Source organism: Pipistrellus hanaki, assembly GCF_964339955.1.
Source record: "Pipistrellus hanaki genome assembly, chromosome: 10".
NCBI lineage: Eukaryota > Metazoa > Chordata > Mammalia > Chiroptera > Vespertilionidae > Pipistrellus > Pipistrellus hanaki.
Genome location: NC_140512.1, coordinates 39,635,621 through 39,707,709, shown reverse-complemented (window position 1 = coordinate 39,707,709; position 72,089 = coordinate 39,635,621).

The window sequence follows — 72,089 nt, the reverse complement described above, 5'->3', positions numbered from 1 at the left end:
GCTGGCAAGTCCAAAATCTACAGAGCAGGCCAGCAGACTAGAGACCCAGGGAAGAGTAAATGTTGCAAGTCAAGTCTAAGGTCAGTCTGTTGGCAGAATTCCTTCTTCCTCATGGGACCTCAGTTATTTTGTCTTCAGGCTTTTTAAGGCCTTCAACTGATTAGATGAGGCCACGCACAACTCCAACTCAGGGTCACTTTCAGTTTATATTTTTTTTCTGTTCCCACTGTATGTCTGGTAATGAATAAAATTAAACTCCTTGTTTCTAATAAATAATACATGCTATCTGTTCTTGAGCAAACTCTAATGAATCTCTTATTCATCAGTTATTCCTTACCTATATTCTACAGCAGTTTTTATAAACATTTTCATAAGTCACATCCCCCATATTATCAATTCCTTTATTGGCCTTTAAATATAGGATGTGAAATCACCTCTCGCTAAAATCAGTTAATATCTACTAATTAATGAGAAGAAATCAGAATTTAAAATACACAGACAAAATAAAGTTATTTTTTAATTAACAGAAGGCATAGATTTTATTGAAAAAGAGCTGAAAAAATTGGTTTAGTTAATTTACTGTTCCTTAAGATACATTTAAAAGGAAAAGGATGGGGGATAGGAGGACTAGCTTTGTACAATGATGATGCTAACTCAGCCCTCCCAGTGAAAACGGAAATGCTGCTTTTATGACAAAACACCGTCTAGCATAAGAAAATTCTAAATGTAGAAAGGAAGTTGACCTTTAAAAGAAAACCAGTAAAGTAAGAAGTTAAAGCCTTTTTTTATTTTTTATTTTATTGATTTTTTACAGAGAGGAAGAGAGAGGGATAGAGAGTTAGAAACATCGATGAGAGAGAATCATCGATTAGCTGCCTCTTGCACAGCCCCTACTGGGGATGTGCCCACAACCAAGGTACATGCCCTTGACCAGAATCGAACCTGGGACCTTTCAGTCCGCAGCCCGACGCTCTATCCACTGAGCCAAACCAGTTTTGGCAGAAGTTAAAAACCTTAACAAGTACCTTCTTTTAACAATGACAACTATGTTCTCAAGAGATGATTCACCAACATGCAACTACTAGCTAGAAATTAAGAACTAGTACCTAGTGTTCTGGGGGAAACTCACAGGCTCACACTGAAGAGGAGTAAGAGGGATTTGCTGGCAAAGGGCCTAGTCCCCAACTTTCCCCTCCTGGGAACCACCCTGAAATAGCAGTGTATCATAATGTTAAAGGACACTTATTTTTTATTGGAAGTTGAATTTTAAATGCATACAAATCTCCTATATTTCTTTAGAATTGTGTAGGATCCTTCTATTAATGTATTCCCCATCCTCAATGAGATACCAGAATACCACTTTTATTTCCATATTTTCAATTAGGTAGTAAGTTGACAACAATGAACTAAGTCTTTTTCTTCTTCTTTTTAAAATGTTTACTTTTTAATTTTTTGCCAGGTTCTGAAATTACAGCCCAGATAATCTTTTAGTCAGTGGCTGCTTCCTTATTGTTTGAGAACCATGCTTTTTTCAAAAAGCTAGAATTTTGTGTCAGAGGCATAGTCCCACCTATCTCATAGAATAATTTGACTCTCTCTAATCTTTTACTAAGGATGATGTCCTAGGGTCATGATTTGATCAGATGGTATTTTACTGAATTAGCTAAATTAGATATATTCAACTTAATGTTCTTCAGGTTTGAACAGAGGTGGTAAGAGTAAAACATCTTTGATTATGATTTAAAAAGCCACAGACTGACTGAGGGGTGGGGGAGAGGGAGAGGAGAGACGAGAAGGGAAAAACCAAAGAGCTTATATACTTACTAGAGGCCTGGTGCATGAAATTTGTGCATTGGGGGTAGGGAGGGGGTCCCTCAGCCGGCCTGTACCCTCTTGCAGTTTGGGACCCCTTGCTCCTTACCACTCATCATCATTCTGCTCCTTACCACTTTGCTCAATGCTCCTTAGTGTTGCTGCGGAGGCTCCCGCCACTGCCACTGCACTTGCCAGCCATTAGCCCAGTTTCTGGATAAGTGGCACTCCCGCTGTGGGAGCTCACTGACCACCAGGGGGCAGCTCCTACCAGTCATTCCACCTTTCGGTTGATTTGCATATTAGGGTTTTATTATATAGGATATCCATAGCCTGTGGACACAGACAATAGTGTAGTGAAGGCCTAAAGGGGGGTTGGGGTTCAGGACTAGGCAGAGGGGAGTGGAATGAGGGACATCTGAAAAGCTGTCAACACTAAAAATATATATTGAAAAGTAAAATAAATAAAATGGCACCAAGACTTTTGCTTTTCAATAATGTTAGCAACTAAATAGAAGCTTCTGTTTTTATTATATATGCTATTTGCATAGATGGGGAATGAAGATTAAAAGATGACACAGATTGTTAAATTCTTGACTGGAGTTTGATTTTGATATTTTAATCCAAGCTATGGCTGATTCTAGGACTGAGTCAGGGGATATACAAAATGAGCTTGGACGATCTTGTAGTACCAACGATTCTACAGTGTTGGAGGCGATGAAATAGGGGGAAAGGAGGATGCTGAGACAGAGGAGCAACTAAAGGAGCTGCAAATGGCCAAAGCTGACAGCATTGGAGCAACAAAATAAATAATACTGTATTAGTTATAAAATAAACATTCATGAGTGCACAGTGATTGGAAAAAAGTGATTGAATAAATAAATAATAGAGAGAATAGACACATTTCCCATGCAGAGAAATTCCAAATAATTTATGTAGATCCTCACAGCCAAAGAGGTGGATCATACTTCTTACCCCTTATATGTAGGTTGCATGTTGTTAGTTCATTTCAAAGAACTAACAATATGAAACCTACACACAGAAAGGGGGAGACAAATAATTTACAATGGAAAAATATGACAGACTTTATAACTGGTGTCAATTTGTCTCTGTAGCCTTCCTCCCCCAAATCCATGACCCCAGTCTAATCATAAGAGAGACCTCAGACAAACCCAAATTGAGGGACATTCTACAACATGCCTTATTAGTACTCCTCAATACAGAAAGTCCATGAGAAACAAGTGAAGTTTGAAAAACTGTCAGAGCTAAGAAGAGGCTAAGCAGACATGAAAACTAAATGTAATAGGTATCTTGGATGCTATCCTGAAAGAAAAAAAAAGAAAAAAAAGACATCAGCTAAAAATCTAAAAATTTTTATAAAGTATGGACTTGATAATAATAATGTATCAATACTAGTTCATTAGCTCTGGCAAATGCATCATACTAATATAAGATGCTAACAATAGGGCAAACTGGGTATATGAATAATATCTTTGCAACTTTTGTATAAATCTAAAATTATACTATAATAAAAATGTTTGTTGTTAATAAAAGCTAAACGTCACATTTAATTTTGACTACATCCTGAGTAGGATGCTCATATCCTGTAACACAGTCATCAAATATAATTTATCTTGAAAAGGATTCGACAAACTTTTCAAATGCATGCGCTTTAACCGCTGGTGAATGAAGAACAATGATGGCACAAATATTTCCAAAAGGTTGTTAACACTACAAGCCATTTCCTCAAGAAACCTGCAGTTTGATCGTTCACAGTTCAGTAGCGGTCTCAGATTTTATGATAATACAGGTGGCTATTAATTTCACAATAAAAGCAAATCTCCTGAAAATCTTAAAACTTAATCGTTTCATCATCTTTAGACCAGCACCATGCCTCTGAAGTAAATGGCCCATTTGGTTATTCGCCCACTCCCTCGAGTCTTTCACAGAGCTGAACACAAATCCAGTCACCAATTCTATCAGCTTGACAGGATCAGAATCAACGTTTCAACATTTATTTGTACGATCAAAGCCTCAAATTGGAAGAACTGCAGGTTCCATATGAAACTAATATCCCCTTGAAGGAGCTGCTGGAAAGATCCGACCCAATTATAACAGAAGTCAAATTCCCAAGCTTTTCACAGTAGCGAGGTTGTCATTCAAGTAGAGGAGCCAAATACAACCCTCTTGACTTGGCAACACCATCACTTGGACTGTCTGTCTTTTTGCTTTGGGACAGCAGGGGCTATTGAGCTGCTTGAAGATGTTAGGACTGCACTTGTGAAATAGTTTTAGTAGCACTTGTGCGTATTGGGACTATGAAAAAGATTCTGTATTTAAAATGTGAAATCAATTTGCTTTAACCCCGAACAATTCATATCCCAGCTGCTTTCTGTAATGCTAAATCACGCAAGCATAAAAAAGCCTATATATGCCGCATTATTCTTTGAATGAAATGGGGCTATGAACAATGAGTACTCATCACAAACCAACAGGTCATTTGTGCTGATTCTCAGTGGTTGGGGGAACGAGAGAATGCCTTTCTGGTTGTGTGTCACTTGAAAAAATAAATATTTGATAGATCTGTTGTGGAAAGAAGAATTTCAAATTCTGTAAAATAGAGTGAAAAAGAATTGCATGTTAAAGCCATTGGGAAATACTGTTGAATTCGGGTATTGAGCTCAGACATAGGAACACTGATTTTTCAGGACTCCATAACTTCTAGAAATGGCCACTTCCTTTTGGGTCCTCCTCTTCTGACCAAGAATTACTGTGACTTTTCTGATTTAGGATATAAATTATGCGTCTCATTTTATCTACTTTAAAGCACATGTACTATATTTACCCATGAAATATTTTCTTAGCTTAGCTTCAAAGGAACAGGAAGAAGAAATTAGAGAACTGAGTTTACATTTCTAGTCATAGAATTCAAGTGTCACCTGGACCCCAGGAGCTTTAGGAGTGGGTTGACTAGGATATGGAGGGAATAATTCTTCCCACTTGAAAAATGTTCATTTTTTTCATGATTAGAAACCACCAGGCAAACTAAAGGAATCTGGCACGCTGAGTAATATATGATGTGTGTGTGTGTGTGTGTGTGTGTGTGTGTGTGTGTGTGTATACATATGTGCGCACCTTTTATACCAACTAAGGGCACACTGGTCAGAAGAGTAAGATTTTTGAGGTTGTAATGTCCTAGAATATAAACTTAGGCTATCACATTCCTGCATGTTTAATTTTGACAGAGACATATTTTCCTAACTTCCTCCCTCCACTCGTTTTCCATTTTTCACCGATAATTGTAGGGAAGAAATGGATCTAGTTTCCAAGTCTTACATTACTGTAGACTCTACAGCAGCCCTTTCCCGGGGCCTGTTTACCCAAATTAAAGAATAGAAGGAGAGATTAAGTGGAGGAGGTCAACATAAGAATGGAGAAAACATTGGCATGGGAAATAGGGGTTCCCTTCTGACAAATGAGGTCTAATTGGCTTCCAGTGTAAACGGAAAGAGCCTGGGACATGAATAAAAAAAACAAAACCTGAAGCCTTGTTCCAGGATGCCACCAGCATTCTGGAATGTATGATTTTTAAGAATGCCTTCAGCTGAAAAAATTCTATTATCCTGTTATCTAATCTCTTTCTATTATCTGACTTTTCCCATTCTTATTTATTTATTTTTTTTTTAGGATCTGAAATATGGTCACTTTAAGCAAATATCTTTGATTTATATTAGTGTTAGTTCACCAAGTTAACTTAATATTTTTTGGATTTATAAATGATTACATAAAATTTCCCTCCCTCATGTATATCATATTAACTCACTCAGTTTTTAATTCAAAGAACATGAATTGCCTACTGTCCATAAGGCACTATAGGATATAAAGATGAATAAAATCCAACCTCCACCTTTTGCCCTGGCTGAGTGACTCAATAAGTGAGTCTATCATCCCATACACTAGAAGGCTGTGTGTTTGATTCCTGGTCAGGGCATATACTTAGGTTGTGTAATTTATTCATGATTAGAAACCACCAGGTTCGTGTCACAGTCGGGTCCCATATGTGAAACAGCCAATCAATGTTTCTCTCTCACCTTTTTCTTTCTCTTTCTCCCTCTCTCTTTCTCTCCCCCTTCCCCCATTCTTTCTCTAAACATATTCTCATTTGAGGATTAAACAAAAAAACAGATTCCATCCTTAAGTAGCTCAAACTCCTATTGGCACAGAAAAAGAAAAGAAAAAACAAAAACAAAAAAACAAGCAAAAAGTCTAGCAAAAACACATATCCATGTGATAAGCAGTGGTGTGCTGGTACAGTTAAATATCTTCTCTGAAAGGCAGTAAGGAGAGGCAATCACAGGTTTGTGGGATTTTCTCACTTTCCATGGCGTAAATATTCCCACCATGGTCAACTTCCAGATACCATTGTAATATTACTGAGTGTGGAGCTGGGAAGAGAGTCATACAATTGGATCTGATCAGCTGGCTCCAGCATGCCCCTAAGTTAGATAGGAAGTTTACCATAACACTACAGGTCCATAGAATACGTAGCCAGAAGGCAGACATCTGACTTTATCTATATAGTCAGATCAGGAAAATATTTTAGAATAGGGAATCCTGGAGTTATGATTGATTTCCTGCCTCCTGCATGTCCCCTTCCCCTCAACTGGAGATGAAGCCTGCAACCTAGGCATGTGCCCTGACCAGTAATTAAACTGTGACCTCCTGGTTCATAGATCGATACTCAATTACTGAGCCATGCCAGTTGGGCCTGGAGTTGTGCTTTAAAGAAAATTAGGCATCAGTCAATTGAGAAAAGTAGAGAAAAGTGTTTTATGCAGGAGCAACAGCATTTGCAATGCCAGGAAGAGTGACTTCTAGACCAGAGGTGGGTTTAGTTTTTCTTAAAATGCTAAAGAGTATATAGCAGGCTTTGAAGACCAAGAGAGAAAAAAAGGAGGATATTTCATATAACTATAAAATGCAGCCGTTAAAGAATATAACAGAGATCCAAGATGGCTGCCAACAGGACAGCAGGCTGCAAGACAGTGTGTGAATGAGAGAACAAAAGGAGAGTGTGTGGATAAATACAGGAGAGTCTGTATTTGTGAGTGAGGGACAGCTATATTCCAAGAGACTGTTAGGGACTGGTGGACTGGGCACCCCTGACTGGGCAGCATCTACTGCTGCTTGAAATCTCTTCTGGAACAGCCCGCTCTGCTGCAGAGACCATGCCATCTTGAAGGGGGAGAGGGACTGTAATCTGAAGCCCTTCTTTACCTTCAACCAGGGAGGCCTCTGATACCTCCTGGTACCCTACAATTACAACTACAACTACAACACCCTGGGACCCTACAACATGGTGGAACATGGATATACTCATACCATCACCCTTACATAAAGCTGGAAATATGGGAAAAATAATATTCTCTAATGTGACTCCTTTACCTTGAAAACAGTCAAGTGCTTGGTACACTGTTGAAGCAAAGACATGCATGGACCAAATCTTGGAGGATACCCTTTTCGTGGTTTTAGCATTTTAAAAAGGTATAAAAGCCTTTAGGGGCTACATTCTCAAAGGACCTGACAGTCTCTCCCTATAAGTAAAGAGGGTCGTGTTGTACCAGAAAGTAAGGAAGTACTCAGAACTGGATGGACACCTATCAAAAAGGCACAGGAGCTAAGATGAAAAAATTCCCAATGGTCAACAATGGGAAAAATCTGAGTGAAAAAAATAAATGAATAAAATATTATTAGATGATAACCACAGCATAATATAAAAATCCACAAGTTCATAAAAGTTGAATAAACAAATGAAAGAGAAAATATAGCTCTTCCTTACTGAAATAAATAAGAATTATAAAGATAGAAGAAATGAAGCAATAGAAATTCACTTTTAGAATACAGAAATAATCACTGCAAGCAAAATCTACCAATGGAAGCAAAAAGTGGTAGGTCAAAGCTTGAAAAGAATTAGGGTATTTGCATAATCTCAAAGTATCTCTCCCAGGACATTTATTAATTACAAAGACAAAACCTAGTGGAAACCACTTTAACCAAGTGATCAAGGCCAACATCACCAGTTGTATGACAAGTCAACATTATGTACACTCTCAGTTGGCACAGTGAGATTATATTAATTTTGTGCCATTCTTGCCAAAATATACACTCTCAAACAAATTATGAGAAAAAACAACAAGTAAAACAAATGGAAGAACATTCTATCTGACCAGTATTCTTCAAATATGACAAGGTCATAAGAGACAAGGAAATGCTGACAAACTGACAGACTGAAACTCATTTAGGAAACATGATGATTAAACGCAATGTGGCCCTAGCATTGGCCCGAGGACTGAATGGTTCCAAGTTCAATTCCAGTCAAGTGCACCTAGGTTGCAGGCTCTATCCCTGGCCCTAGCTGGGCCTTGTATAGGAGGCAACCAATTGATGTGTCTCTTTCACATCAATGTTTCTCTTTGTGTGTTTTTCCCCCTACCTTCTACTCTCTAAAAATCAATGGAAAAATATCCTCAGGTGAGGATTAACAACAAAAAATATTAAATGCAATGTAGTACCTTCTTGGATTGGACCCTGGAACAAAAGAAGGACATTAGTAAAAAACATACAAAAACAAAAACAAAACTGGTGTAGACAATAAAGTCTACTTTTTTTGGAAACTTTTCTGAAGTCTAAAATTATTTTAAGATAAAATGGTAAAAGAGAGAAAAAGAGAAAGAGAGATGCTGAATTAACATTTTTAATTTACATTATATTTCCCTTTGCTGGGTCTTATTTGTTTTGCTTTCATTTATTTTCCTTCCCATAAGGATCATAGCTTTAATTACAAAGGAGGGTATATTAGGATCGAAATTGTTAATCATTTAGTCCATCTCCAACCTGTTTAAGGCAGTTATTCGAGTACCTACTGTACACAAGGGCTAATTTAAAATACATGTTTTTATTGATTTCAGAGAGGAAGGAGGAGAAATAGATATAACTATTAATAATGACAGAGAACCATTGATCAGCTGCCTCCTGCATGTCCTCCTCTGGGGATTGACCCATAACCTAGGCGCTAATGCCTTGACCTGGAATGCAACCATGACCTCCTCATTCATAGATCAATGCTCAACCACCATGCTATACTGGCCTAGCATAAGGGCTAATTTATAAGATCCCAAGAATTATTCAATGGAGTACATATAATTTTCCTCATTTTACATTCACTAAAATAGAAGACTCGTGAGAATAAGAATTTTTCTCTTTGTTCACTGCTATATCTTTAGCCTCTAACATATTTCATGTCATACCTAATGAAGTCAATATCTGTAATAATAAAAGCATAATGTGCTAATTAGACCAGACAGCCGAACAACCTTCTGGACATTCTTCCAGAGGACCTTCCGGATGAAGCTGGGGCTGCAAAAGCCAAGCCCCTTGCACAAATTTCATGCATTGGGCCTCTATTTATGGAACAAATAAATGAATGCATGAGGTTTAAAGAGATTAAGGATCTTATCCCCAGAGCTGGAAAATGGAAAACCTCATTTTTATCCTAGGAATATCTGATTATGAAGACAAACTTTTACCCACTGTATAGACAACCTGGCTCTTAATATATATTTAATGTATATTTTTATTAATTTCAGAGAGGAAGGGAGAGAGAAAAAGAGAGGAACATCAATGAGGAGAGACAATCATTGACTGGTTGTCTCCCACATGCCCCACATTGGGGATCGAGCCTGCAACCTGGGCATGTGCCCTGCCTGGGAATTGAACTGTAACCTCCTGGTTTATAGGTTGACCTCCCTTCCACTCTCTAAGAGCCATGCCTGCCGGGGGGCAGGTCTTAAGAACTTAAGAGACAAAATAGTTGCAACACATTTTTGTGGTCATCTTCATCTATACTAGTCAATCCATAAAGACAGGAGAACCAGGAAATGCAATAAGTCTGTTAGTCTGACTGCTGCAAAGCTTGTTTTTTTATTTTATTTTATTTTTACCCATTTGCTCAAGCAATTAAAAAGTGGAAATGTCTAGAAAGCACCTAGCAATTTCTCAGCAATCCAGGGCTGCACATTGGGATGACACAGAAATATATTTTCAGAAATGGCACACAGAGCAGTACCACAAGGGTATGGCTTCCACTTTAAACAGTAGCAGGACATTGCTGATGGTTTTGGCGAAATTTTATTCACCTTCCATACAGTAGTTTCATGGAATTTTCTCCAAGCATTTGGCTGAGTTTATTTGAATTTGTCTGAAAGGTTACACTGGAATAATATTTTCATTTCCTTACCACAGAACGTGACAATTAATTTAAATCACATCTCATATTTTAGCATTGTAGCACATTTGGGACTAGATATTTTATTTCTGTGTTACGTTGGAAAAGATTCTACTGCAAATGTAGGGCATGGATCATGCAGTGGAAAGAGCTCTGTTCTGAAAATCAGAATGGAAAGCTCTGTGGCTGCCTCCACTCTGGTTGTGTGACCTACAGCAAGTGTTTCAAAATGTATTGGAGACTCAGTTATTGCACTTCCAAAATGGAACCAACTTCTCGGCCTTTTCACAAAAAGCTGTTCTAAAAGTAAACTGATAAAATATATGTAGAGATGTCTTATAAATTCTAAATCACTATTTTCAAATGTAAAAATAAGTGAGAATTCAGGAAATAGCATATCTGTATAAGGAAATAATTGCAAATCCTTTACTAATGTATCTTTTATGTTTTTAACTTGTAAATATTTTGCTCGTGATCGGGTTACTATATTTTTCCTTTAAACTATTCAATTTTGTTCTTCTACAGTAAATTTTTAAATTGTTAGTATTTATATAAGTTTTCTAATATTTTATATATTTTCATAGCCTAGAAACTGTTCCTGAATGTTTTTTAGAATAGGCCAATATCTTTACTTACAAACTTTTACCCTTTTTGTTTTGTCTTGTTTGTTTTAAAGACATAACCTTTTAAGATTATATTATGAAAGGCTACATCTTTAAAAATAAAAAGCATCTAATCAAAGATTAATTTCCTGGTAATCATTAAGTTACTTTCATGATTGCTCAGTCATTGAAGAGTAAGGATGTAAGTTGATTACCAATATCTACTGGCTGCCACAAAAATTCATCTAAATTAATTAATTCAAACTTAAAAAAAAAAATTCTCGCCCTAGCCGGTTTGGCTCAGTGGTAGAGCATTAGCCTGCAGACTGAAGGGTCCCTGGTTCCATTCCCAGTCAGGGCACATGCCCAGGTTGTGGGCTCGATCCCCAGTAGAGGGCATGCAGACATTCTCTCTCATCGTTGATGTTTCTATCTCTCTCTCCCTCTCCCTTCCTCTATGAAGGCAATAAACATATATTTAAAAAATATATTCTGCTAGTAAATATCAAGGAAATAAGTCTAAGTCAGATGCCTTGGATTCAATGCCATCGGGGCCAGGCAACGTGAATGAGTAAAGCAGGTCAGGGAGACCACAGTGAAGGCTGGGGAATTCTTGCTGACACTGAGGAGTACGCTCAAGCTCAGCTCTGAAGATCTTTGATCCTTTGGAAGAGGTTGAGAATGAGATTTGCAGTGAAATCTTAAATCTTACAAAGTTGTAACTGATTTGAATCTTTATGAATCTTTTGCATGGGCCAAAAAAGTAGTCTATAGTGTCACCAGTTTGGGATCTCTGTTTTTCCCTCTCATCACTAGTGATCCATTAACCTTGGTTATGGAGAAGTTATTGAGTTAGACATTTTAGATTGTAGAGTCACTTAGCATTATTCAATGAGAGAGTAATTTTAAGAGCCTCTGTTATTAAAAAGTAAATAAATAAAGTAATATTGCAATCCAGTATCATTGGCATTAAAAAAGAGATCTTTGCTTTACCGAAAGAGAAACCTTAGGAAAATAAATAAGTACTAAGCTATGCTGCCACATTTACAGTAAAATTAAATCTACAGATATGCAGCAATAATATGTCATCCTCTCGCTTACAGGCCTTGCATGCTTCCACATTTCTCTTTACTTAAAGCCTCTCAGAATTTAATTATAGAACACTAAACAATAAATTAAAGGTAAGTGAATAAACTTCATATTGGTAAACCCATATGACGTTTCTCAACTCACTACCAAAGTCCCTCAATTTCCATTGACTCAAATAATTAATTTTGATAAAAAGAAAAAAATGAACTGCTGTGTTTGGGCTTAGTGACACACCTTTGAAAAACTGCCCGCCCATCCAATAGATAGAAATTTAAAGGCAATTTTCCAAGCCCAGTGGCACTGCCACTTCCCACTCTTCCTTTCCACCCCAATTCCTAAAAACCGACGAAAACATCCAGGGTTGAAAGTATGACACTTCTTTCAAACCTCTCATTTTAAATCCCCTCTCACCTTCCCACCATCTCAGGGATTTCACTGTTATAATTTTCCCTCACCAGCTTCCCTCATACTGACCCCCTTAAAAAAAAAAAAAAAAAAAAAAAAAAAAGACATTACCTGAGCCCGCTGGGAAATGAAAAATGAAAAGTAGTTCCTCCTTTCAAGCCCAGTTAGAAACTCCTGTCTTAATATTTGCCTGGAGTTTTGCTTTGATTTGCCACATGATCTGGGTTTGGCAAAACTCCGTGGGTTAAGTAATAAACAACAGCATGACATTCCAGAAGGGAGATAAAAAACCTGGATGATTTAGGATTCCATGAAGCCTCAACACTGGACCCGAACTGTACAGACCAAATAGCCACCCCTGGAATGGTACAATAGGATGAGTTGGTATTTTTTTTTGTTGTTGTTGCCTTTCCTTCTACATGGCATGGTAGATGACAAGTGGGAGACTATGGTCAGACCTAGAGCCTGTAAGGTTCTTAGAAAAAGCCTTGAACTTAGTGAAGAAGTCACATAAATTTTTTTAACCTTTTGGGTAGATGTCTTTGTCATCTTCATATGGCAGAGAAGGTAACAGAGGCACAGGATGGCTGAGTAACTTGATAAAGATCCCAGTGTTGGACCTGGGACTCAACTGCCCTTAGCCTCTGGGATATGTGGCCTCTCCTCTGCTCAATTTTCTATGCCTTTCAAAATTCCTGATTCTGGGAACACATTTCGGATGATTTTCAAACAAGTCATGGGTATTGGTCTGTGACTGTGCTCCTTGATTCCTTTATAGGCCGGCATGTTTCTCCCGTTCTGTTTTTCTGGTTGAGAACCTTAGATTCTGATTTTCTATATAGTGATGAGCTAAATGGTTAATCCTTTTACAAGGTAGTGTTTGAGAGATGAGCTTCTATTAAAAGATCCCTTGCCTTTTAGATATTATCAAAGGTGAAAATTCAGACTCAAATTACTGGAACTCTTCATAAAGTGAAAGAAAAAAAAAGACACTGAGGGAAAAGGGGTCCCCCAGTTAACAGCATTCCTGAGGCATTTTACTGAGTTCTCTAAGTCTACCATCCAGCCCCTGGCCCATTATTTTCGGGAGCTTTCTATCCCTGCTAAGGTGGCCCTGGTGACCTCATGCAGAACAAGGACCTTCACCGAGGGTGAGGTTTCCTGTCCCTGGGTCATCAAAGCCAAGCCTTCCATGGCACCACCTACACCGTCAAAACCTGCTTTCCTGCTCTATTCTCAGGAACATCCAACATATGAAACCTGAAAAACATGTGGGCCTGCTGGGCTTCCTGATCCGTCCCTGAGACTAAGGATAACATTACATCTCAGGAGAAGGCGGACTCCCTGCTCTTCCAAGGTCAGATTTCATCACCGCACAGCCTTGTCACATTGCCCGGCCTTGGCCCTGTCGATGGAAAGCAGGTCCCTGAGAAACAACATTCCAGGATGTTGCTGGAAACCTGTCAAGGTGCCTTCACCCTTCCCTGTCCCTTACAGGCCTTTAGCCATCCTCAGAGCGATCTGGAGATAAGAACATCCATTTCATGAATGTGAGGTCCATCTTGAGGAGGAGATAGGTTCCGTCAAAAGCTAGAATCCAGGGTTTCATGTACAGCGGCATAAAGAAGAGCAGATGCCATTATCTACAGATGCTGATGAGGTAACAGCATCTACAGCAGACGGTTCATGAGGACAACCAGAGCCCAAAGAGCAAAACCTTGCCTGACCTCACCAAGAAGCCCTTCGTTAGGTCCTCAGCCTTATATAAGAGCACCGTGTCTTCTCAGGCACATATCTGTGTGTCCCACTACACTGTCTTAAGGTGAGCAGCTTCTGTGTACTGAGTAGGACTCAGAGGGTCCCCTCTGTTCATCAGCAGGGGAGAAAATCATTGCTTTACGCTGCTCTGACCTAGTGGAGGGTGCAGCTTCCCCTAGCTCTTTACCTTATTTGTGTGCAACCCAATTTGCTCAGGCAATGGCCCTGCAGGAATCTGCCCCTGGCCTCGTTCAGAATGAATGGCTCCTGGGCCAAGATGAGATCTAAGGTGCAGGATCAGGCCTCTTTCAACTCAAACGTGCCTTGCTCTCTCTGTTCTTCCTTTGCAAAGACTGTGAACTTCCATGTTTACAAGCACCAGTTCCAGGCCCAATCCTATTCCCCCTCAGAGGCTGCTATGCCCGCCCTAACTCTCCTGCCCACACCAGTGATAGATATCAAGGCAACCCAGGTACCTGGATGGGTCCCCTGGACCTTGGGCCCTCCAAATACATCCCCATAGCTGTGTCCTGTGTCTCTCGCTCTCCTACCATATCTCCTACCTCCAGCAGCCATGGCCAACCTCCTAGGACTCCTTCCCAGAGGTAGATTCCCCATAAAATTGGACCTAAATCCATATGAGAAACAATAGCATGATGCAGCTTCATATATTCTTGGCTCTTTCTCATCTTCGCTTTCCTCAGTGGCATACCATAATATGCTGGACTCTTTGGAATGAAAAATAAAGTGACTAAACCAGGTAGCTGGCCCTCACCTTTTCCTTCTTTGTGCCTGCCATTGTCACTGGGACCTATAAATAGACAAGGGAAGACACACAATGCAAACTTCTGGTGCAAATAATTAGTTATTAATAATTCGAGGAAAAGCAATGGTTTCTGTTACTTTTGTTTAGTTGCAAGTTCTAATTATACAATAAAACCTTGTTTAATAAGATCCTTTTAGACAGTTTGGCTTTTGCATATTAATTGCTGTTATGACAATGGTACTTGTAACTCCTTTAAGAGATGTGAGAGCCAATTCTTCCTCTTAAGTGACACAAATACCTTTGCAAATGTCTTTACCCAATGAGTTGATTTACAAACTCTCTCTATAAATCACTCCATGCTAACTTTAAAGCAAACCCTTGTTGAAAGTCTCCCAAACTCACAGGCTATAAGATTTAGCTTTATTCCTAAATCCTATTTCCCATCTCTAAATACTGTCCCCTATGCAACTGAACAGTTTGATGGTCTCCTTGACATTTGCCGGGGGAAGCAATTCTTATTTCATTTTTACTGCTTTAGGAGGTACAACCCAATTTTACTCTGTGCCTTCCTTACAATGCACAGAGAAACCTTAAAAGTTCTATCAAGAAAAACCGTTTACTGCCTATTTCCAATTCAAATGGAAACAGCTTTCACTTTTGATCTTGTAGAAAAACCTCGGTAAGTGGGGAAGTACAATGCTTTCTTTGTGCTGGCCTGGGCTGCACGACTGTTACAGAAAATGTTGGAGCGTTTGAGCTAAGAGACCAGAAGAGGCTTTCCAGCCACATGTTTAAAAGAACAGGCAGCAAAAAAATTGCTTAAGTCAATTATAACCCTCCTTTTCAGAACCATCTTGTGGGACGAGTACCACTATTATCCAGATACTTCCATCCAACAGTCAGCCAACTCTCCTCTTAACTGGCTGTGTTTTTGAAATCTACTGACTCTTGAGACTGACCATAAAATCAACACACTGACAAAGCAACAGTTTTAAATTCCAAACATGCACAAAACCCAGAGCCGTAATTACCTCAACTCGAAGCCCAGTGGAGAAGGGAAGCATGCCGCCTCCCCTGGCTTATTCTGTGCAGGAGACCCTGTCAGTGCTCCGCAGATGCCAAATAAATCCTCAGAATAGCAGTCCTTGGATCTGAGGGCCCATGTCCACCTGGGCAGAAATCAAGACAGGGTGAGTCTCTTCCTAAAGGGGACACATGCCCTCCATGCAGTGTTCACTTCACGATGGGTTTCCCCAGGGAAGCCAGGGGCCACTCGGAGAGGAAAATAAGAGCCAAATAGAGTTATGGGAAAGGATGCTTCAACGAGTTGCTGGTTCATGTAAGCGGCAGGTGAGGGCTGGGCTCTCAGCACAGAGGCAGAGCAGACTGAAGCCTCAGCTGCTTCGGTCATTGAGAGCACAGAACCCAGGGGCATGACCCAGAGGAGAATCCAGGTTCCCGCCCATCTCAAGAAGAAGAAATGCTTCCACACTGAGTCAGAGAGACAGACTGATGTTTGAACGAGGCCTTCGCACTAGGCTGTTCCTTGCAAGTTCCCGAAACAAGGTGGGGGTTGTTGAGAGTGAAAACACCCCCGAGTCCAGGCAGCCGTAATCAGGCTCTTTGTACATGGGTGGCCTTCGAGAATCATAACAAGCCGTGGGTTTGTAACTGAGTGAAGTCAGTTAAGTGCCTAGTCACACAGATATATTTTATGACTTTAAAAAAATTTCAACAAATATCAATTTCACACCCGGCACTAAGTACTAAGCGAAAGGCGCTGTGCGTGCTGTTCACACAAATCCAAAGAAGAAGAAAAATCCTGGCCCTTATCCGCATGGGGGTTCTAGTATGGCAGTAAAGACAGGCATTATTAAACTAGATGCTAGGGAATTAGTGCCATCCTTCAATGGATGGTTGATCGAGGTTCTAAAAAGACAATGGATCTGCTGGGCCCCATGTGCGCCTCTAGGTATACATGGTCCATCCATCAGAGCCAAGAGGAGGATCATCTGTCTATAGTCCTGGGTTACCTCTACCACAAGAATCCCTGTTAGACACACTGATTTGGTCGTGCACATAGTGGCACTCTCTCCTTATCACCCACCTTTTAAAATGAAAACACAGCCCCCAGTGGAAGCTGGGAGAAAACCCCATGGCAAGTCTTCTGTGGTTCTGGTGGAGGAGCTGCATACATGTGGCCACCAGGGCAGGCTTTGATTGTGAATGAGTCTCCATCTCCATTTGAGGAACTCTTTCCCTCTCACAGGATCTCAGGTACAGCAGGCATCCACCCTTTGTTTCCTTGCAGCCTACCCAGGCAGTATGCTAATGAGCTGAGTATTGAGCTACCCATTAGGAAACTACTTCCAGAAGTAAATTTTCAAGAGGATTCACTGTGATCGGTGCAGTGATTAGTGATCTCATTATAAGTTTGGGTACCTCTGAGTCAGAGATTGCTAATTTTCATGATACCTAATTTTCACTAGGGCATGTACATAAAATAAAAAGTTGCATTCTTATCCTAGCCAGTTTTGCTCAGTGGATAGAGCATTGGCCTGCAGACTGAACGTCTCAGGTTTTATTCCGGTGAAAGGCACAAGCCCCGGTTGCGGTTGCGGGCTGGATCCCCAGCAGGGGCATGCAGGAGGCAGCTGGTCAATGTCTCTCTTCTCTCCTCTCTCCTCTCTCCTCTCTCCTCTCTCCTCTCTCCTCTCTCTTCTCTCCTCTCTCCTCTCTCCTCTCTCCTCTCTCCTCTCTCCCTCCCGCTCCCTTCCTCTATGAAATCAATAAAAATATATTTAAAAAAATGCATTCTTTCCTTCTACAATTCTATGGCTACACATAAATCTGAATGATCATTTTCTCCCAAGACATCCATTTTTAAAGGATGGAACAATGAAAAACAATTCTGTATTCAAAAGTAGTGGCTGTAATTCCAACCATAATATATTTTTAATCACAATCGCTGCAATTAATATGCAGCTTTTTCTGTGTGTCGATATATATGCATGTTTGCATGTCGGTGCACAGATGTATGTATGTGTGTGTGCATCAATGGATTTAAATTGGCACATAGTGAGAAAAATCAGTTGTCTAGTAGGGTATAATAAATTTTAGGGTAACTGCTCCTAACATTAAACAACTGGAATAAGAATGTGCTACATAATAAACTAAGTGTTGCCTTTGCTACAAATCGCTTGCACAGAGGTTTTTGATTCATTGCAGTTTTTGAATTTCTGAGAAAAATGGCAGTTAATTACCTCCAACACCTACGCAGGAGCAGCTGGGGGAAAGAAAGGGACTATGAAATTAGCACGTTGTGACTGAGTTACATATATAATTTTAGTTCAATAGAATTGACTATCGTAAGTCAAACTCTGATTATAAAACATTAATTTCTTTTTTTTATGTCAACATGTCTTGTTTGATCCATAAATTCCCTTATGCACCCTGACTTTTATTGATTTTGTTCCTGAAAAAAGTCTACTGCCAAAAGCTGAATTGCAAGTAGGTCTTTCCAACATAGTTTTATGAATAAACCAGAACATGCCATAATCCCTTATTTCCAAGATTTTCTAAAATGGTGGTTTTTCTTTGTCTTCTACTAAGTTGATGGAACACTATACTTACATTTTAACCCCCTGCCATGAGCAATATTCAGGTACTGGAAGGAAAATAAATATTTCATAATAACAGTATACAGATAAAACCATGTTTAGCTGAAAACATTTGAGTTGCATGTTAATCTTAAACAACCTTAAAGTACTAAAACAAATAGTAGGTTATGAATTACTTAATACAGCTTTCTATATTCACAAAAAATTCTCCTGTAGAATCAACACCTTAATTGTGCAGCTATATATTCACACGATTCTTCATTTATTCATTAACAAATATTTAAGGAGTGAAGACCAGGACAGGACACCAGGATAGGATTTGGGGATATAGAGCTGATAAGGTAGACAGGATTGATGTGCCTGCATACACTTTTCATTTCCTTGCAGAAAACATTTGAGTCACTGTCATTATCAGAATTCTCTAGTCAAATGGTTAACATAGGAGAATAAGGCATGCACAATGGTCCCCAAATGTGCGTAGCGCAACCAAATGTCCAGAATTCGTTTCTATCATCCGGTATGAGTAAAAAAAAAAAAAAAAAAAAAAAAAAAGAACAAATTCTGTAAGTAGTTAAAAGAAGTATATTTTATGGAAAAAATCAATAAAATAATGTAATACTTGAAGATATTTCATTCAAGCCATTCATGCTTGCACATGTGTGCATTGTGCATGCATGAAAAATCTTAGTAAATTTGCCCAGTTATGCAACCATCATGGTGATTCTGTTTGAGAGCATTACCATTGTCCCAGTAAGATCCTGTGCCCATTTGCAGCTCATGTCTGTCCCTCCACACCGCTTGCCCCCAGGCAACCACTACTCTACTCTCTGTCTCTGACTTTTCTAGACATTTCCAATAAATGCAATAGTACACTATGTGGTCTTTTTTGTGTCTGGTCAAGCCATTCTTTTAAAACAGGGTTATTGCAAGTCCTTACTAAATTTGATTACTTACTAATTCACTCATGTACCTTATAACAACTCTAGGAATTCTCATTAGACATAATTGGGAGGCTCAGGATTTCAAGTTTCCATGTTAAGAAACAAAACAGTCCAGCCAGATCTTTTCATCTTATGTTTGGATGACCAATTCATGGAGACTAGAGATAAACACAGTTGTCATTATATAAATTTGCAAAGTGATTTAGCAAACATATACAGTGACTATACCAATGAATGATGTATTTTACAAGCACATTCATTGCTGACGGCAGCCCCATTATGTATATAATTTGAGAAGGAATGGCTAGAAATCTTGATTTTTTTTCATGAAATTTAGTACACAGTCTTGTATATTAATAATATGCTGACAGAGCCATCTCATTTCAATCCAATATAAGTTTATTGAGTATCTATCATGTGTTAAGCACGATATTTTGTGTTAGAGATAAATAAGATGGTCAGAGAAAAAATAAAGGTAAATAGGTAAAAAGGCTTAATTACAGTTTTGTTTCACCAGTTCCTTTATATTTTGCTATTTCTATGAAATTGATCTCTAAACACACTAAAGGAAGCAGAGCTTTTTATTTACTTATAATTTTTCTTGCAAAAAGCAAAGCCCCACATGAGGTTTCTACTGGTAAAATGTTGATATAAAGGGCATTGCTAATCCTCCAGCCTAAATAGATAAGTTAGCAATCACCATTGCACAGTGAAAAGTGGCCTGATTAATAAAGGCATAAGAGGCTTGAAACAGGGCCAGTGAAATATACAAAAGACTGAAGAACAGCCAGTGAGACTAGTGTAAGTAGATGATGATTGGAGCCTGGACAGGGAAACCCAGGATAAATAAGGAATTGAGGGGCATTAAAATAAGAATTCCAAATTAAAAAGACTATAAGAGAAAACAAAACAGACCCCACAGACTTCACACTATAAGAAGAGTGGAGCAAATTTTCCTTCAAGATAATTATTGCCTTTGAAGTAGTTAGGAGATATAGAATAATTTATGAATTGCACAAATTCGTGATTCTAATGATACCTATAGGAATATATATGAGAGAAAAAGCAAATTACAAACTTCATAGTATCATTTGATTGTGTCCAAATAACCAGAAAAGTCACTTAGGAAAAAACTCTACAATGGTAATCAACAGAGATAGCTTTTGCTATAGTTTTTCTTTAAAAACTAAAAACTAAAAACTAAAAACTAAAAAAAAAAAAAGTTTAGGCCTAATACAGTTCTTGTGTATGATTTCTGAATCAGATGCAGATCCAAGGTCCTTTCACAAAGAGAAGTTGTCCTTCTCTACTAGTTGCCTCTGGCCACCGGTAAAGTCAGCCTAAGGTAGGCTGACCAATGTACTTCCCCAGTTCATATGGATCTTTATACCTTGCCGCCAAACCCTCAGATGCAAGTAGTATTATAGAAATTGGGAAAATAAAGAACTAGTCTAGTTTTCTAATTTATGTGTTATTCTGATTTGGAGGCCAGATTCACTCCTTGTAAATATAAATACTTTCAGAGAAGCATATGCCTTCCAGTTTGGGAGAGGAGAGCTCTCTTTGAATCAGACCATTTTGATTGATCTCTTATTTGGTAAAGAACCAAATGTCCACATGGGTCAAATCATCCATCTTGCCCTTTAACATGTGATGGAAAAAAAAAAATGTATTCTAAGCCTCCCCACTCTCATCTAAAGAAATTATAAGAAAAAAAATATTAGAAAGCCCTTAAGGAGAATAAAAATGCAAGTCAATCATGTATTCAATTTGTTCATTTATGTAATAATACATGAATGTGTGCAACAAATGTTCAACCAAATGTTGATTCTGTAACCCATTATTCCCCCAAGAGTGGCTACATCCTTCACATTGTTTCTCCAAACCAGCTCTATGATACAGCAGGGGTGCAGAGAACACCCCAGGCTTTCTCCTAAAACTCTGATAATCTGGTAACCTTAAATGTGAAAATAACACGGCAGCAAAACGTATCAAGCAAGAAACTCATCTGGATAGCTGAGAAGTTAAAGGTCCATACCATCTCTCAAGTCTAACTCTGAGGGGTAAATGTTTTACTTTGGACCAACTGTGATATTATTACCCTGAAAAACAAAATCCCAGCCTCGGTCTTTCTTAGTCTGCCTCGTGGCTGATTTACCATCATCTTAAATATTGGACTTTCCACAAGCCTCAACCCAAATACCACTAAATATTTTACAAAATATTTCTAGCCTCATTCTGAAGAGTGGAAAATGACAATGGAGTGACTGTAAAATTCCTTGCAATTAGTTACAACTTATTCTCAGGACACATTAATCCATCGTTGGCCTCACTTAACTTTTGTATTTTCTCTCTTCCTCTCACAATGGTTTAGAAATAAATACATACTCCATGGAATACTGGGAAGCTGGGAAGAAGCCATTTCCCAAATAGTTATATTCATTGAGGCTTTAGTAATCTGCAAATAATGGGTTGAAACAATTACTATACTTGTTTTTTTAAAATAAATGTTATAAAGTTAATATTACTAAAACCATATAACCACAAGTTTGAAAAGCAGGAAAAAAAAATATCCATAAAACACTACCCCCAAAGAGGCACTCTCATTAGTTTGAAGTATTATTCTCATTTTTTATATGCATATTTGTAAATATATATAATTATAGTGTGAACAAAAATTTTCATCCTGCTTTTTTCCCCCCTAACATTTGTTTATAAGATTTTCCTCTGCCATTTATACTTACTTTCATATTTATAACTATCACTTAGTTCACTTAGTTTTTTATTAAATTTACTGGGGAGACATCCTATCTACTAAAAGAGTAATATGCAAATTGACCACACCTCTGCTACACCACAAGCCATGCCCACTAGACAATCAAGAGCGAGTATGCAAATTAACCCAACCAAGATGGCTGTGGCCACGGAGCAAACAGGAGGCCTGGATTTCCCTGGCAATGGAGGAAGCCACGCTTCCTGCATACCCTGGCCAGCCCAGGCCTCCACTCAAGATACCAGGGCCTCTGATTGGATCATTGGAAGGTGTGGCTGGCCTGCAAACCTTGCCCAGGCTGCACCATACTCCAAGGGAATCCCCACTCTGATGCAGGACACCCTTCATGGAAAACCAGCTGGCCCCCACCTGTGCACCAGGCCTCTATCCTAATAAAAGAGTGATATGCAAATTGACCATCGATCCAACACACACGATGGCTTCCCCCGTGTGGTCAAAGATGGTTGCCCCCATGTGGACACAAGATGACCACCACAAGATGGCCTTCAGGGGAAAGCAGTTGAGGCGGGAGACCAGGTCTGCAGGGGAGGGCAGTTAGGAGTGACAAGGCAAGTAGGGGAGGGTAGTTAGGGGTGATCAGGCCTGCAGGGGAAGGTTAGGGGCAATCAGGCTGGCAGGGGAGCAGTTAGGCATCAATCAGGCTGGCAGGGGAGGGTTAGGGGTGATCAGGAAGGCAGGCAGATGAGCAGTTGGGAGCCAGCAGTCCTGGATTGTGAGAGGGATGTCCGACTGACCTACCTGGATCGGGGCCTAAACAGGCAGTTGGACATCCCTTGAGGGGTCCCAGATTGGAGAGGGTGCAGGCTAGGCTGAAAGACATCCCTCCTCCCCCTGCACCAATTTCATGCACCAGGCCTCTAGTTGGTTAATAAGATTATACAACTGTATAACATATCACCTGCTTATTGCCTTATGTGCTCATCCCCCAAAGTCAAGTCTCCTTCCCTCACCCTTTACCCTCTTAAATCTCCCCCACTCTTCTTCCCCTCTGGTTACCACCATACTGCTGTCTGTGTCTATGACTTTGTTTTGTAGAACCAACACTTTAATTGCTGAGTAATATGCATACAGTTGATGTGTCATAATTTAACCATTTGATTATCATCAGACACTCATGTTACCAATTTTTTGCAATTATAATTGCTTTTATAAACATCTCTGTTATTTCCTTTTGATAGATAACCATATATGGGATTACTAGATGTTAGTATTGTCTGTATACATATATTTTTAAATTGTATTCCCCCAAATTATGACCTTTTTAATATTATGAACAGTTTATGAAAATACTGTTACTAGCATTGTTTATTATTTGTAATAAGCAGATATAAAATTATTGCTCAAGGATATCATCATTCATATTTCCTTAGTGAATGAGATAGAATATATCTCTTTAATTTTTCTTTATTATTATGTTTCCCTTTTGTGAGTATAATAATGACTAAGGAACTCTTTCCTTATTTTATTGACAAAAGAAATTTCAACTAGTTTGGCTCCTCCGAGTCTCAGTGGTTGAGCATTGACCTTTGAAGCAGAAGGTTATGGTTAGATTCGAGGTCAGGGCACATGCCTGGGTTGTAGATTCAACCTCCAGTAGGGGGCGTGCAGGAGTCAGCTGATCAATGATTCTCTCTGATCATTGATGTTTCTATCTCTCCCTCTCCCTTCCTCTCTGATAACAATAAAATATTTTTTCAACTAAATTGCTTGATAATTGAAAGTTCTGTGATGACAGTTAAAAGTCTTAGACATTAAAATAGTCTTCTTTTGTTTTATAGCAGGTCAAGATCTATCTTTGAGGGACTCTTTAATTTGAGGTTCATGAAAGACTTAAAAAAAGGCCTTGGTTAAAATTCCAAGATGATGGTCATGTATATATTCTGGTCTTTGTAGATACAAGTGAACTGGATTAGGACCAAAAAAACTCATTTGGTAACTCGACCACAATACTCCTATTTCTGAAAGTTAGAATTTGACTTTAATGTTTGACTAAAGTGACTAGATTAACATTCAAATGCTTAACCAATATCTGCCTTTCTTTTTACATCTCAGGTGTGTAAAAGTTCAATTTGAAATAAAACATTGAGCTATGTTCATATAGATGATAACCCAGTGGTTTTGGAGAAATGCTATTACCACCACAGAATGAACTGAACTTTCCAACAATATTTCATAGAAAGATTCATGATACAAAAGGAATTCTAGAATTTCAGTAGCATGCCATCGTTTTCTGATCAAATATTGAAGGGTATTCTTTTTCAGGTTTTAATTAATCCATTATTCTCTTTGAAAGGAGTTCATATTCTATAATAAGCTTAAATAACCAGCTTATCCCATTTTGTCCTAAGGAACTGGAGTCCATGTATAATCCTCTGCATTAAGAGAGGCCTCTTTTCCAATGCTAAACACGTCTAAAAAAAAGCGCCCTGTCTAAATGAGCAGTTGGTAAAGCAATCAGCCTTCGACATTGGAACAAGCAACAAACATGTGCAAGGACCCTAGCATTTCTCCTTTGATTTATAGCAGTCTTTGGAAAGGAACTTAACAAGGTGGCACAGAGCTTCAAGAGCAGTTGCAGTCAATTTATTGTCTGAGTTGTTAAAGATGTTAATTAGATTAGGAATTTGCTGAGGCCCTTTTATTCCTCGCAGAGAGAAGAGTGTTTCTCGTGTTTCTCTTTGAAACTCAGTTTTGTGGCATAAAAACACAGGAAAGGAGAAATCCTACACTCAAGGAAATTGTAGGGTCCCTTTGAATTCCATAAAATTGTAAAAATTCCAATAATAACAGTTACCAAAGAGCCAAGAAAGTACCAGACCTGTTTTTAAAAATAATATACTCCAACGACTTCTGCATTGTTTGATGTACAGAGGACAAGTGGGCAGGGAGTGGATGATGTATCTAGGAGACCTGGCCTGGAGAAATGGAAATCGTATCGGTGAGCAAATCCAAGTGTGCATTGAGAGGAAACAAAGAGTTTCTGGAAATGCGGCAGGCAGGGCTTTTTACTCCAGAGCAATAAACATCATTCTGTATGTCATTTTAATACCCAGGACAAATGGTTTAGTAGTGAGCTATTGCATAGGCAGTAAAGAGGTTACTAGATACTTGGCTTTTGACACAATTGCTTTGGAATAACCCATTCCAGAATATATGTTTTGTCTTAAATTAAATCAAACAAAAGAAAATACAAAATAGTCCAGTAAATTAGTTCCTCCACCAAAAAAAAAAAAAAAAAAAAAAAAAAAAAAAAAAAAAGGCTGCTATAAATAGAAAATTCTCTCAGAAATGTAACTGGGAAGGTTAGAAAACAAGAGTGCTTTTTAATTAGTGGGGTTTGGGTGATGAGTATAATATTTGGATAATTATTCAGTAAAGATTAAGTTATAAAAATTGTTGTCAAGATCCATGGTTCAAGGAAATTTTCCCTGATTTATTTCAGGTAGAGGATAAAACAGAAATATGCATTTCCTTACACATGTAGTATAATTATTCACAACAGCACCCAGAAGGCAATAGCAAAATTAAATGTTTGGAGCATGTAAAATGTAGGTAAGCTCATCCTTAAGAGAGAGAGAAAAAAGTTATTAAGATCCAGGGAACCTAACTAGATGAGAGTGCTTTAAACAAAATATTTTTATTCTAATTACAAGTGTAACTGATAGTTTGGGATTCAGAATTTGCAAACCAGCCTTTTGACCGCCAAGATAATAGTTTTGTGTCACTTGAGAGGATGAGAGTGAGCAGCTTATACCTTCCACCGTGTGATCTTGAATTTACCACCTCCCACCTCCCTGCGCTGGAACATCATGGGAAGGGGGAAGGGTAAAGCTGGGACTCAAGTAAGTTTCAAAGAGACCCTGAGAACTAGGAAGAGGCTAAAGCTACTTTAAATTGTGATTCTTTGTAAATATTCAGAATTGATTTAAATAGCATCAAAATGGTACATTTGGAGGGAACTGCTTTTCTTTTCTTTTTCTTTTTAAATATATTTTATTGATTTTTTACAGAGAGGAAGAGAGAGTTAGAAACATCGATGAGAGAATCATCTATCAGCTGCCTCTTGCACTCCCCCTACCGGGGATGTGCCTGCAATCAAGGTACATGCCCTTGACCGGAATCGAACCCGGGGCCTTTCAGTCCGCAGGCTGATGCTCTATCCACTGAGCCAAACCGGTTTCGTCATGGGAACTGCTTTTCAATAAAGGTTAATTGTTTTTATTCCAGTAATGCTACCCCACTGATGGTGTTATGGACTGAATGCCTGTGTCCCCCTTAAATGCATATGGTAAAACCCTAACCTTCATGAGGGCAGTTTTAGGAGACAGAGCCTCTAGGTTAGAGATTAAAGTTAAATAAGGTCATAAGGGCAAGGCCCTGATCTAGTAGCATTAGTGTCTTATAAGAAGAAATAGCAGAATTCTCTCTCTGTCTCATCCTACATACTTCTATTTTATATACAAATATGCACATTTAAAAATTTTATGGTAACATATTTGTAATCTTTCTTATTTCAATATAAATAACATAACCCACAATAAAATTCCTATGTACAGTTACTGTTACTATCTTTGAACATATACCAGACATAAACTAAACATCTCAGATTAAATAGTAATCTCAGCCTCAAATACATGCAGTGTTATTTGGAAACAACTGAATTTTAGGAAGTTATATTATTTTTATTCATACAAGCTTTAATTTGAAAATTGGAAGCTAAAAGCATTTAGGATGCAGGCACCAAATTAATTTAGAGTCTACATTTTAAAAATACATAATAAATTTGGCAAATTTGTAGACATTTCTGATCTCAATATGAGTGTTAAATTCATAAGAAAACTTGTCAAAACATGAATGGGCCAGTCAGGAGAAGTAATTATGATTATTATTCTTTTTAGATTTTTTTCCATTGATTTCAGAGGGAGAGAGAGAAGCAAACATGGATCAGCTGCCTCCTGCATGCTCCCTACTGGGGAGCTGGCTTACAACCCTGGCATGTGCCTTGACCAGGAACTGAACCAGTAACCTTTTGGTGAATGGAACTATTGCTCAACCAACTGAACCACAGGGGTTAGGGCCTTTTTAGATTTTTTTTGATGGAAGAAAAAAAAATTCTCCTTGTATATTTGGGAATGTTTAATTATCATAAAAAGGAAAGAAGTCTTAGTCATAAATTTATCTGTATTGCTTATTCACAATTATGTACCATTGTACATTGTTTGGATTTTAATGGTTTGAGTACTTCTCATTTTCCCTAACTGGATTTTTTGTTCCCTGATGGGAGAAATCACAAATTTATGGTTCTCAATTTTTGCCAAATACTTTCTTTTGCTTAGCTCTTCTCTTTCTTGTCTTGGTTAATTTCCTTTCCATTCTTCTCTAGAATTGTGTCACTACTTCACTAATCTCAAATCTTTCAAGATTGCCTACCTTGTCTCCTACTTCATATAAAATATTTGAGGATATTAGGCAAGAACTCCCTAAACTTTCTTCTTCTATTCTTCACTATAAGATCTATAAAATAAAAATTATTGGGAACATACAATATTTCAAAGTAAGTGTCAATAATGAATTCAAATTCTGAAAAGACTATTAAAACGAGAACAAATTATATAAATAGAATGCTTTAGAAGATGAGCTAATAGAAGACAAATCATAAAAATCCAGGTTACTAAATATAGATTTTGAAGAACAATTCAAATAGGTTGGAAACAACATTTTACTGATGAGTAAAGAGAATGCTCCAAATCATAAAAAGAAGATCTGATTTCAGACTCCTAGAGAAGGCAAAATTGTTCAAGCAAAACCAAATACTAAGCTCAATGGCACACACACACCCCTTCTATAAAATCATTAAATTTCAAGATTAAAGAATTCTACTAGCATGCAGAAGGAAGAAAAGAGATTACTTTCAAAGAAGCAAAATCGAACCAGCCTCATATTTCTGTTTTGTGAGAATAAAAATCCCATAAGGTGATGAAAAATATCTTTAAAGATTTGATAGTGGAGAGGATTATGACCCAATGATTTTAGTGTATTATAAAGACATCCTCAGATTTACAAGGTTGTGGAAAATGCACTAGTGAAGTACTTTTACCTTCCAAGGTTTTCTATGTAGTCAGATGACTCAATCAAGAGTAGAACCCCAAAATTGAGAATGTGCAATAGAAATGGACTGACAGTGAAGATAAAAAGAAGCTAAAGAGCGGAAATAAAGTGAAAGGAAGAAAATAAACACTCTCTGAACACTATCAGGTGCCAGAAACTCAATTTTTTAAATATGCCACATAGACTGTATCTGGTTGCTTAAGGTCATTCTATTAATATAAGTTTGAGCTATTAATATAAGTTCAAATGGAAATGAATTTATTTGTGAGTTAGATCTGATGTCTAAATAACTGCCTTCACATAATCAAAATAGAATACAAAGAGAAAATAGAAGGATAAGTAGTAGATTATTTATTAAGCATATATATATGATTTACAATTCCAGCTTAAATAAATGTAAAAGCAGGAGGAAGAGAGAAATGTAAACCAAAAGTTTATAACGTTTGCCTACAAAACGAGGTTAAAAGAATTACTTCATGTCAATTATATGATTGGGGTTATATGCATTTGCAAATAATACTTGTGTTATCATTAATAGAGTTAAAATAAAATATATTTCTGACAAATCAATGCAAAACAAATAATTAGTCCATAGAGTAGTACATATAGCAAAATATAGAAAAAGAAAAGAAATAAAGCAAATGGCAACCTGAATGACTTGTTTGTGACTACATTCATTGTATATTTGTAATCCTTATTTTATTTGACATCTATCCCTTTGGTTGACATTTCTCAGCCTCCTTTGTCAATTTTTTCTTTTTAAACCAACTAGTAAATGTTGGAGAAAATCAAGACCTAGCCCAATGCCCTTTTATCTCCTTTACATTCTCTTCTTTTAAAATATAGTTCCTTTCCACTTATTACTTTTGTCAATGACCCCTGCTTTTCTATTTTTTGACACACAAATCTGTCTACTGAACATCTTTAGGGTATTAAATGTTTCCCAGGCCCCTCAAATTTAATAAAATACAAACTAAACACCTACTACTGCCACATCCCCAAATCAGGATTCTCTTCCAACATTCCTAATCTCAGTAAAAGTCATCACTATACACTTAGTTGCTTAAGTCATAACTTGGAAATAGCTTTGGACTTCTATCTCTTCTCCAACCCACTTCCTCCACCCCCTCAATTCCAGTTACTCTTGTCGATTATCCTTCCTCTAAATAAAAGTGTATCTATTCTACTCCAAGTGGCCAACACTATCCTACTTCAGGTCATGATTATTAGTCATCCACGTTCATCTAAAACCTTCCTAGCTGGTCTCCCTATGCTCATTCTTATTTCTCCCCAAACCACTTTCCATTAAAATTACATTATAAAAACTGCAAATGTAAGTATGCCATCCTTCTGCCTAAAATTCTTTCCACATCTTTTCAATAGAATCATCATATGTCTATTTATGCCTATCTCTTGGCATAATTATTAGTAGTGACTTCTCTCTTCTCAAAAGTATCTATTTATGTATAAATTATATGGCCACTGTCGTAAGGGCTTTCCTGGCCAGACCAGCTTTTCTGCCTTCCTCTCAAGACCCACCTCATCCTAGTCCTATCTCGCCATCGATACTCTAGTTCTGATAAACTGTCCGTAGTGTATGTGCACATTGTCTCCCGTCCATACTTTTGCCCTTTGTTCTCTTCCAGCAGTTACCTTTTCATGATGGAAAACAAAAATAACACATTGGGTCTCATTTTTCATTGGGTGTTTCCTACGAATCCTCCACATTTTAGGAAAACATCACTTTCTTTAATTTTCCGGTCACTGTTAGACTGAGTCAAGAGCTCCTGCTCTGCCTTTCACAACCCTTATTACCTCCCCATCATAACACTTGTAAGTTTATTGTGATTGCTTTTTTGCCTGTATTCCTTAGTGGACTATAAAAGACATCAGGGCTGACTCATCTTGTTCGTCATTTTATCCCCAGTTCTCAAGCAGTCATCAACAGTTAATAAATATTCCTACAAGTCATAAAGATGGAAGTACATCCTTGAAAGTCATAAAAGAATTAAAATAATACCAGTCGTAACAACTTAGGTCATCTTTCAAAATTTTTTTCTAGTATATAAATGATTTTTTTTTCTCTTCTAGAGTGTTTCAAGTCAAAAATTAGAAAGAAGAGATTTCTTTAAGAAAAGAGCGACCTATTACATGTTTTGAACATTCCCAAAATTTTGCTTTTCTTCTATTGTTTATATTCCGATTGTTGCTTTTGCCATTGATCTCTAAATATTGAAAGGCTTGCAAAAAAGCCTTACTATTTTCCTTCTCAGAAAACACAGCTGCCTAGGATTAACAACCAGGCCTGCCCTACATTCTTCATCCTGTTCCTTTTCTCTTAAGCTGCTCTTGGTGTCCTTCAATGACTTCCTCTCTTCCCCTAACCCATCCCAAGTTCTGTTTCTGCGAGCAATCAGGCTGAGCATCCTTTGTGGAGATGTGAGCATTTGTCCATTGGCTGGGCTTCCGAGACACTCAACAAGCAAATGGACTGGGAGTAGTTATAAAACCCTTTTCTCCTCTGTGTCTCGATTCAGCCTCTCCTTTCATTCATGTTTCAGTGTGATATTTCACCCTCCTGCTTCTTCATCTGTGGCTGGGGTGTTAAGTATTGATGAGATAATTCTTGGATCAAATCCAATGAGTGCTTTAAAAATTTAATGTATGTGGGTACCAAATAATGATCTCACACTGTGTATGACCCAGAGTACTCAAATGTGTCATGTTACTGAATTACCCTTAGGTAACCATTACTGTGTCTGGGTGGTCATTGGAAAAGAAGGTGAAGGGTGTCTCTGAGTGTGTGTGGTGGAGGGAGATGAGGGGCAAAAGGGAGGTGGTCTGTTCCCTTGCTCCCAACACATTTATAATTTTAATTGGCCTATCACTTACATAACTTTATATATCTATGTGCAAGCCTTTTTATTTTATATGTATATATTTCACTGCAGCTCAACAGCTAGAATTCCTATTAAAAGTCTAATGTACGATTACTACCTGTGTGGCTTTTAAAATGAAAAGAATTGTATACTTCCCAATATTTTTCAAGCTTATCCAAATTCCTGCAATGCTCATTTGGAAATAATAATTCATTATTACTTTAAATTGAGTGCATGTCTAAGATGAACTCTTTAGGGGAAAACAGTGATACTACATGGCTGGGTTAATATGATTGAAAGGCTTCTATAACATAAGTGGAGATTTCTGCACTCAATAAATGGTTCTATGGGTCCAAGGGATTAGGGGAAGTCTAAAGAAAGAATTGAAAAACAAAATATTTTTATAGTTTAGAAGTATAGACAGAATGATCAAAATGTAGAGCCTCAAAGCTTATTGACAAGGTGCTGAAAAGTTATTAACATTAGTTCAGTCCCTTGTCTTTGCATTTCAGTACACTTCTGAACAGAAAATAGACTTGCAAGTCTGCCCAAGGAAACATGTCTACTATAGAGGTGGGACTCAAACCCAGATCTCTTGACTCTTGCTTACTACACATTAATCATTCATTAATTTAACAATCTTATAAGGAATGCCTACTCTGACAAACAGGGGCTGAATAATGGAGACTAGGACATAGTACCTATCTGCAAGAGCTCACCTTCTCATGAGAGAGAGACACACATAAAACGTGATGTTCCAATTGGAATATCTAGTAAGAAGCTTATACTCATAATTATAGGAAGAGAAAGGAGATATAATGAGTCTGATTGCCCTGGTGGGAGGGAAGAACTTAAAATGTAAACAGCATATGGCTTGTCATGGCACACAAGCAATTTGGCACTTTTGTTGCCTACAGTGTGTGAGAGAGTGATGATAACATAACGGAGAAAGAAAAAGATAATGGGGGATCTTCATGATATGACAACTAGCCAGGGCTTTATTTTTTACTGATTGGGAGCCATTGGTAGACTTTTATTTCTTAAATTTTGTTTAAATATTTTTGTTTATTCATTTTGTTTGTTTGTCTTAATCCTCACCTGAGGATGTATTTTTTATTGATTTTATAGAAAGAGAGAAACATTGATGTGAGAACATGCATCGGTTGCCTCCTGTACATGCCCTGCCTGGGGATGGAGTTCACAACCAAGTTATGTGCCCTCACTGGGAATTGAACCTGCAACTTATTGGTATATGGGATGATGCTCCAATCAACTGAGCCACCTGGCCAGGGCTGATTTTTAATTTCCATTGGCTGCAGACCAATATGTGGCCATACTGGACATCACTACTACTCAGCTTGTGCCAGATGCTACTCACCATAGGAATTCCAAACACCTTCAATTATCCACAACCTATTCAATGAGACAAATACAACCACTCTATGCTTGACATCCCCCAAAATATAAAAATGCTATATTAGCTTCTAAATGTTCAACCTCATTTTCTATACTTACCTCATTATAGTACATCATCCAATTTTGTAAGACTGTGTTAGGAAGATTATTGCAATAATTTAGTCCAGTGATTTTTCAACTGGTGTGCCTCAAGAATTTTTAAAATATGCAATACTGAACTGTTTAGTTAGGAGCACTGACCTATTTTCCTTTATATTATCAAATACAAAATGGCAATAGACAACAAATAATAGCCATCTGGTATGAATGAATCAAAATTAATTAAACCTACTTCTTGTCAGATCAGCAAAAAATGTATTTTTTATTGTATTGCAGAATTTTAGCAATTAGTTTATGTGTGCATGAGATGAAAAGGTTGAAAATTGTTAATCTAGTCTGATGATGATAAAGGATAGCAAGGATATAGAAGATACAGAAGATTGAAGAAATATTTGGGGGAGGGTTTGAGGGAAATGAGCAGAACTTGACAAAAGAAAAGGAAGTTGAGACTAAACATAAAAGCAAAACCATATTGCCATTTTTCTGGGACTATTTCATATATACATGGATATAGATGAGGTGAGGTCTATTATTCAGCTTTAGACTTTATTTGAAATATGTTTAATCAGTGTCTCAGCTCTAAAATATCAGGTAACATAAGCAGTAAGTTGCTGACTTTGTGAAAGAATTTTGTGCTCCAGTGGAGGTCTGAACTGAAGACATGTTGATAGAATACTTGATGATGTCTTTTAAGAGATGGATACTATATATATATCACAGCCACGGATGAATTATTCTAACACTTCCTAGTTCTAGAAAAATGCTGTGTGTAAAAATATAAGACCTAATTACTTTCTTTTCCCATTGAAAGTCCTCCTTTCTTCTCTTTGCATAAAAACCCAAAGTGAGTTTTGGGAGAATATTGCTGTGTAAAGAAGTTTATATCATCACACAAATAGATGAAGAGGAAGACTTCAACAAGGCTTTCACAGCTGAATGTTTACTCCCCTAGAGAGGCGATTGTTCTGATTAAAATGAGGTCATGCTTCAGAATGTATGGGCAGGGAATTTGAATTTTCAAGAAAAAAGGTTTCCTTAATATAATAGAAAAACCGCAAACTTTTGAGAAACACAAGGTGTTAAGTGCCTTCTAACAAGGTATTTCTTAACATGAGATAGAAATGACACACTTTATCCTGGAATTATCTATGTATAGATTTTACTCAGTTGAAAGACAGATATTTTAATTAGATTTGAGCATACAATCCAGCTGTCAGGAAGACACCTCACAGATGTCTATAGGTTATTGCTAGGGTCCAAGGTAAAATCTCAGGCTAGGAATTTCATCTGTTTTTATGTTATATCCCAAGCACTTAGAGCATTGTGACACATGGGAGGCACCCAATAGAATTTTGTTGACAGAATAGTCAATTAAAAAAAGTCCAAAATCTTGCATTTACAGTAGATCCTCCTATTGAGAGGTGTATAATTATCTGATGACATAATCATAAAAATTATAATTATCAACTTTGGCAATTGAAGAATAGGCAGTAGCAAGGAAGTATGATCATTTATCAGTTTGGAAGAGAAAAACTGTCACAAGAGCAAGAATAATCAAATTTACAACATCAGCAGAGGTTTCTTTGCTGTCAAATTAAATTCTCAGTTAAATTATACCTAGAAAGAAATGTTTAAACTTGCAATGAGAAATATAACTTTCCTGGGAATATCAACTCTTTGTAAAAATCAATGGGAAATAAAAATTAAATAGAAGTTCCCTCAATAAACATGGAACCAGGTAAAAAAAGACTTAGAGTAAAATTTTAGTAGAACCTGATGAGTTGTCGCACCCATTTCATAACAGGAATGAATACTGAAGTTCATTATCTACATTCTGCACCAGTTGTTGGCTTTGTGATGAGTATAGGTTATATCATGTTCATTTGCTAAGATTCCCCTATCCCTGGGATTTTCAGGCTTGAAGAGTTGACATGTGCCTGTAGGCCTTTCCTTTTCCAATTCATAGCTGAAAAACCTCCACCCCATTGCACCCTCCTCCAAAAATCCTCTTATTTCTTTAGATAAGTTTATGTATTAAATAATACATAACAGCAAAGTCTTGGAGATAAAAATATACCCCATTCCTAACTGGATTTTGTAAGCTACATTCTGATCAATTATGTGTTGGTCTTAAGTTTTAACTCTGAAAAACAATTCCAATTACTCTTACTAATAAGGTTTGGAAGAATACCTCACTAGCAAAAGAAATTTCATGTATCTTTCTCCATATTTTAGTAAGTTTTTTGGTACCCATCCAAAATTGTATTGCAGAGACTAATAGGTAAAACCCCATAAAATAATAGAGGTATTTGATAGCCACATAGAGTCAAAAACTTTGGAATAATGAAGGAATCTTCTTAAAAGTAAGTACATAGCATGTAAGTTATTTTTCTTTCGCAGAAATAAAATAAAACAAAAAATTTCCACTTTGCTAATCTTAGTATGACTGCTCTTTTGAAAAAGAGAGTTCAGAGAGAAAAGGCTTTGCGAGCCACACAGTCCCTGTGAGGGCAGTTTGAGAGCAGTACCAACAGTGAAAGCAATGGAATTACAAATATTTTAGTTGACATACTGTATGTCTTACTTTGACTGATTATATAAAAAGTAATTGAATGCCCTGCAAATAATAAAAGATGAAAATCATGATTCCATTAGAGACTGAAGTGCAGGACACAATCATTGAATTGTACAAAATGAAAATGATAAAGAGAAAAAGAGGACCAAAGGAAGCAGGGTGTAAAATGTCCCTTTGGCTGGACCAATCTAAGGGACCCAAAAAGGGAGAAAGATGATCGAATTTATTGTGTTTTTTATAAAATGACTAGAGGCCCTATGCATGAAATTCATGCATGGGTACAGTCCCTAGGCCTGGCCGGCAATCAAGGCCAAACTCTGGGGTGGCCAGTCACCTCCCTTTGCAGGGAGACCAGAGGGGCGATTGGCCCCTGCTGGCAGCTGCCTTTGCTGGCCTGGAGCCTGCGGGCTGGAGGCAGCTCCTGCATTGAGCATCTGCCCCCTGGTGGTCAGTGCAGATCATAGTGACGAGTCATTCTACTGGTCCTTCCACTGTTTGGTCGATTTACATATTAGGCTTTTATTATATGGTATGCTTACATTTACTGTAATAAACTTTATAAGATTCATTCTACAATATAGACTTACAACTATAAAAACTATAACATCACTCAAAATATTCACAAATCTTACTCATAAAGAAATCAAGGTAGGAAAAGCCATTTCCTTTTAAGAATTTGAAATATCAGTCATGAGTAAAATAAAATGATGAGATAAAGTTTGTATAACTCAATGTGGGACCATTTTATTTTTCTAATTTCTAACCCTTGCTCTGGACTGTGTAGACACAGACAGACTAGTTATATAGAAAATACCACCAAAATATCCATGCTATAGTGCTAAACATCATACTTCATTGGAAGACAAAGCTTTATAAGTTTTTACTGTTTTCAATTATATCATTATTAATCTTTATATTAATGAATTTTTAGGAACAGGAAAATTTTACTCACACCTAGAATGTAAGGGAGTTCACCAATGATTTTAGTTTTTCTAGTACTTGTATGATTCTATTTATTGAATTTAAATTTCTGATGTATGTGAAATTTACCTTGACATATAATATAAAAAATAAATCCATCTCAGCTGGCATGGCTCAGTGGTTGAGGGTCAACCTATGAACCAGAAGGTCACGGTTCAATTCCTGATAAGGACACATGTCCAGATTGCAGGCTCGATTCCCAGTAGGGGACATGCAGGAAGTGACTGATTAATGATGTTTCTAGCTTTCTCTCTCCCTCTCCCTTTCTCTCTGAAATCTATAGAAATATATTTTAAAAATAAATCCCATTTTATCTTTCTCAATAAGATTGTTCATTTATTCCAGTAGAAACAATTTTTTTCTTTACTCTGATAATTTATGTTTCTAGCTACAGAATATTCTAAATTTTCATATGTAAAACTATAAGACTGAAGACACAAAACAAATCATGTCTCCTAATTCATGAACATGAAGAATATCTCATGTTCATAAATTAGGAGAATTAATATTGTTAAAATATACATATTGCCCAAAGTGATCTTCAGATTCAATGCAATTCCTATCAAAATCCCAATGGCATTTTTTCAAAGAAAGAAAAATAAATCCTAAAATTTATGTGGAACCAAAAAAGACCTTGAATATCCAAAGCAATCTTGAGAAAGTAAAACAAAGCTGGAATGATCATACTTCCTGATCTCAAAATATATGACAAAACTATAGTAATCAAAACAGTATAGTACTATCATGAAAAAAAGACGCAAATCATTCCACAAAATAGAAACACAGAATTAAACCCTTGCATATATAGTCAACTAATTATTGAAAAAGGTGCTAGGAATGTACAATGGGAAAAGGATAGCCTCTTCGTTAAATGGTGTTGAGATAACAGATATCCACATTCAAAATAATTAAATTGTATCCTTATCTTATGCTATACACTCAAATAGAGTCTATATGAATTAAAATCTCCTAGAAGAAAACATAGGGGTGAAACTCAACTTTGGTTTTCCAATGGTTTCTCTAAATATGACACCAAAAGGTCTTTTATTTTGATTTGGAAGTTCCTCTTTAAGAATTGACAATGTGTTTTTCTTTCTATACCAAGGTGGATATATTTTTAAAAAATCTTCCATCGTTGATTTCTAGGTGTATTGTGTTATAGTCATAAAATGCTATTTGTATTGTTATTTCTTTATTTGTATTTTTTTCATCCTTCTCTTTCTCTCCCTCATCTTTTCCTTTACCTTTTCCCTTCCCTTCATCTTATTCTTTTTGTTTCTAATAACCTTTTCTACAAAGCAGAATAGAACACTCCTCCTGAGTTCCGGTTATGAAGTAGGATTTCTGATCAGAAAAAGACAACACTTCTGTATTGTCACAGAACCTAACAATAAATGGCTGCACAGACCACCAGATATATCTGCTTCCACCCTGGTCATTGAAATCCTGCTGTTGAGTAAGACTCTGTCCTCAGCTCTTGCACTGGTCTTGGATCTGGCCAATTAAAGAAACGTTTATTTAACTCCATGCACATACACCTGCAGTACCATGCAGGCACCACACTCATAACTTGGCAAGTGTGATTGATAGGAGGCTCACTCTCAAAGCGCAGTGAGAGTTACCAGTCCTTCGCACTCCCCTGCTGCCTCTTCCAGTCTGCAGTCTTTAGAATGACTTTTACCAAGGCCCCCGGTGCTGTTTTAAAAAGAGGAGGGAAGAGACCATTAAAGCAACAAAAACCAAAGCAGTGATTTGTGACCATTCCCCAGTGCTGCTGGGCTGGCCATCCGTGTGGCAGCACGGCTCCTTGTCAAACACCAGCCTCCTTAAGGACAATCTCTGTGTCTGAACAGAAAGCACTTTGTCTCTTCAGGCGGGAAGCCTAGGGCAAGGCTTACCCGGAGTTATATTTTCCACCCTGCGGCCAGGACAATAAACACGGGGCTTTTGATCTGGGTGGTAGCAGAGACAGAGTCCGAGTTCTGAAAGGGGGAAAATGGGAAACAAATCTGCCAGAGGTGAGCGCGTGCCCTCGAGGCACTCTGGCTTGCCTAGAGTTCACCGAGCAAACCCAGAGAGATCTCAAATAAACATGTCGGAGGAGTCATAAAAACCCTAACCGGCGTGATCACTTAAATCCCGACGTCAAAACACAGAAATGCATGGCCTCCATCACATGCAAAGTCTTTGGCCCCGGGCTTATAAATTAAACCTCCTTCAAACTCCTGTTTTTACAAGCATAAATTTACACATGCCCTTCCTCCCTACCACCATCTTCATATTATAAATAACAGCTAAGGGTCTTTGTGGTCCTGCAGGTGGAATACTAAAAAAAAAAAAAAAAAAAATGGGGCAAATGTATACTCAAAAGAAATCTTTCCTAATTTTCATTAGGACAGTGCATTCACGAACTTGCTGCTTTAAAACTTCATCCTAGAATTTGATGCCATTCGTTATTTTCCATGCTAACTTCATTTTCAAATCTAAATGCCAAAGAGAAGCTCAGGTTATGTCAGCCCCGTTGAAGCCTGGGGCTATGATGAGGAAATGTGAGTGGGCTGAAGCGGACGCCCCGCCGGGGTGACTTGGCAGAGCCTGCGTTCCTGGCTCAACCTGATATTAAAAGTGAGTCATCAGTTTACCCACACAGCGGGGTCCTCACTTTGTACTTCTCATTCTGAGCCGCCCGGCAGGGGGGTCCGAAGACTTGAGGTTAGTTTCTATAATTAACAATCTAGCGGGAGAAAATTCCTCTCATTCATTTTGAGAGTTGTTTTATTATTCATAAGTTCCTTCATGTGACTGCCTGACAAATAATAAGAGCACACATAAAATCTATCTCATGGAAAGGTGAGTTACATTCCGTGGGATTTGTTTTCAGTGGAGGCCAAAGGCACCGCTGTTCACATAAAAGTGGTCTTTCCCCCTTTGGATCTGTGAAGAGACATCTGAACAGCCAAGTTTCAGGTGCCTGTTATCTGAGATTTTTAGGGGGAAAAATCCAGTTTATATAAAGATATATTTTAAAACTACTATGATTTATAAATACCCCCAGTTTTAATAAAGGACATAGACAAAATGATTTAGGATTTAAGTCCTCACTTTAAAAATTAATAGATCGCCGAAACCGGTGTGGCTCAGTGGATAGAGTGTCAGTCTGCAGTCTGAAGGATCCCAGGTTTGAATCTGGTCAAGGCCATATACACTGGTTTTGAGCACGTCCCCAGTAGGGGGTGTGCCGGGGGCAGCTGGTTGATGTCTCTCTCTCATTGATGTTTCTAGCTCTCTATTCCTCTCACTTCCTCTTTGTAAAAAAATCAATAAAATATACTTTTAAAAAAATTAATTGATCAATACAATTTACTTTTCCTCTCATATTATGTACTACATCTAAGAAATATAAGCATTACTTTTTTGGTTGTTGTTAATCTTTACCCAAGGATTTTTCCCCCCATTGGTTTTTTAGAGAGAGTGGAAGGGAGGTGGAGAGACAGAGAGAGAAATATTGATGTGAGAGAGATACATTGATTGGTTGCCTCCTGCATGCACCCCAACCTGAGGCCAGGGATCAAGCCTGCAACTGAGGTACATGCCCTTGACTAGAATCGAACCCAAGACCCTTCAGTCCATGGGTTGACACTCTAACCACTGAGACAAACAAGGAAGGGCTTTTAATCCAAACTTAGTAGACACCTACTATGTTATTCAATGCAGCCTCAAAATCTCTTGGTGAAACAATATCAATATACTAGGGGCTCGGTGCACAGAAATCATGCACTCAGGGAGGGGTCCCTCGGTCCGGCCTGCACCCTCTTGCAGTCCAGGAGACCTCAGGTGATGTCCAATTTATGGCTTAGGCCCGCTCCCCACAGTTGATTATCTTTGGCACAGCCACAGAGGTGGGAAAAGCTCCCGCCACCACCGCTGTGTGCCAGCCGTGAGCCCAGCTTCTGGCTGAGCGGCACTCCTCACGTGTTGAGCATCTGTTCCCTGGTAGTCAGTGTGTGTCATAGCAACCAGTCATTCTGCTATTCGGTCAACTTGCATATTAACCTTCTATTATATAGGATTTTACTTTCTAGAGATTTTCTGTTCAAGGTGACGTTTTGCTTAAAAGAACAATTAACAACAGTGACGATTTTGTTAAAGATTGGTATAAGGTAAGTTGCTGGCAGCATAAACAAAACTGTGCACCTTACATTTCTGATCACACATTGTGTATATGTGCAAACTCCTGTAGCCGCACACATATATCTGGAACACTTTCTTAGAACAGCAGTGACAGTCCTTCCTAAAGGAGCCTCCTTTGCTGAACCAACCTTGGCTCCAGCTGCAGGAAGCTGATTCTGAGCAAGTTTCTCCTGCTCTGCTTCTTGGCAGACACTGGATGGCCTCCCAGGGTTATCTCTTCTGCTTCTTCTCACTGTGACACTGAAAGTATCTTCACAAAACCCAGTATTGTGGGCCTTTCTGTGGCCATAAACATGTTTATTATAAAAGCCACTACAGCTATTTTAATTAGTTGTTAAACATTTGTCTCCAGCACAATCCAGAGAGCTCCTAGAGGGAGAATGGCACTGCAAGTCTTGTAAGAGATGTCCTGTTTATGTCAAGATCATATTGGTATATGGTGACAGTCACCTTACATGTCATTCACTCAATTTCCTTCTCATAACACTTGGCTTGTAGTAGTCCTATTCCTAGTCATCTCATCTATCTATTTTAACCTCTTATATCATGCCCTACTGGCTTTTCAAAAAATAATTTTTCCTACCACTTTTATCATGATTAAATTAAACATGCAGATTACTTGTAAGAGGAGAAGAGAAGACATCTTGGTAAAATTTGTCAATCAGTAAATCTTATTTACATTCATTTATAGTCTTCCTAGAGATCCTACACATTTCTTGCTAAAATTATTCCCACTTATTTTATATTATTATTATTATTTTAAATTGTATCTTGTTAGCTTTGTATTTTTAATCAGGATTGGCCATTGAAGTCTGAATATTTAGTCCTAGAGGCCCAGTGCATGGCATTTATGCACTGGGGGGTGGGGCGGAGAAAGGGAGAGAGTCCTCTCATCCAAGTCTGTGCCCTCTTGTAGTCCAAGACCCTCAGGGGATGTCCAACTGCCTACTTAGGCCACCTTCCCATGGGGAGCAAGAAGCTTGCAGTCAGACAGCCCCCAAGGGGTCCTTAGCATTACTATGGAGGTGGGAGTGGCTCCTGCCACAGCTGCTGCGCTTGCCAGCTGTGAGCCTGGCTTCTGGCTGAGTGGTGCTTCCCCTGTGGAAACGCACTGATCACCAGGGGGCAGCTCCTGCATTGGGTGTCTGCTCCCTGGTGGTCAATGCGCATCATAGGGACCAGCCGTTCCACCATTCATTCAATATGCACAGGGTTTTATTATATAGGATGTTGTGGGGATTTTTAGTGAGTGTATGATTTTATTACTTCTACTAAGTCATTTTATCATCTTCACACTCAATGGAAAGAAATGAAACATTATGAAAAAATATGGACTCGATATTATTCACAATAAAAAGGGTCTGTTTCATTCTGCAGGTCTGGGATACAACATAAAGCACTTAATGGCTCCAGTGGATCAAGGTACCACCTGATTCTGACCCACCAAATAGACACTCATCCATATTTGGTGGCTAGACTAACTCCATGGCAGCTGTGATAGATAGAACCCACACTGTCTCTCCCTGATCCACCTTAATATTTAGTATTTTAACTAGACTTCTACATAATTCTCCTATTGGTTCTGACAGATTTACAGCTTATTTGCATAAATTATGGATGACCCAATCATATATAATGAATGTGTGCACTCTTTTTCAATATTTATGCCTTTTTTTACACATCTTATTGCATTACTTACACATTCTAGAATATTGTTTAAATTAGGGGTGACATTAAATGGCCTAAACTTTTTTAATACTTAAAAAAATAATATTCATAATTTATATTTTCTACAAATTACTTCACTGTGGTTACCAGTCATTATTTGAGTTCACATTGTCACTCTCAGGTAGTATTAAAAATCTCTTTGCACCTAGATTCTGTCTTATTTCTCTATATTTTCTTTTTTTTATGTTATTATCCTAGTTTTTCTAAATAATTAGCTATTCCAAAGTTTTCAATATAGAATTAATTTCCCTCTATCTTTTTAAATCCTTCTTTCCATTGCTGTTCCCATTATATCTTTTAGTTAAATATTTAGTTTTTCATTTTTATTTTCTTATTTAGAGAGAAAAGAATTTATATTTAAGATTTTAATTTATATAAGAACTCTTTGTTCATATGCCTTTGATATTGAATGTTCTAAATGCTGTATTTCCTAAATGTCATTCAATTGATTTATAATTTGTTCTAAAAACTACAGAGATCTTCTTTGTTTGTTTGTGCTTTTACATTTTCAAGTGAATTAGAGCTATCTACTTGGTCTTACTCATAGCCTCATTTTTATTTCATTTAATGTTCTCAATCAGATAAAAAGGTCTATCAAATCTCTGTATATTTTTATGTATTATCTATAGCCTAAAATATAACCAGATACTTAAAAATTCTCTATGACTAAACACAAGGTAAATACTGCTTATAATATATATATAACATACATATATAATGTTATTAATTGCATTATATTACATTGTATATTGCATTAAGCAGAATGCATATGATAGTATACCTATATGTAGATATATAACTTATTTGTAGCAATACCTATATGGCTTACAGTTAAAAACAAGAACTCTGGGTTTAGACTACTTGACTTTTGATTTTTATTCCCATTTTTATTAGTAGCATTATCTTGAGTAAACTACATAATCTTAATAAGCCTTGGTTATCACTAGAGTTACTTGAGTAATGAGTTGATCAAAATCTATAAAGAGTTTAACCTAGTGCCTGACATATAAGAGGTCACTAAATATTAGCTGCAATTATTACTATTATTGCACAATTGACTTGTCCAAGTTGAAGGGAAGTGAGTTTGGATTCTCCTGAGTTGACATATTATGCAATTAAAATGCATTAAAAATACGTTAAACTTAAGGGCTGATTTAGATTTTGATATGTTTAGGCTTTTAAAATTATATTACTCAGTTTTTAGAATATTTTCACTTAAACAATTTAATCTACTGATATTAAAAAATACATTAAGTGTAAAAAATGCCTAGTGAGTAGATAACTACGTATATTGAGATTTTACATCAATTACAAATAGGATGTTAAAGGGACAACTAACATCTAGAATTTCATATAGCTCAAGCTAATGTCTTTTGAAAGCAAGGAATTAGAAAACAGATTTCTGAATATTTTGATATTCAGTTTTTAAATAGGTAGTTCATTCATCAGCACCACAAAGTAAGAATTTTTATTTTTTAAAAATTCTCTGGTATAATGAAATCATGCCAGAACCTATGGGTAAAAATTAAGTTTCTGATTGAATTTCTAATCCCATGTGACAGTTTCTTTCCGGAAATAATATAGTGTTCTGTGGTGTTCCTGGCACCCCTTCAGGAAAGGTCACAGAAGTTAAGTGTTCCAGCAGTGAGCCAACTCTTAGTAGCCTTCAAAGGACTTGGAGGGTGTTTACCCTGTACATTACAACAGAGAATATCAAAGGCATCCCTTGAAAATGTTTGTGAAGCGAATTTCTATTTCTATAATTTAAGCATATGAAAACTCCTAAACACTTGTCTCCTTTACCATATATGGGGTAAATAAATATAAATGCATAAGTGTTAACAAATTACACCTTTCTTTCTTTTCCCGCTACTAACTACACATTCTCTCCAACTTTACTCCAAGGCAGAATAAGAACCTTATTTAATTCACTCTAATTTTCTCATGTTTTTAAAAAAAATTTTTTTTTTTTTTTACTTTAAATGGATTGACCTATTTCAGACATACAGGTGAATGTACTAGTCACAGGTGTATGGTTTGATACATCCTATAAACAGTACATACCCTTCTAATCAGCATCAAGGTTAATAAGAAGTTTCAGGATCCCAAAGCTCTTTTGTGCCCCCTTCCTAACACAGCCCACCTCCCCAAGTGTATCCATGTTCTACAGTTCTACCAGGTTAGAATGGTTCTGCTATATGATATATATATTTTTTTACTTTACTGTAATTGTAATCATATAGTATGTAGTCTTTTGAGCCTAACTTCTTTTGCTCTTCTTGTTTGTGAGATTCAACATATTTTTCATGTACGTGAAATATGGTAGCAATAATACTTGGGTAAAAACTACTGTTTGAATTTTAACCCTACTATTCTGACTTCGACCTTCACTTACTTGCTTTGTTTATCGTGCAATGGGCTTAATGGGTTCAAGTTCTGGGCAAGGTTACAGGCAGAATTTTCTTTTTCATTAAAGAGCCAGCCCTATGTACACTTAGTGGTTATCTCGATGCTGGCCTCGAAAACAATGCTGTTCTATCCAATTAAAAAAAAATGCACCTGGCATGGTATTGAGACTGTGGGTATATCTGGTCTCTGGCTTGCAAGGTCAGACAGCTAAGTTTATCTTCATCATTCTTCAAACGGGCTAAAGCAAACTAGAAAGCAACATTTTAACTAGGAAGAACAGCAGAAAATTCCCAAACAACAGTTTGTTGTAGAATGGGGGTTTTCCTTCTCAGAACCTTTACAATAACTACCTGCCCTAAAGCCTCACAGTCATATAGGGTCCTCCTGCGTGTGGTACTCTTGCGGCTGCCCTGGCCAGTTTAATAAATTCTTGTTTGCTTTTTAAATAAATTATCAGCCTCCGGTGGTCTTATTTTGAACCCAGGGTTCGACCCCACAACAGTACGTACAGCTTATTTGTTACCATTGCTGTATAGCATTCCCTTGTGTGATATACTACAACTATTTACCCACTTTACAAAAGCAAGCATTTATGTGCAATAGTCACCCCCAACCATGGTCAATCGAGGACCAAAAATGTTCATTTGAAAATTCTGGAAGTAAACAATTTATAAGTGTTAAATTGCTTGCCATTCTGAGTAGTGTGATGGAATCTTGTGGCATCCTGCTCACCCTCGACTTGAATAATCCCTTTGTCCACCAGTATGAGCATTGCAGTTGCTCCACATGCTTGCCAGAATTCTGTGTTGTCACTGTAAAATTCTTATTATAGCTGGTTCAGATTTGTAGTGATATCTCATCATGGCTTTCATTTTCAAAGAGAAAATAGGCAACGGATGACAGGGAAACTGAGATATTAAACTTGTCAGCTGTAAGGTAGGGAAGTATCATCAGCTCTTGCATAAGAAGCCTTCCTAGTCTAAGCTATGTGACCACTAGAGGTGGTTGCAAGTAATTTTAAACTCTTTACTGTAATCGCTGAATTCTAAATCCCATTAAAACGTGTTGAGGAAAGGGCCGACCGTATGCTCCACATTCTGGGTTTCTGTTTCCCTTCCAGTGTTCCCATTTCCAAGTAGTCACTGTCACACAGGTTTCTGTCTCCATGCCCCTATGTACTAGATTTCCCATGGTCATTCTGAGATCTTAGCTGCTTGCTCCTCTTCTAATTAGGGAAGAAACCATATACAGATGCCACCCTCCTGGTGTCCATCTGCTGTGCCATGGCACCCCGTCTCCCTACCCCACACGACCACTTTATAAAATCGTTTCCCCACGGGTTACCTCCTCCATGCATGAAAGGATCATTCTTGGTATCTTTCTAATTGAGGGAAAATGGTATGGTTTCTGTGTTAGAGCTGAGAAATTTTACATCTGGCCAACTTTTTTGCATTGGCAGGCCCGGTGACTAACTAACAATGAGAATGAGAATGATAGTACTAATAATAAATTCGTTTTGAATTGAGTTTGCAAACTTTCCTGAACATAGCTATGAACATATGCAATTTTACTTAATTTTTTTAAAGTGATATTGTTCCCATACCTAGGACTTTTTTTAAAAAAATATATTTTATTGATTTTGTACAGAGAGGAAGGGAGAGAGATAGAGAGTTAGAAACATCGATGACAGAGAGTCATCGATCAGCTGCATCCTGCACCCGCAACCAAGGTACATGCCCTTGACCGGAATCGAACCCGGGACCTTTCAGTCCCCAGACCGACGCTCTATCCATTGAGCCAAACCAGTTTCGGCGCAATTTTACTTAATTTAATGACAGCTTTTAGTCATGCAATGGTAAAATTTGTTTAAGCTTATTTTTTGGAACGATCTCAACACATAAATAGAAAATAATCTTTAAATCGTGCAAATAAAAACATCCTTGTATTCTCATAAATTTTAATTAATAAAATACAAATAATAAATTTTAAAGAGGGATAAAGTAATTTTCAAGCATTCTAAATCTAGGTTGTTGTGTGTGGGTTTTTTTTGTGTGTTTTTTTGCTGTAGGGAACCGTTTTAATATATATTTCATTGTTTCCAAGTCCCAAAGGTACACCTGATATTCCACTCACTTTGGTATGTATGCTCAAAGAACATTTGACTGATCAATAACAAATTGGTCTATTGTTCAAAAAATTTCTATGCTAGATGGATACATGGAACAGACTGACATATCAGCAGAGGAGAGGGAAGAGGGGAGGACTGGATCAAAGAAGGTGAAGGGATTAGTTTAAGAACAGATAAGCATCCCCATGGACACAAACAGCGGTGTGGTGAAGGCCAGGGGAAGGCGGGAAGAGGGGCTGGGTGGAGGTGGGTAAGGTGGTGGAAAATAGGGGACATCTGTAATAGTGTGAACAATTAAAAAATGTTACTATGTTAGACTTGGCAGGATGAAAAGGAAAATTCCAAATTGAGTGTCTTCTTTGTCAACTACACTGTTATTTTAAAGTGATTTCAATGTCAAACCAATTAGAACATGTGCCCTTTATTTTGAAAAGTGGGCCACTTAAAATGGACTGAATTAAAAGGAGAGATGTTCTCACCAGTTTGAGAGTCACGAGAAGGTCCTGAGGAGTCCTGCTGTTTCCTGATGGAAACATGCTCTTAGGACTGCGACTGAGAGCTTGGATGCGGTTTGCTATTGTGATGAGTCAGCAACGTGCAGCTTCTCAGAATTCCTAAGGGGTCGTCCTAAAAAGATTAAGGATTATGGTTGTATTTTCCAAAAATCTATTACAAATTGGCAGATCAATACATTAAACACTGCGTGCTTTATGAGTAACTGTCCTGGCTCCTGGCAAGAGGCAGCACCCCTTGGCTCTGAGTCAGTTTCAGTCCCGAGGGGCTGTGAATTTAAAGGAGGTAGAATTACAGTGTTTCAGATGCAGAAAAATAAGCACCAGTAGGTTATCTTTTTCACGGTCAAACAGAAAAAAATTATGTAAGTGCATACGTGCCTACTGTTGGCAAACAACCGAACTAATAATAGTTTCCCCACCAACAGAATTCAGAGAGGAAGGGATCAACGTTTAATGAAATGCTGCCATGTCTGCTGAGAAACTGGCAAAAATCTCGCCCACAGAAGTCAGTTTCCCCGGGAACCTTTCCCTGACCCTCCTGGCTGAACTAAGTCTGTGTTCCATATCCTTTGAAGCATCCTGTGCCTCTCTTCACTGTTGAAATCTATCATCACTGTCAAAATATGTAAGTATTTCTGTAGTTTTAATCATCTCACACATTCAAATTAAAATGCCACCGAGCAAGACACTCGTGTTTCAGCCCCTAGATCAGTTTCTAGCACACAGTAAGTACTTACTATTAGTCAAATAAACAATCAATATTTCAATAAGCAATATGACAGCTAGTAAGCAATTGTGATAGAAGAAGCGTTAGGTCAGGTCATACTGCAATAATGCAAAATCTCTTTACACTGTTAAGACTTCCAGATTGCAGCCAGAAAGTATGATGCTATCAGACACTTGGTTGCAGTTAAATTTCAGCTTGCTCACTAACATAGGAACGACTGATGCAGGTAATTCCATGAAAGAGACACGCACACAGAGGAGAAGCAGAGATGTTTCCAAAACTAGGTATAAGAATAGACTCTGGAGGGAAACACTGAAACTTTTTTTTTTTTTTTTTTGAGAGGAACCCAATTTATTTTCCAACCAAAGGGTATTTTCTTTTAAAAAGTAGAAATTTTTTTTTCTTTAAAAAGGTAGCAAAATAAATTTAAAAATTTTCTCCCAATAGGTTAACTATTTTCTGATTCTTTATAAGTATCAACAGGCAACAGAACTAGAATCTGCAGATGTAGTGCACGAACCACACTGGCCAGGGTGTGGGATCAGCCCCCAATGCTGAAGACCTAAAGGAAGCAGGAGTGCTTCTTGTTTCCCACGTAAAGAGCTCATGAGAGATTAGATGGTCCCTGAAATGTTTGCTACGTGATTATAGTTCATATTTATTAGCAACGCAAAGGCTGAAGAACGGCTTGAAACCCATGATGCCCTAGTGAACTGGCACACAATCAGTCTAACAAAAGCACACAGGTAATGTCCATTGGGCCTTTGGAATCTGGAGTATCTCCGAAATGTTGAACATCATGCCAAGAGGGGGAACACTGCCATTCACAAAGAAACTGATGCAGAAATAGAAATCTCTGCTCAAGGAGGTGGGAGCAGGAAATCTATAAATCTCAAAACACTGGGCTTCGGGGAATGCCATAATCATTCCCACATGCAAGGTATGTGCGCGCAAAATGAAAAGGGTAAAGCACCGGAGAGCCAGGTTCTAGGCGGGGAAGTGCCAAGTTCTGGATGGTTTCCGCAAGAGAGTTGAGAACGTGGGGTTCCAGGGCGCTCTTCAAATTCTCCCAAAGTCTGAGCTATGTATGCGTGCCCCTCTCCCTCTTCCCATCAGAAAACAAAATAAGTTTTACTACCAAGGTTTCTATTGCTGTCAGATGCTAGTCATCGTTATAACACATTTAATGCAAGGTAACTCCTTTTCTTCATTTCAAAAACTTTAAAAATTAACTTTTATCCTTACCGGAATTTTTAACATTTACATTATCTCATGTTCAATCCTAATTTTTGCTTATTACATATGCCATGGCTCTCAAGTCTCTTGTTTTAGTCTTGCGTTCCTTCCCCAGCTCTTAGAAGACAGCCCTGGCAGAAGTAGTGAGGAGACATCGTCACCCAGTTAGTTGTCTGAGAAACAATTATCTAAAAGAGAAATATATATAAACATTCGCTTAAAAAGTCACTCATTTAAAAAAAAATAAAGACAATAGTTCAAATAGGTAGTTACAGAATAGCCACAGAGACGTAGATTACATAGGAAACATAGTCATAATATTGAGGTACATATACCCTCAGGGGCCAAAGGGGTAGGTTCTTGGAGCAGCAGGTAAAGTGGTTAGAAAAAATCTGTAAAGTACATGATTTTCTAACCACTCTGCTGTACATCTGAAACTAATGTGGAATAATACTGAATGAATGTAAACTGTCACTGAAAAACAAATTTAAAAGATAAAATAAGGTACCCCAAAAAATGGGTCATAATCTACTATTTCTGTAAGAAAGGTGGAGGTACCTCGATATAAATATATTCAGATCTAATTCTATTTTTTCAGTGGAAGAAGAAGCCACCAAAAGTTAGAGATTTTTCTACATGGGAAAGGAAGATTCAGAGTAAGTGAGAAGGAGTAAAAGCTAGACTGGTTTGAATATATTTTGGTGTTCAGATATGTCCTTAATGCTATGCAATGTTTTACACATAATTTTCAAACAAAATGAAATGAATAAAAAAATATATAAAAAAGCAATGTTATGAAAGTAGAATGTATCGATAATTGATTTCAAGTTTGTGGTCCTGGGAAAGGCTTGATGGGGAATTGCCTACCCTCATCTGACTTACCGCCTGACAGGGAATATTTTACCATCTGCTCAGTAGGCACAGTGAAGACACACTATGGAGCAGTGCAAATGGGATTCGGAGTTGGACTGTTCGTCCTATGCTTTGGTTTTTAACGTCTAAAGGCGGGTGTGCTAACCACATACGTAGACAAGCACAGCCCAATGAGAAAGGGTCTCTCTGGTGAGCAGCATAGGAACGCTGCAAACAAAAGCGTGATGCCTCAGTGTCCTCTCACTTTGCCTTTATAGGTGAATTTACACAAACATTTCTTCCTTCACACCCTCAAGCAAGCTTGGTGGCTAGTATTTTCTTGATTTCAGCTTAGAATGAAGCTATCTTGGTATCTCAGCTCTTCTCCCCTCAATGTGTATAAAGGGGAATGAGGCACAGCCTTACCTTAAATACCATAACACAGTTCCAGTTTGTTCCTTTGAAAAATAATCCCCACTCCTCGCTCAGAAATACTTTCCTGACAATAATACAAAAGACGCAGTCGAAAAGCCAATTCAATAAATCGGAAGTTTAATAGCTCTGCGGAAGTCTTGTCCCTGACAGTCAGAACACGGTTTTACTACTCTGTAAACAGAGCCCAAGTGGAAAGGAAAGTTTTTTCTGGTTAGCAGGATGTGTGCTATTGAAGCTGGTGGCTAGAGGGAGCCCTTTTGTCTCAGAAACAATGGACGTAACAGAGAAGTAAATCTTAGGCTTAAAACAACCAAATTGATTAAAAAAATAATAATAATAACAATAAAGACAACATATGAAAGCACTAGGGATAACTAGCATTTGATTTAAAGTTTGTGTTCCTGGTTTTGTTTTTCCTCTGCATCAGGAGAGCAGATAAAGACAAATCACGTCAAGTTCAACATTGTCCAAGGGCAAGGAGCCAAGGACTGATGCAGCCAATACCTCAGATTTATTGTCTCGGACTTGCTGGTCAGTTTATGCGTGCTTAAAGACTTATTATCAAAAATGCACAGTTTCCTCTTAGAAAAAGAGGAGAGCGGAAGGAGGTCAGCTCTCAATGAGAAGGACAAGGATTTTCCTTGAGTGGCTGGAGGACACACAGAGCCTGACAATGCTTCTGTCAGCCCGGCCCTGCCCCCGGCCCGAGCAGCAGCATGTCGGGGCTGTGATGTCCCCTGCTGCCCTCTCTGTTCCTTCCATTGCTGTGTGGGGCGTTCAGAGGCACCCTGAGAGAGAGAAACAGTTACCAAGAAAAGGGATGAGGAGGGGAAAAAGCTTATCCTCTCACCAATTAATTTGCTTACTTTTGCCTTTTCTGTCTCAGACCACCGGCTGCCTGGAATTAATATATTTAAGGCCAAATCCACTTCAACTCAGCCACAGTTTTGGCCAAGGGAGCTTTTGCTGTGTGGTTTGGTGTGCCTTTGGCCTTCTCTATCTGCTGGTCAGGTAGTTAGTTCTCTCTAACCATGAAATTTGTGGGCTAGATTCCTAAGCCTTTCCTTTACTCTTTCCATAGCATAGAAATCGGAGCATTGATGTTTATTTAAAAAATCAGAACCCTTGAGGGTTGAGAAAAAAGTTGGGAGCCTAGAATCCCTTCTTCTGGGGGGACATGCCTGAGAGATGGATGGCTGGGGGCCTTTGCCAGGAGGCGGGTTCAACCTAATTATAAAAAGCCACCCGTGTCACTGAACCCATCCCTGGAATGAACTTTTAACTGCGTGTCTAGAGGTCTTGACCACACACTAGGCCTTCTATAAACCTGAGGTAGGCTCTGAGGGTGTGGTCTGTACTTTGCAGATTCCAGTGTCCGGGTTAGAAAAACAGGCAGCAGCCTTTTCTGAATGTTACAGTCATTCTTTCTGAATTCACCTCTGCCTAGAGTGAAAGGCCAATATTTTTCTTATTTTTATGCTACGCATTTCAAATGCTAACAAAGACGCTAACATGTACAAAAGGTATACTTTATCTGCAGTTAAAGGAGAACAGGTATATTAAAAAATAAAAAAATTTTCTAATTTTTACTCGGGGATCTCAAAGCGCCTCCGGCAGTAACCTAAGGAAGCGCCCCGCTGGCTTTCACAGCGTGGCTTTTGGATAGCTGGAACCAGGAAGGTGTTCCAGGTGGTCTGGGACAAGCCCAAAAGGCAAGTTACACACACGCAACAACATAGTTTTATAAATGTATTTTCCACTGCACATCTGAGTCTGTGCTGGAACACAGGAATAAGAACTTCAATTCAAAAAATCTAACCACAATAATGATTACAGAGCCAAGCAAAAACACCACAGATGGCACTGAGGGCTTTGTGATATCAAAGGAAGGAGCACACTTGGGTAGGTGGTCCTCAAGGCCTTACGGCCTGCCGAAGTGGTCTGTGGAAACTGCTCCAGAGCTGTGGCACCTCCGTCATTCCCCCCAAAGTCTCTTGCAGGTGAATATTAGTATTTATCTCAGCAAAAAGGGCCACATTTCCCAAAGTTTGAGGAGTTTTTCTAGTTACGGTGAATTTAAAAGTGAGTATATGCTACTCAAAAATCTATCCCTTGAAAACACTCTAAACTTAGACCTGGAGAGATGTGAAGTGTTTTGAGTTAGGGGATCCACAGGTCTGTAAGCATCAATGTAATTGGAATCCTGCCTTCATTTATTTTGTAAAGAATGGGAGCTGTGGTGTCCTATCCTATCAAAGGTAGGTTCATGCCAAACTATTTCCCAGCTGGATCCATGGAGAGCCGGGGAGGGGGCTGGTGGAGAGCACCTGTGGGACCCCTATGGTATCACAAGCACAATGCTACTAGCTCTACAGGAATGATCTCATTTAATCTCCCCATACATCTTTAAGGGCAGGTATGATTATTTTCATCCAATAGGCTGGGAAACAGATGCCTAGAGAGAGATTAAGTAACTTGTCAAAAATCACACATCCTAGAGGTAAGGTGCAAACCTGGACCACTGTGATAATGTCATCGAAGCTACTTCCATTACTAGTATATCTTTTTAATCCTGAGCTTTTTCAAAGATCTTGCCTTGACTCTTGTCTGTCTCTTACTTAAACAGCTGAGACTGTGACCACTTACTAATAGTACATAGATTTTTTTTTTTTACAGTCAGCCTTATTTCTACTCTCCTCCCTCTTTATTGAAATTTAGAGGGTACACTTTTTACTGTAACTGAAAATGTGATCTGAAAGAGATTTGTTTAACTTCATTGGGATGACTTCTGTATTAAAAAATTGGAGGTTAATTTGTCATTTGGAGTTCTTCAAGATCTTCGGGAGTCCTTTAGGAGAGACAGTCCTTTCTGGGTCTCTTGTCTCCTATGATTCTGGCTAATCCTGCCAAGAATAATAGTGCATTATCCTGACCACTCTTTATACTAGTAATTTCTCACAGTTGTCTTCATGCAATTGAGAAATTTAACTTTGAAAGATGAGATAAAATCTCCACTAAACAAAGAGTAGTCTTTCTTACTTCTTGCTATAAAAGTTGTGGATTCCTCAAGCTAAGGATTTCTCACCCAGGATACAAACCCATTGAACGCGAGTGTTCATATGGACCAAATATTACTGTTCTCAAGACTTCGGGGGCAAGAGGATCTGTAGCAGGAAAAATTATGCTACCAAAAAGATTCTTTCCCTAACCCTGGGAACTATGAATATGATGAAATACTCTGAAAAGAATTTGTGGAGGTAATTAAAGTTACAAAATAGATGACTTTAAAATAGGTAGGTTACACTGGATTCTCAGGGTAAACACAATGTATTCATATTAGTCCTTACAATCCTTACAAGTAGAAGCAGAAGAGGCAGTCAAGGACATATAGATGAAGAAAAAGAAATTCAGAGGAAACAAAATATCTGACATGTCATTACTCACTTTGAAAATAGAGGGTCCCTCAAGCCAATGAATAGAGATGATTTAAGGAAACTAAACTCACCTCTGGACAGCAAAGAAACAAGTGCTTCAGTCTTACAATGGCATGGATTTGAATTGAAATCTGCCATCAGAATTCCTATTTGTGCCTCAGAGCTTCCAAAGAGCCCAAGACCACTGACACCTTGATTTTGTCCTTATGAGACCTTAAGCAGACTACCAGCAAAGTCTGTGGGACTTTGCCCTACAGAACTGTAAGAGAATAAGCTGCTGAGTTTGTGGTAATTTATAACATCAGTAAAAGAACTGTAATGCAGTAACAGAAGCATATCTGCCGATGTTCAGGTGGCTTGCTAAGCTATAACAAATCCATTTTTCTCTGACTCAGTAGTTTCTTGTCTTCTGTCAGCATCCATGCATTGGTAACCAGTTAATTTATTAGCTTGCAAGCAGAACCAAATCAAATCAAAGTATCATCAGTGTCTAGAATCATTAAATATTAGTGATAGTGCCACTGTTGTACTGACAGAAGCTACAAGGCATAATGAAAAGATTATTAGAGTGCAGAAGACCTGGGTTCCATCTAAGCTTCAATTTAATAATTATGTGATCTTAGGCTTAATTGGATCCTTTAAAAATGTAGCAGATATTATAAAATAGCTGTAAGCACTTAAATGAAATGGTAACTCTATAATACTTGCACATTATCTGACAGATTATAGGGTACCCCCTCCATCACTTCTCAGAACTTATTCACACACACATACATATACACTGGTTTGCTCCAATAGCTAAACTTATACAACCATAGATATAGACTCTTAGTCTGTTCTTAGATAATTTTCAAATGAAGACATTTTTAGTGTCACTGTTGCATCGATGACTTTTTTTTAGGTATTTTTATTCTGCTCATTCCATTTGCATCCTCACAGTAGCCTGCTCCCCTACTCAGAATTGTCATAGTTGCCAGGCAAAACCCACCACCACTAATTGGAGCAGCTTAAGGCTTTCAGATCATTGAGGAGACATCTGGAAAATGCACTCATTAGAGGACAGCAACCAGATAATATTTGGGATTCATAGGCTTCTGTATTTGTCATAATTAGTCAACAAAGAATGATAAAATAGGACGACATCTTAGAGATGAGCTGTTAGCATCCATTGTGTAGACGAGGAAATCACAATGTAGCCAGGATAAGAATGTAATATTAGGGGCCAAACTGATCAGGACCCAGAGCAATGGAAGTTTAATTCCACCCCATCACTAAATACATAGACATATAGTAGCTCTTCTTTACAATAAACACTACATAAAGAGATATTGGGGAATACAGAAATTAGTGACTATCTCTTCCTACTTTTCCATTGCTCCTTTAAAAAAAAAAAACCACACACACACACACACACACACACAAGAAAAACCAACCTTTTATTGATTTCAAAAAGGAAGGGAGAGGAGAATGAGGGAGATAGAAACATCAATGATGAGAAAGAATTATTGATCGGCTGCCTTCCACACTCACCACAGTGGGAAACCAGCTGGCAACCTGGGTATGTGCCCTTGACCAGAATGGAACTTGGGACCCTCAGTCTACAGGCTAATGCACTATCCACTGAGCAAAACCGGCTTGGGCTCCATTGCTCTTTTATTCATTTTTCCTCTATTAACCTATAGAAAACAGAAGCCATAACGAATACATTCATGGCAACAGAACCTCAGGGATTGCCTTCTCTGCTGGAATCTTGGAATTATCAACCCAGCAAGTGGTTTAAGGACAAAAATCAACTTAAGAATTGAAGTCCTTGACAGCACACAGTTTGTAAAACTTTGCTTCCCATTTGTACATAGACTAAGTAAGGAAAAATTTCAGGCTTCTACTGAGAAGATTTTTCTCCATCCCTAGTGGCAAAGAAACTATTTTGGAAAGTCTTATTTGAAGAATCCAGGCACTTGATCAGTGTATAATTGAACTTGAATTATTTGGTGGAACTAAATCAATACGTCATAAAAGGAGTAAATGGAATAGAAATTCTGATGGTGGAGAACCTTTGTGAATGTTGAAATAGCCCAGGTTGCAATGCATATTTCTCACATCATTAACTGACACAAAAACATGCCATTGTCGACTACTTTTCAAATTAAGTGGGCTGGACGACTCTAAATAATGTTTGATTTGACCCACTTCATGAAACAGTCAGTTTTACCACTGAAGTTACAAATATAAATCATGCTTGTTTTGGTAATTTGCATTGACTAAAAACTTTTTTTTTTGTATAAATGGAGAACAGGTAGTCAAAAAATTTTTAAAAAGAAAATAAATGTGAAGAATTTTGATGGTATATTGGCTCCTGCAGTAGTTTTGCAGAACATTTTGGAAAGAAGGCCTATTAACATCTTTTGTCCATTTCTTCTACGAAAGCCTCAGTATCTTTTGCTTGTATTGAATATTTGTACCTCATATCATTTTGGGTTCTTATCCATATGTATTTTCCATGAGTCTTCCAAAGACTATCATATTAACAACAATAAAATAACAATGATCTACAAAGTAGTCTGCTCAATGTCCCTTCCCTTGACATATGTATAGATAGGCAAGGACAGAACAGTGAAGTCTACATTTTTAAATCAATCACCGGCTTTCTTTGAACCTCACTGGAAAATAACAGTCCTCAGTCTTCTCTAGTCAGATGTTAATACTTTTGCATATTTTAACACAAATGCATATCTTTATTTTTCTATCAGACTTATCTGGATATGCAACAAATTATGAAGCCTTTTGATACCATTTTTAGATGATCTCTTATTTTCTAGGCTAGATCCCTTTTATGTCGTACGATTTTTGCCCTTAGGACCTAATTTTCTGTACTTTTACCACCTTTGTTTCTTTCCTTTGAACACTTTCATGGACATTAAGATGTAACTGGATCATCAGTCTCAATATTTAAAATAAAAGGACTTCAAAAGTTCTCATATTTGTTATCTTTCAAAAAGGCATAATTTCTTAAGTGAAGTAAGGGTAGTAGAGCTAGGTCCTGTACCTTAGAATATTGTATATGCTGATGGTTGCAGACAATAGTGAGTGGTGTGGTTGTTGATAAAGAAAAATGCACAAATTCAGCTCCAGGTTTTCTGAGACAATAGATGAGTTTATCACAAATACTTCATCAGACAAACATAATTTACCAAATAAATGGTGTTCATCAGAAAAAAAAGCTAATCTTAAAATCATCAAAAGAAAAACTATATATTATCTATCATGCCCAAAATGCTTTAAAAAATTCATACAAATCCCTGAAAATAGACAACTGAAATGAAAGACAAATCTCAATCTTTTGAGATTTGAATCTGCATGTTAAAAAAAAAAGATACCGTGTTTCCCTGAAAATAAGACATCCTCCGAAAATAAGGCCTACTTACAGGTTTCCTTCTGAGTAAAATATAAGGCCCCCCCCCAGGCTCTATCTCAGAATGCTATTGCTAAATATGAGAGATTTGGTCCACTGATTCTGAAAGAAATGGAGTCACAAGAAATTCACCAGGAAATTCAGGAATTGGGTTGTTATGATGATGTTCCAGAAGATGATGACATGATTGTCATTGAATAAATGAGTAAATTCTTGATACTGTAGAATTCACAGTTTGTCTGGTTTGTGTTGACAACTACCGTGCTACCGTATCGTATACAGGTAATAAATTTCCTTTATTTTCATTTAACAATAAATGTGTACTGTATTCTTCTTCATGGAAAAATAAGACATCCCCTGAAAATAAGACCTAGTGCATCTTTGGGAGCAAAAATTAATATAAGACACTGTCTTATTTTTGGGGAAACAGGGTAGTATTCAAATGGCCAATAAATACATGAAAAGGTGGGAGTGTTTAGTAGTGTTCAGGAAGATGCCAATTAAAAACAACATAAAATATCACCATGCATCTATTAAAATGGTTAAAATTAAAGATCAACAATACTAAGTGTTAGCAAGTTTATGCAAACATTGGAACACATACACTCTTGGTTGTAGTGTTAACTGACACAAACAGTATGGAAAACTCTGTCATTATCTACCAAAGCGGTTTACACACATACTTCACAAATGCGCAATCCTACCCCTTTGTGTCTATCTAACATATAGATAACCATTTGTCACCTAAGGACATGGAGAAAAAAAAAAGCCTATAGCAGCACTATTCTTAATACCCCTGAACTGCACACAGCACACATCTCCATCAAATAAGTAAACTAGTATTTGCTGCACAGAAATAAGAAAAAGCAAATTGTTGCTTATCTCACATATCTCACAAACATAATGTCTCATAGAAGAAGCCAGCCATACATAAGTGCAAAAACATCAAAAGATAACTGCTGTGAGAGGGGATTCTGGAGTGTGACTGATAAAGTGGTTGTGCTCACTACAGAAGGATTCATTTAGCTCAGCATGTAGGAGTTATATTCTTTATTGTAATGATGTTATCTTACTTAATAAAAGAGAAACATGCAAATTAACCATCACTCCACTATGCCCACAGCCAATCAGAATGAGTATGCAAATTAACCCAACAAAGATGGAGGTTGATTTGCATACGCAGGCCTGAAGCCTGCTAGGAGGGTAAGGGTGGCAGTGGAGGGAGCTACTGGAGTGGTGCTCCAGACAGAAGCAAGGACTTGCTGGCTCCCGGGTGGCCGGGGAGCGGGGATGTGCTGGTTCCCGGGCGGCTGGGAGTGAAGTCAGGGTAAAGAAGCCTATTTTTGCATGAATATCATGCAATGGGCCTCTAGTATTTCTATAAAAAGTTTATTCCTTTTATGCATTCTTTATTTTTCAAGTTATCCCTACACCCCCTATTAGCAATTTTAAAGTTTCAGAATTGAAGTTTTAACAAATCAGAATGCCAGGTTATGAAAAGGAGGAATAAGCTGTTGTATATACTAAATGAGAGAATGATTTTTCTTTTCTATTTCAACTATAATCAGTTTTTTAAAAAAGAAAAGCATCAAGGAAGATATTGCTGTAATCTAAGTTAAATAATATTAACCAGTGTTCCTGTTAAGAAAGTTTTGTCATTTATGTTGATTCTTAAAAAAACCTCTTTCGGAGGAACTTTAGTATCACTCAATATGTATCAGCATACTTTAAATTAGGGCTCATTTGTTTCTTTAATTTTATTAAAAGTCACTTGTCTGACCATATGAAGCAGGTCCATCAGTATTTTTTAATGATCAATAAAAAATTAACCTGACATCTCTTTGTGAACTGATATGTAATATTTACCACATTTAGAAAAATATTTATAAAATATTCCACAGGCAGAAATTTTGATAAAAAAAAAAAATTCAGTGTTTGTTCAGGAAAGAAGAGAGTACGTACTACAATTTTGAGAACATACACCGAAGCCAGAATGGCTTGGGGTGAAGGCAGCCCGTGTTTTCTCTGGATGAAGTTCAGACTTCACTGAAATTCTCCCTGATGTTTTTCTATATTTCTATATTAATGTTAAAATGCAGTCAAATGTGAATCTCAAAAGTTTATATTCACTTTTCACTTAGATCACTGAAATGTTATTTTTCACTTTCTTGCCAATACCATTAATACATTTTAAATTTTATTGTCTTCTCAGTTACTTATACACATAATTCAGAAAATTAAATAGCACTATAGAAAAATAGCAGCCTTCTGTCCCAATGTGTAGCACCCCAATTCCTGCTTTCAGCTAGCATTTATTTCCATATTTCTTAATAGCGTACTACCATGATGTATTTTTAATTTTAGCTATAACTGTATTTTACCTGATGAAAAATGGTCATTTAGTTCTTGATGCAACTTTATCATGCTTTTTCTCCAATATGGCATGACAATTTGTGACAGAGGATTTTGCTCAGATTTGAGATCATCAAGAAATTCGAGTTTGGCTATTAAGTGGTTCTCCTCTTCTTAGCATTATCACACAGTCGTTTCTTCTTCCTGCTTTCTCCTATACAGAGGCTGATAAGAGACGGTCTTGGGACTCATGGTGGGTTACCACCACCTGCTTGTATTTAGAGGTTTTGGAGATTGTAGAACATCCTCGTTTTGGTGTAAATATACATCTGGATATTGGGATTTGCCATTTAGTTGGTCTGTCGGTTTTTAATTTGTCCATTTGGAAAGATATGAAAATTTCTCCTGCCATCTCCATTACCATGCCATCTTCCCAGAATCCTAAGTCTTACTTACAAAACTGAGACGGTGACACATGTTCCGATTCAATGAATATACAGCCATTGCCACTTAATGAAGGGGATACATTCAGAGACATGTGTCTTCAGCAATTTTGTTGTTGATGCTACGGCCTACTGCACATCTAGGCTACAAAGTGTAGCCTATTCTTCCTAAGCTACACCTTTTTACTGTGCAAAACAACATGGAATTAAATAACCCCCCCCCCCCTTGAGAAAATGATACAATCGCTGATGTGTAAAAAAGTGATGTATGAGGCTGCTGGTGGATAACACTGCAGATTGTTTTATAACAAAAAGTTTTTTTTTATATAAGTATAAAGAGCACACTCTAAAATAATTCTTAAAGCATAGTGTAGTAAATGTATAAATCAGTAATTTGTTTTCATTATGTACATAATTGCATATGTATTACCCTTATATAATGGCAGGCAGTATAGGTCTGTTTATGCCAGCATCATAACAAACACGTAATGCCTTGTGCTACGATGTTAAAATGGCTTCTGCATCACTAGACAAAAAGAGTTTTTCGCCCTAACTGGTTTGGTTCAGTGGATAGAGCGTCGGCCTGCAGACTCAAAGGTCTGAGGTTCAATTCCTGTCAAGGACATGTACCTTTGTTGCGGGCACATCCGCAGTAGGAGGTGTGCAGGAGGCAGCTGATGGATGCTTCTCTCTCATTGACGTTTCTAACTCTTTCTCCCTCTCCCTTCCTCTCTGTAAAAACATCAATAAAATATATTTAAAAAAAGTTTTTCAGCTGCATATAATATTATGGGGCCTTTGTCATATATGTGGTCTGTTGTTTGATGAAACATCATTATGAGGCGCACATGACGATATAAAGATTAACATAGAAGATCGCAAATAACAATAAAACATATGACAAATCACTGAAGCCAGAATTGCTTGGGGTAAAGGCAGCCAAAAAAAAAAAAAAAAAAAAAAAAAGGGCTATTTTCCCAATAATGAGTTATGTGATCATAAGTCAAGATATATATATTTTTCATAATAATTCATCTTTTGGCATTTATTGCATGATGCCTTAGATAATTCTCACATATGGACATAATTTATCTCCTCAGTTGTATGCTCATATAAGGCAATGGTCATATGCTCTTCATTCTCACATGGACCCTCGCACTAAGAAAATATAGTATTTATTTTTATTTTTTAAATATATTTTTGTTGATTTCAGAGAGGAAGAGAGAAGGAGAGAGAGATAGAAACATCAATGATGAGAGAAAATCATTGATTGGCTGTCTCCTGCACAAACCAAGCCCACAACCCAGACATGTACCCTGACTGGGAATTGAACTGTGACCTCTTGGTTTATAGGTCAACATTCAAGCCTTGAGCTGCACCAGCTGGTCAGCAAATGTAGTATTAATGGCAACCCATAAATGCTTATTGAAAGAATGAACTCACTAATGAACATATGAACTGATTAAAAATTATTCACATATCTATTAACAGGTTGACTCGGGCGTGGAGGTATCTTCTGTGACAATCCAAAAGCACTTCGTTGAAAGATCTGCGTTATTGATATATGATCTATTTTCTCTGAGCACAGAGATTCCCAGACAACTAGATAGGTGTTAGATTACAGAGCAGGGAAGAATTAAGAGAGGAGAGAACTTAGAGTACTCCATTTTCTTCCTGGAGGCTACGATAGAACAAGACTGAGCTTGGAATTAGATTGTGGAAGTGGGCCAGTTCTTCAAAATGTGGTTTCATATTCTGTTCACCCTATGAGACACACACAAGACAACACAGATGCCTAAATGTTACAATTACTGGCTAAGATAAACCACTTTGCCTTATTTAATATTTTATATTAACCGCTTCTCCATTGTTGTGATTAATAGAAGGATGACTCCTGGTGGTAGAATTTAAAAAGTGGGTGGAGCTCCTGAGCTCCTGGGGAAAAGGATGTCTGGTATAGGACAAATATGGGAGCGAAAGGAACCCTCATGTTCTATTGAGGAATTTCAAGGAATTTATAATCAGAATATATGACAATTAGAAAGTAATTAAAAAAAACATTATTTACAGCTCTTATTTTATTGCCCAGAAAGATTAATTAGGCCAAAATTTCACAGGAATCTCAATCTCCTGGCTTCCTATTCAATGATTTTTCTCCTTCGTTTCCTGAATGTGTCCCATAGCAAGTTTGTTTTGATTAGCCTTGTTCTGGACTAGATTATTAATGCCTGAAAGTCATATACAGAATATTCCAGAAATAAAATTTCTACAGGGGTCAGAGAACAAAACAACGTGATAAAATCCACTGAGTTTGAGAATGCTCAGTAACTGAGGAGGGGCATGATATGCACCTGTGGCATGTATGCTTCCCACCTTGTTCTAAACTATAAAGCTCAACATTCCCCTGAAATGTTTCAATGCTGCACAGGAAATCCCATTACTTATAATTCTCAAATGGCATAACTTACAATTATCTTTAGTATGCTTACTCTCAAAATACAATGCATAATTCTATCGTTCCTGAGTCTAGCATGGACTTAGATGCCATTGGTAGGTTATAGTTTAAATGTACTTCCTCTTGATTTTTATTACTTTATTTAATTGATGTATTATATGTTTCACATAGCTAATAGATTCTGAAATTTCAAATAAAAATACTCTTTCAGCTTTAAAAAGCTTATTATTCCTTTCAGGAAGGTCATGTTCATTTGGCCTACTGTGACCACTAAAAAAAAAAAAATGCTATTTTAAAGGAAAATATTGGGTCGGCAACTAAGTACTTGCGGATTTTTTAAAGAAAATCAAAGACAATTTTTTCATGGAACTAAATAACTTTATTCTGTAATGTATTGCCCATTTTGATCAATGACCTTTTGCCATCTTTCAGGCAGCATCATAATCCCACGTTCAAAAAACTTCTGGTTTTTATTAGCAAAAAACTGAATCAGGTACGATTTGACATCATCATCATTATTGAAATTTTTACCATTCAAGGAGTTTTGTAAAGATCGAAACAAAAAGTAATCAGATGGTGCAAGGTCAGGACTATATGGTGGATGTGGCAAAACATCCCAACCAAGCTCCATTAATTTTTGCCGAGTGACCAAAGATGTGTGTGGCCTTGCATTGTCATGATGGAATACAACACCTTTTCGATTTGTCAATTCGGGCCGCTTTTCTTCAACTGCATTGTTTAATTTCGTTAGTTGTTCAATGTAGACATCAGAATTGATCGTTCGGTTGGGTGGTAAGAGTTCAAAGTAGACAATTCCTTTGTAATCCCACCAAACTGATAACAAAACCTTCTTTTGATGAATATCAGCTTTTGATGTTGTTTGAGTTGGTTCACCTGGCCTGCTCCATGATCTTTTCCGCTTGATATTGTTGTAAACAACCCATTTTTCATTGCCAGTTATCAGTCGTTTTAAAAATGGATCATTTTCATTACGTTTCTTTAGCAAATTGCAGCTGCTAATGCGTTGCGTTAACTGTGATTCTTTCAGTTCGTGAGGAACCCATGTATCGAGTTTTTGAACGTAGCCAAGTTGTTTTAAGTGATTTTCAATGCATGTATGTGATACATGAAGCTTCTCTGCAATCTCACGTGTTGTACTGTGACAGTCTGAATTGATTATTGCTTTGATTAGGGCGTCATCAACTTCAACTGGACGACCAGAGCGTTTTTCATCTTTGAGTGAAAAATCACCAGAACGAAATTTGGCAAACCAATTTTGACACTGCCATTCTTTTAAGGCTTCGTCACCATAAACAGCACATAACTTTTTATGAGCTTGCGATGCGTTTTCCCTTTGCGGAAATAAAAAAGCAAAATATGACGAAAATGTTCCTTTTGATTTTCCATTTTTCAACGAACGCCAAACGAAAACTACAAAACAGATCAAAAAACTTTTTTTACTGATTAACAGCTGAATAGCCAACTATCAAATAACAAAATGTGTTTTACATTTGTACTACGTCTGCAAACTAAAAATTCAACTGAAGCCATATATGTGTGAAACCCGCAATTACTTAGCTGCCGACCCAATACTTTAAAAAAATATATTTTATTGATTTTTTTACAGGGAGGAAGAGAGAGGAATAGAGAGTTAGAAACATCGATGAGAGAGAACATCGATCAGCTGCCTTTTGCACACCCGCTACTGGGGATGTGCCCACAACTAAGGCACATGCCCTTGACCAGAATCGAACCTGGACCTTTCAGTCCACAGGCAGATGCTCTATCCACTGAGCCAAACCAGTTTCGGCTAAAGGAAAGTACTTAAAAAAAAATAAAACTCAAAATGGATAAAGGACTTAAACATAAGATGGGAAACCATAAAAATCTTAGGAATCCATAGGCAGCAAAATAGCAGGCATACACCACAGCAATACCTTTACCAATACAGCTCCTAGAACAATAGATACTAAGTAGAAAGTAAATAAATGGGACTACATCAAAATAAAAATCTTCTGCACAGCAAAAGAAACCCACTGCATGGGAGAACATACTTGCCAATGTTATCTCTGATAATGATTTAATCTCCCAAATTTATAGGGCACTCATACAACTTAACAAAAGAAACATAAATAATCCAATAAAAATGTACAAAGGACCTAAATAGACACTTTTCAAAACAGGAAATATAGAAGGCCAAGAGATATATGAAAACATCCTCAAAGTCACTAATCATTCAAGAGATACAAATCAAAACAACAATGAGGTACCATCTCACATCTATCAGAATGGCTATCATCAACAAATCAACAAACCACAAGTGCTGGAGAGGTTGCAAAGAAAAAGGAACCCTCGTGCACTGCTGGTGGGAATGCAGACTGGTGCAGCCACTGTGAAGAACAGTATGGTGTGTCCTCAAAAATGTAAAAATGGAAGTGCCATTTGACCCAGTAATACCACTTCTAGGAATATATCCCAAGAAAACAGAAACACCAATTAGAAAGGACATAGGCACCCTATGTTCATAGCAGCATAATTCACCATAGCTAAGATTTGAAAACAGCCTAAGTGCCCATCAGCAGATGAGTGGATTAGAAAACTGTGGTACATCTACACAACTGAATACTACATTGCTGTAAAAAAGAAGGAATTATTACCATTTGCAATAGCATGAATGGAACTAGAGAGCATTATGCTAAGCAAAATAAGCCAGTCAGAGAAAGATAAATATCACATGATTTCACTCATTTGTGGAATATAATGAACAATATAAATTGATGAACAAAAATAGAACCAGCCGAAACTGGTTTGGCTCACTGGTAGAGCGTCGGTCTGTGGACTGAAAGGTCCCGGATTCAATTCTGGGCAAGGGCATGTACCTTGGTTGTGGGCACATCCCCAGTAGGGGTGTGCAAGAGGCAGCTGATCGATGATTCTCTCTCACTGATGTTTCTAACTCTCTATTCCTCTCTCTTCCGCTCTGTAAAAAATCAATAAAATATATTTTTAAAAAATAGAACCAGAGACATAGAAACATTGAACAGACTGTCCAACCTATGAGGGAAAGAGGGGTTGTGGGGTAAGAGATCAACCAAAGCACTTATATGCATGCATATGAGCATAACGAATGGACACAGCCAGTAAGGGGGAGGTAGGGGAAGGGCATGGGCTGAGGTTGGTAGTGGCTAGGGAGAGGTCAATGGAGGGAAAAGGAGACTCATTTAGTACTTTAAACAATTAAGAATTTAAATTTAAAAAATCTTGACTAAATATAAGTATTCTCTATTTTAAGGTAAGTTATTAAGCTGATAATGTATATTATTAAAATATTAGACAAATAAAATGATCTATGGCTCAAGTTTTTTTCCAGTGTTTTTCTTTTTTTTTCTTCTTTTTTTTTTATTGGTTATGGTATCACATAATTGTCCTCATCCCCCCATTCCCACCTCAAACTCCTCCCCACGTATGCTTCCAATCCCCCATTGTCTGTGACCACTGGTTAGGCTTATATGCATGCATACAAGTCCTTTGATTGATCTCTCTCCTTTTGCCCCACCCTCCCCTTCCTTCCCTCTGAGGTTTGACAATCTGATTGATGCTTCCCTGTCTCTGGGTTTGTTTTTGTTCATCAGTTTACGTTGTTCATTATTTCCCATAAATGTGTGAGATCACAATCTTAAAATGTTTATTTAACTCGTTTCTAACTTATAATCAAACATATTATTTTCTATAGTTCAGAATGAAATTATACATAATATATATATACTTTTATTCATAAGATTAATATTGAAAGAGGTCAAATGATCTTTCATCTGTTCACTTTATTGTATGTTTTCTTTCAAAGTTACACCTAATTCTTCTAAAATTCAAAAGTACAATAATATAAAATGAATATTAGGACTGCTACTTTTCTCACTCCCCAAATTTCCCATATATATTTAACTACAAATAATATTTTCATAGGTATTCTAAGTATTGGAAAAATAAGCAAACATGTCATTTCCCTACAGATTTGAACCTACTATATACAGTATATGTAACCTATAACTTGACCAACAACTTATCTCTAATTTCAGTTACTGTTGTCACTTCATTTTTTAAGTGATTAACAGGCATACCTTAAAAATCTAATTTAGTGAAGTTCAACCTCCACAGCTAAATGTAAGCTTCTAAAGATACTTATTACATCAGAAGAACATAGTGCTGAAAGCAGTATTTGAGCAATTTGAAGTTTCAATCTAGTTGGCCATACCTTCCAAGTTGGAAAATTTATGACTGATTTTGGAATTATGCTGTTAAATTAGATCCCCCTGAAATATCATAAACCATAAACACTAATCCCAAACTGTCTTCCCCAAATCTACATTGATGTATGTCATGTTATATCTATATTACCTATTAAAAAACTTCCTTTCTTCAGATGATATCAACTTAGTCAATAAAATTGATATCCAGTCAATGGTTTAGTATAATCAGAGATGGAGCTCACAGGAACTTAAGAGATAGTGTGATTTATGAAAGAAGGCCAGTAAAGAACACTTTCCACTTTTAGAATAGTGAGATAACATTTGAGAACCTATTCCTGTATTTGTTATGAAAAGAGTGGAAGTAAAAGAAAATTAGATTAGTATATTTAGGTAATAGTCAATGGCCAACTAACTGGTCTGCTTACGCATTCTTTTCACTTTCATTGTGAGAAGAATTTGCCAATGGCCAGAAGCTCTGGAGTCTACTTAGTGGTTGGCATGCTAGAAATACTGGCCTTTTTCATGGAAGTTATCCAACTCTAAAAGCAATGAAGGATCTGTGCAAAGAATTTCATGGCCAACAACTCACCACTCTCATTTGAAAAGTCACTCCATACTTTTTATTTTACTTTTTTAAATGTAACCAACCTTACTATACTCCTTTTACACATACTTGTCTTCATGTCACTCGCTAAAAGAGAGAGCTCACCAGGTTAAATTGAAAAATTAAGGAAAAACATATTTTCTCATCATTTAGATGTCCTCAGACTGCCTAATTTCATTTAGAATAGTTTTAGGGTATATAAAAATGTACCCAGGGCCATTGTTTTTAAAAGATAGAACATTCCAGAAATCCCCTGGTAGAGATCATGTTATTAACCAATCGGTGCAATGTATACAAGAGACGTGGGATTATTTGTATAAAAGCTTACAGCCAAAGAATTTATGGCAGTAATATAAACTCATGAATGTCCAGTTCTGCCGAGGGGAATTCTCTGCAGTAGCTAGATGACTGATGATGTGGCAGAGTGTGATAACAAGTACAGCTGCTTCTATAAGAATGAAATCATAACAAGCTAAGGAATAAATCCTCCATAAGAAATCTCTTAAAGTGACAATCTAGTTTACTTGTTTCCTGTAATGTGATTCTATCATCCACTTTTTCCACTCCAGGTACAAATCAATTTTATACTATTTCTGGTCCTGGGTCTTCAAATGCTGCAAACAAGATAATTTTACAAATGTAACATTTTGAAGTAAGGTGTTTCACAAAGTAATAATATAAACTGAAGACAATAGCACCAAATATAAAGGTTGGTGAAGCTCATGGAAAGTATTTTTAGATATAATTAGAAAAGAAATATCATTAATGATGAAAGGGCGCATGTATATTGAGTTAATTATAAAGTTTGATGATTCCACATCATTTGGGGGGATTTTCAGAATATAAAATGTTTTGAACCTTTATTCAATCAAACATCATTTCAGCAGAAAACTAGGGAATATTGCATTTATAGAGGATAAGTCTTGTTCATACACTGAAGACCTTAGACTGATTATGAAGAAAAAATACTTAAATATACCCTAAGAGATGTGAGTTCTAGTATTTGATGTCTCATGATTAACAATGTGAATCCCATCTCCTAAGGATGTTCATTTAAGATTAACTTTGTTTGATCCTGTAGGAGATTTATACAAATATTTTCTTTATAACTGTCAAAACATGTGTGGCTAGGTAAGAATAAAAACGTTACTATTAATTTTATCTGATCTCAATTTTGATGCAACAATTCTAAAAATTGGACAAAGTAATGCAATGCTCTCTAATCCATGGGAAGAACTGGCAGGGTTCTGGCAGTTCAGTAAAGATGTCGACTTCCAAACAGAGGGCAGGGGTGGTCTGTGACCCCTACATCAGCAACAGATTCTCCAATGGAGGCAAGATGGACATGACTGTATTCATGCACTTATCCAGTTAAAAAAAAATTCCATCACTTGCACACACTGTAATAGATGTTATAAATGATCTTACATTGTGCAAGACTTACTCTTTAATTTCCAAATATGTGAAAAACACATACATCACTCTATGCTAACAGTAACTATTAATTTTAGATAATTTCTCAGCATCCTGCCTAAATTGAAATGCTGTCCTATTAGAGCAATTGGATTTTACTATGCCATCCCATATTTGTACAGATTTTAAAAAACTCAGTGTATACGTATATCTATTCTAGTTGGTCAAGGTCCTAGTTTCTAATTATTGTCCTAACATAATTATTAAGACTAACCTTTTTTATTCTCAAACAGCTTTGGATGATTAAATCATGTGGTTACCCGGGTATGAATATATACTTGAATATATCTGGTTCTTTTCTGTTTACCTGACTTCTCATTTCAGAATTTAAGCAGCTTGCTTGAAAGAATAATGTATTTGTTATTTATTTTAAAAGGTCACTGAAAGCAACAGAATCTTTTAAGCCATAATTGCATGCACTAGCCTTTTTAAAATTAATTATGATAATATTGTTGCTGCTAGTAAAAGAGTTAACTGAGAATATGATGTTAACTCTTTCAGGTAGGGGAGTCAGAAAATTTCAGATACAGGTGTACAAGCAGCCAAGATTACACACACACACACACACACACACACACACACACACACACACTCGGTTATGAGAACAGAAACTTCCCCCTTCCCCAAGCATCAACTCCAACAGCGGTAAGTTAGGTATGAAGAGATTTATAAGGAAGTGTTTCATTGAGATGAATCACACAGATTCAGAAATTCAGACCACTGGACCTTTGAAAATTAATCTGTTTCTACATTACCTGTAAGAAAAGAGAATTTGGAGAGTTTCCTTAGACACTGGTCAAAGCTTCTGAATAGAGAACATTTGTGGTACAAATGTTCTCTATTCAGAGAATATTATTGCCCATGTGCAGTAATTGCTTGATATGTGATGATGATTAAATAAATGAATGACTGAATGAATGAGCTAAGTAGGGATAACTTTTTATCCTATAGCTCCATTTGAAACATATTTTTCCTAATACAAAATAATACTGTAAAAGACACATAAGTTCCATATTTGTTTGACATAATATAAATGAAATAAACTTCTTTTGGATTTACTGTCTATTGAGGGTGAAAATTAAAATGTTACTATTAATTTATCAACTTAATTTATCAATTTTTATACTTGAAAGAATGCTTGAGAATGAGTTACAAAATACAGAAAAAAAAATGAGGAGATAGAATACAATAATTGACTGCTTAGAGCCAAATATAATCTTAAGTACAAAAATAGTTTAAAAATAAAAGAAAATTTATACAATGACTATTCTGTTTTTGTCGATGCTCTATTTTTCCATTTAAATTAATAAGTATTGTATTATACCATAAAAATTTTATTGCAACTAGTCCTTGAGAACCAGTTAAAAAAAGCTAACCTACCTCAGAAGAGTCTGTGTAATATCAGTGACATGCATATAATCTGCCTTCAAGCAATAGAATGGAATCCTCTAATTTACTACAGGAATCCAGACCAAGTAGTTAGTAGTCAATATTTTTTCTTTTACTGGCAAGTAATAAATATCAATTATTAGTATGCTAAAGCAGACTTAAAATTGAATCTCTAATTTCCCTACACTATATCAGTTAATACAGCATTATCTCAAATTTTACAAATAGGCCAATATGAAATAATAGGGTATGAATTGCCTGGATAATTAATATATATATTTCTTATACATGAGTGGGAGATACACATTATCTACTGCTGTTCTCTTCATAGATTGATGATATTATGTGTTTTAGGTAAATCTGAACTGAAACTAGGCTGGCCCTTTCCAAATGATGGGACAGGGAATTTAAACGCCTATGTGGCTTGTGAAGTCTGGCTTGAGATTTTCCACTTTTGCTTTAGTTATTTTTTTGGTTTAGAGTGTTGGTTTATTTTCACGTTTAATTTTTCTGTGTTTACCGGCTGATTCATGCTGAAATACTTGCAAGCCTTCTGCACAGTACCAGAGATTTTACTAGGTGGCTGCCAAGGACTGCATCCAGAGTGGTCAAAGATAAAATGAACCTTTTGGAAGATATGTGTTGGCTTGGAGATGGAAATGAATGCGAAAATGTGTTTCCATAATGATAATATTAATGCTTTACATTTATACCATTCCTTTTCTTAGAATGCTGAGAGCACTTAACTTCTGATTCTATTTCCTGACATTTTCCCCTGTATTTCAAATGGAGTTTTATAAAACTAAGATAGATAAAAGAGAACAGCTCCAAATTTACTATTTCTTAGACAGCAACAAGAGCAACCAGCATCCCGGCCTAGGGAGCCCTGAGGGATGCACATGCATTGGCGTGCGGATTCAGAGTTCTGACCATTTGTCCACACAGCTCTTGGAGCTATGGTCAGATGAGAAATGAGAGCCTCAGCATGGTTGTGTTGGGCCAGAAGGGGTGGGAGGCCTCCTACAACGCCCAGGTGCCCAAGGAACGGAAAGATACCGGCTGACAGTACAGATCTCACCCATGGGAGCCCTGCATTCCTTCTCTGCTTGCCCTTTTTGTTTGCCACTCCCAAAGGAGGAGTCTTCTCACAATGTTCCGCACATGTGCGCATCAAGGCTATATAAATAGTTTCAAGAAACAAAACTTACACTGCGGCCAATTTCCCCAGAAACCACGAACCCATAAAGAGCAATCGTTTGCAGCCAAAAGAAAATCCCTATCGCCTTGAGATGAACTATTGTTCAGTTGTCCATTCTCTCGTCGTTCCCCACAATAAATATTTTATGAAACGAAAACTGCATGTATTTTCCCCACTTAGTAGTACTTAGAAAGACCAACCGGACCTTGAGAGAAAAGTAGAAATCACAAAAAGATATTTTTGTTTAAAAAAAAAACACGCTTTGGAAGATGACAAAGAACTCCTTTCAATAAAACGGCTCTTCATGCCTCTCGAAACCTCGGAGCTACAGGCAATAATGCTCTTGCGAAGCCATCACCTGAGATGGGAAAGACTGAAGTCATTTCGGCAGTCACGATCAGATGAGGGGAAACAGGCATCTCAGCTCCAAGCCTGCTTTCCAACAGAGCGCCTGCTCCCCCAGGAGATCAGGAAAGCACCTGACCTCTACTCCTTGTTCCAAAGAGCTTTATTACTCTATTATGTACTCTTTTTTTTTTTCATAATTGGAATGAAAGACATTTTCTACTAAGGACAACTCTGTTTATAATTAACCTCTGGGACTTAGATTTTTCAACTCCAGGGATAAAAGTAATACAATGTTAAAAATCGTGTGCCAGAGGATCGCAGGACTGTAAAAGCTGGAGAGGATCCCCATCCAGCCAATCTGAGGAGAAGAAGTCATTGCTGGTT